Genomic DNA, 72089 nt, shown 5'->3' with positions numbered 1-72089 from the left:
ACCGAGCATAGTCTTATAGAGAGCACTTTACATGTCCTGAAAGTACAGGTAGCACAGTGCGAGATTAGGATTGGAAAATATATCAAAATATTCGCAAGTGAAAAAACGATGTCGCAAAATTGGATTTTTATGTGACTCAGTGCATTGGAAAAAAATGTATTACAAAAAATCATGGGCTTCTCACAGGCCATTGCAGATACGCTCAGCCCAACCCAGCTCTATCTTTGGATTTGGATGAGGTACTGTGATGAGTAGAGGGCACAAAAGACTATGAGGTCAAAGTGCAAACCCCAAATCTACTTATCTATCCGATGGCCCATGCTGCTAGTGCTGCTGCCTCCTAATATTATATAATAATAATAATACTTATCTATCGACCTAACAAAACATATCCGAGAGTGAGGCCTTTCATCAAACAATCGAAATTATGTGATAAATTGCCATCTGTTCCACTCGTTACACTACCTCACATGAATATGCAAATTCTCCACAACCTTTACTTTGAATAAGTTGTGAGAAACTTGTGAACAGATTTAATAAAATTAATGAACGTCGAAAAGACAAACAAAAGAAGTTAATTTTTCGTGAACAAGAAAATGTGGCTTAAATTAAAAAGTAAGTTTATTAAAGTGATAATCGCGGGCATACCCACACATACATACATAAAAGTCAACACAATCGACTAAATACAAAAACAAACATTAAACCAACAGTAATCATATGCAAATTTTGAGGCAACTGCGCATTACTAGTGAACTCATCAAATGCATAAATACACAAACACACGCACAGATATACAAATATGTATATGAGTCATCTTCTCTTGAGAAAATTTACGAAATATTTAAATGTATTGTTTTGTCCCTGTGATTTGTAGCGACGCGAATATTTACACAACATATAATAAAATTTGGTTGAATTTAATTAAGGCAAGAGAGCGGCATTAAGAAAGTTTTCCGCATAATTTTGGTAAGCGGAAGGCGAAGCGTTCAAATGTGGAGTTGACAGAGCGAATCAAAAATGCAAATTCTTGCCGCGTCGCAGTACCGCGCTGACGCTTTATATGTACTTGCATGTAAGGAGATGGGCACACATATTCACACACAGTGGCAGTGAAGTGCTTAAAGGAAAATCCTCAAGCGACGGAAAAAATCTGATTCAGAATAGTAAATTTGCTTCCACGATTTGCGAGCCAATTCGCTACTAATGTTTGAAGACGTCGCACGATGTGGCCGGCCGTTAAAGGAAAAATAAAATTTGTCTTACAGAAATGTTTTTTTGGTTTGCTGAGTGTAATCAAATACTCCCTTTAAGAAAACTTCAAATTTTTATTAATTAATTAGTTCTCCAATGACATTTTTGCATTGTGCAACTCACTTGTGTCACCTTAGCATTTATGAATTTATGAGCATATTGTACAAGGTGGCGCAAAATTAATTTGTTTTTGAATAACCATTTTACTAAATAAAAAATAAAGTTATTTTGAGTTATGGAAGTGTGAAATAAAATTTACGTAAATATAAATCTTTTGACAGGATGATTAATTTTGCGCCACCTTGTATGTTGGAATAACCACCAGTTCGCAAATTTCACATAACATTGACGTACGGCGCCATTTGCAAAAGTAATGAATCTTCCGATGGGGTGATTAATTTTGCGCCACCTTTTATGTTAGAATAACTTGAAGTTCCCAAGTGTTAAATATAATTGCCATACGACTCCATTTGCAAAAATTATGAATCTTCCGATAGGGTGATTAATTTTGCGCCACCTTTTATGTTATCATAACTGGAAGTTCCCAAGTGTCAAATATAATTGACGTACGATGCCATTTGCCAAAATTATGAATCTTCCGATAGGGTGCCACCTTGTATGTTAGAATAACTTGAAGTTTATCGAATATGGCAATGCTATTTATATATATGTGACCTGCTCTATGAAAAGGTACCTTACGTGTCAAAAAATCATTTTTCACTTTTTTGTTGATTCGAATAGTGTGTGAAAGGCTCTTTTAAATGATGAAAACCAGAAAGTCATAATTTGTTTAAAAGTTTGTTCAAAGTAAAAAAAAAGAAAAGTACAAATACGAAAAAGACTGAAAAGTTTAAACTTTAACTGCTGTTTCTCGAAAACTTCTTTTCGCACGTAAGGTACCTTTTCGTAGACCAGGTCACATATATAAATTATATTGAAATTATTTTAATGAGAAGCTTTTCCATGGCAGAAATACAGTCGGAGGTTTGCCATTGCCTACCGAGGGGCGATCACTATTAGAAAAAAACCTTTTCTTCATTGTTCACGGAGATTCGCACTTGCGTACTCCGAATTTCGAATGGTAGTCACGCACCAACGCTTTCGGCTAAGGTGACGACTGAGTAAAGCCAAAAGACCTGGCGGTTTATTGACGCAATTGATATGCTTTGAGTTTTAATAAAAAAAAAATTGCTGTTCGTGAAATCAATATAGGAGTAAAGACAAAGATTTGGAATATTTTTCGGAACTATTTTTCAGAAAAACTTAAAAATAAGGCATACAAAAAAATATTACAATCGGATAAAATTTACCACTATGGGCCGAATCCAATGTGGGTTGGAGGTGCAGTAGAAGGCCAACCTTCAACATATTTTAGATTCAGGCTTTTCTACCGAAACCAATTTTACAACCAAAATTTCATTATAATCGGATCAAATTTAACATTTCCGCCCACATGTAGAATGGGCGTGGCAGTTAGCAGATTTTTACTATATTTCATATACCTTTTATCAATAAAATCGGATCACGTTTATTGTTTTTGACTGCCGTTTATATTGGGACATCAGCAGCATCAGTTGTAGCAGCATAAATATTCCTCATACATGTACGAGAAATGTTGCTGGAGTGACAGCACTTGGCCGCATATAAATCCGGGTCGTTCCGTTAACGTAGAACTGAAATGATTTTTAGTTGCTGTTGTTGTTGTTGTTATGGCAGTTTTCTAATGATTTTTGGTATTTTTCTGCGCGTAGAGTTGGACTTAATCATGGCACGAAATTGATTTTCTGCACATTTGATATTTTCTTTCCGATTGACTTGTTTATCCGACGATATTTCAAAGGTAAATCAGCCGATTTGACTGAAATTTCAAATTTCCAGTTATGTTGTTCCCAGTTAATTTACGCTCCTCTTCTTAGACACCTCCAATTCGCAAATTTTTTAAACTGTTCTCGTAGTACCAGCGAACGATTGGACTACTTGGATATCGCCGTTTAAAATTCATTAGTCACTTACATGGAAATTGGGAAGAACTTGAACTAGTCGCAATTCTAAAATCACTAGGAACCCTTCTGTTCGGTGCTAATGGACTTGCAGTGCAGCAATAGGCATATAAATAATTGAGTACAAATTAGATCACTTCCAATTGTAGCTAAAGCAGGAAACAAAATCAAACACACAATGCCAAAGCTTTTTTGTGCGCGGAGGATGTGTGGAGGTGGTAGTCGGCAGTTGGCAAATAAAGTTCGCAAAAGAAGTAGAAAAACTTCTGCACAGCAAGTGTGAGGTTATTGTAATTGCGGCAAAGTGGCGGAAAATTTGCTGTTCTTGTTGTTTTTCAGCGCCATTGTGAAGGTAAAAGAAAGAAAGCAAATTTGTTGTAATTAAAATTTAATAAGACGTTGAAGTGAATTGTACGAGGCCGCAGCAACAACATAACAAACGAAGAAATTCCATTTACGTGCGGAATGGGGATTGAAAAGGTAGTGAAAGTAAATTAAGAGAAATAATAAGAGGAACAAATTGCGGAAAGTAAAAACCAAAGGTGTGAAAGTAAGGTTTGGGAAAAAATAATAGCAAAGTCGCGTCTAGAGGGAAAAGAAAAACACATATAAAAAGTCATAGAGAAATATGAAAGCACTCATAGTGGTGAGATAATAATGGGCAAATGATTGGCATTTTTATTGATCAGTAATCATTATGAAAGGCGATAGTAAATGATAAACAAAAACATATTTATAAAAAATAGCACGAACATTTGAAAACCCGATCAGAAAAAGATACCTGTGTGCACAAGTACGTAGCTGCACATTTAAAGAATGAAGAAAAAATATTATTTTTCAAAGACTTTTGATTAAAATTAAGAACTTATTTTCCACAAAATGGTTTGAAAAAGTGTATTTTATCCTAGGTTGGGTGAAGAGGTTGTCCTTCGACACACCAAGACCAGTAAGTGGCCCCTTGTGATTAATTTTATCCTAAAACAATTAAAAAAATTGTAGTAAGAACCCAAGACATTTCACATTAAAAAACTTTATATCAAAATTTGCAACATCGCAGATTGAAGTCATGCATAGTCTCAAATATTTAGGAAAAAATAAGAAAAAATCTAAAAAAAAAATGAAAAAAAACAAAAAAAAATTTTCTAAAAAATATTTTATCAAAAATTTTCCACTCAAATTTAAAAATTATTTACGCAAAAAATTGGTTTAAAAGTATATTTTATCTTATATAGTTTGGTGGGTAGCTCTTCATAAGGGCTACAACACCACTAAACTAGAGAGAGTGCAGAGAACTGCATGTGTGGGCATCACTGGTGCTTGTAGAACATGTCCCACTGCTGCGCTCAACGTTATTCTGCACTTACTTCCTGTAGATCTGCAGGTTAAATCCATTGCTGCTCAGAGCGCTATTAGATTGAAGGAGCTTGGTCTCTGGAGACAATTTCCTGTAGAAAATAGTAGCAGAGCAGATCTCCCCTTCCTTCTCTGTTCTTCGCACTGATCTCTCCATCAGCAAACTGGGATTTTAGGGTTGTGCTAGGGCTATCTTTCCGAGCAGGCAAGACTGGAAGGAGGGGAGAGTCGGCACAGTTATAGGTACCTCCGTCTTCACTGACGGATCCAAGATGAAATCTGGAGTGGGAGCGGGGGTTTTCTTTAAATCAGCCAGCATTTCGGTCTGCTGTAAACTGCCGGAAACGAGCAGCGTTTTTCAAGCAGAGGTCTTCGCGATCCTACAGGCATGCAAAATGCTTCCGGATTGCTGTTGGGAGGGAGACATTAATATTTTTTTCCGATAGTCAAGTTGCGATCAAGGCCATGTCGTCGCCTGCCGTATTGCAGCTCTCTTCTGGTGAACTCCTGTAAGGAGGAACTCAAACATCTCGATCGAGCAGGAAACATTTCCCTTATCTGGGTTCCCGGACACAGGAATATAGAGGGAAATGAAATTGCCGACGCGCTTGCCAGGAAGGAGTCGACAGAACTGGTTTCAGCTGTCCCCCTCTCAGACGTCGGTGTCCCAATTTCTTTGTAAGAAAAGCGCAAGACAGATGGAGGTCTGTCTCATCGTGCGCTATTTCGAAAACACTATGGCCTCAATACGATAGAAACAGAACGCTCAAAGTGATGGGAATCCCCCGCCATTCAATTTCCAAACTCATTGCGGTTTTCACTGGTCACTGGGTGATCGGTACTCATGCGGAGAAGGTTGGAATTTCGTACAACCCCTATTGCAGAAACTGTGAGGATGCTGCAGAGAAAGAGACTGTTGAACACTCTTCACAAACAAAGTTTTCAACATCCAAGATTACAGCACATACTCCCAATTATTAATGAAAAATCATAAAAAAGTCGAAGGCCAAACTGGAAAAAACTATCATACAAAAAAGTAATTTTTTCAAAATTTTTTAACCAAAACCTAGAAATTATTTTCCAAAAAAATTGTTTTTAGAAAGTAAATTTTTATACTAAACAACATGAAAAAATACTATAACTTAAATTTCCAAAAAAAAATTGTTTAAATCTCCAAACATTTAAAATCTCAAAAAAATAAATAAAAAGGTCTGAGGCAAATCTGGAAAAACCTACAAAAAATTGTTCTTTGAAAAATTTTTAACCAAAACCTAAAAATTCTTTTCGAAAAAATTGTTTTCAGAAAGTAAATTTTTATACTAAAAAACCTGAAAAATATTAGAGCTTAAATTTCCAAAAAAACAAATTTTTAAATCTCCAAACATTTAAAATCTAAATTTTGAAAAAAATTGAGTAGTTTGCAAAAATGAGAAGATAAAAATATAAAAATTAAAATATCTTTATTTTTTTTTTCAAAACTACTTAACTAAAATTTAAAAATTATCTTCCGAAAAAAAAAATGTTTTTCAAAAGTATTTTATACTAAAAAAGATAAATAAATAAATTTAAAACTGAAGAATTATTTTTCAAAAAAATTGTAAGTATGTTTCTAAAAACCATAAAATATAACATTTTTTAATTTCTAAAAAAAATTTTTGTTTTTTGCATTTCGAAACAGATTTGTTGTTTTGTTTTTGTTTTTTTTTAAAGAAATTTTCGTATAAAAAAAAACATGAAAAACTACATTTTTTAATTTCTAAAAAAAAATTGTTTTTTTTTACATTTCGAAACAGAATTTTTTCTTTATTTTTTAATTTTTAAAAAGAAATTTTCACATTTATAAAACACTTTTTTTTTATTTCGAAAAAAATTTTTTTTAATTTTTAAATCTAAAACAGCAGAACAGAAAATATTTCTCATTAAAAACTCTACACCAAAATTTTTAATATTGAATAAATCTGAAAATTATTGAATTTATTTCAAAATATGTGCAGTTGGCTTACCCGTAGATTACTACTCTACCCTCAAGCCCACCAATAAACCAGTTTTCAGAAAAATTTTCGCCAATGTCCCAAAAATTTAGATAACTTGACATCGCTCATGTGACAAAGAAAAAATGCACTTGAAGGCTTTCAAAACGTTGAGTATCGATGTATTGGGGGGAAATTATCTGGGTCTTAAATCTGTTGAAAACTACTGCGACTATCGAAAATATTGCAAATAAATTACAGGGCCACTAAAAAGATGCTTAGTACAAAAATAAAAAATAGAAACCTACAAAAATTGGAATTATTACTCACAATAATTAAAAGAGCGACAGGAACAGCATCAATTTAAAATTTGTGAAAAATAAGGACCCGCAAGATATAAATTAAACCGTACGCCGAAAAATCTCCTATTAATGCTACAATAACAAAAGCATACAAGACACTTGCATGAATATTATTTTTTAATTAATTTGTGAACAACACACAAACCAACGCCGAAAGTAGCATTCTACGGTACATTTGTATGACACAAAGTACTAATTTATTAAAGGGACAAATTCCCACGCTTGCAGATATTTGCACACAAAGTTCAAGCAAATCACCAATGGGTTAAGCAATAATTAATTAAAATGTGATTATGCAAATTGCAATAAAATTAAATTTGCAACGAAAAAATAAACCAAAAACAAAACACAAACCCATTCAAAATAGCGCCAGTATTAAGTGGCATTGTTGTTGCAAATTCTTCTTTTTTCCCCTTTTGCATATTTAAATTTTTATAAACTTTTTGTTGGCTACTTATTGGATTTGAATAAGTACGCCATCAATATTGACAGGCAGGCAGTAAAGCAGAGCTTTACATTTTTTTTCTCCATCAATTTCATATCGAATGCGATTTTAATGAACTATGCCTAGGGGGAATTTGGCGGCGAGCATATTAAAATGTAATTTATTTGTGCGTGATACCCACGTACACACCGCGCACAGACGAAAGGGGCACACAGAAAAAGGCAAGACCATTTAATTATACTACAGATAGCACAAATTGCGCATAATTTATAGGCAATATGCTTAAAAGCATGCTGCAATTTGTTAGGTCAACGCTGATTGAGTCAAAGGATCAGGATTTTTTTTGAGTATTGAGTTTTATTTTTTCAGCTATGCGTGGCTATAAATTAAACAAAGCCTGCGGGTGACGAAGCAGGTTGCATGGAAGTTTAGCATTTGAAAAATTAAAAATTAAAATTTTTTTTTATTATAAAGAATGTTAACTGCATGGAAATGCTTAGTTATGCATAATTTTGGCTGCGAAATGCAAAATGCTGATGGCATACTCTCTGAGGACCAATAGTTCCACGACTTTGTCAAGACTTTCAGGTTTGGTTTTTCGAAAACATTACAGCCAATATCTACACACAAACAAACATTAGACGAACTAAAAAAAATCCTGTGATTCATACTCAATACACCCGGTTGCAAAATAATAAGCACACCATTATTTTTTGACGTGATAACGTCTTATAATTCGATGTAGCCGGCTGCACGCACCAAAAAATGCGTCGTTATCTTGCTCATGCGGCGTTACCTTGCTTGAACTGCAAGAGAGAGCGCGGAACGAACGACAAAGAGGCACAATCGGCCCCCGCGCCATAGGTCGATGATAGGAAAAGTAGGAAATGAAAGGGAGTGTTTCAAGTGTAATGTGTCGTGAAAAACGCAAATCGATGATGGTGTCTCTTAGTGTTGTTGACTTGTTAACGTCTGATGCACAATCGAAATTGAAGATATCTTTCATGAATTTGATAAATGTTTCGTAATTTTTCACGTTTGTGTAAATGTAACTTGACCTATTCCATTGGGATTCCATTTACCTCCTCTATATCCATACAAAATATCTATCAAACAAATAAAATTAAAATTTTTTTTTGAAAAATGCAACCATTCCATCAGTATTTTGTTATGGCGTTGTCACGTTAAACTATCGTCAGTAAACCGACTCTACAGACAACCTCTTTTTTATGAAAATGGATTCCAAACTACAACAAAAACCATATAAGGCTAAGTTTCAAACTTTGTATAAATTTTTTCAAAATTTCATTACAACTTTTCATTTTTAAGAAAAATTTTTAGAATTTGGATATACAGCTTAATAGCTCATTGAATTTTAGTATAACAAAGTACGAGTTTCAAGTGGCTACAAAATATCTCTGATTTTTCACAATTTTTTTGCCTTTTCGCTTCCATGGAAATTATGCTCGAATTTTTTTATATGGAAAACAAAAAACCTAGCATCGTCAACGTCTCTACGCCCATGCAAGGTTGCAAAACTATAAACACACCACTATTTTTTATGAAAATGGAGTGCATACTACAACAAAGTTTCAAGCTTTGAACAAAATTTAATCAAAACACTTAAAACTTTTTAAGGAAAATTTTCTTAATTTTTCTGGGCATGGAGTTTTATAGCTCATTGAAAGTGCAAGTTTCGAGTGGCTAAAAAGTATCGCTGATTTTTATCAATTTTTTTTCGCTGAGGTGTCACGGTTTTACTTCCATGCAAATTATATGCTTGGAAAAAGCGTCGCCTCCGCGTACATACAAAGGTACTTTCCGAAGTAAACCTAAATTATTTTTAAATAAAAGAAGTTTCACTAGTGAGGTTTTTTCTTGACGTTCGAAAGGCAGATTCTTCACTGAAATACTTTCGAAATTTTACGTCTTTTGCGGAATAAAAGATAATTGCGTGCTGCATCTGATGGAGTACATTTTCTGTCTCCACTGAGTGAGGTGTAGTATTTTTCAAGTCGATATGGCGGCCGCCATAGCCGAATGGGTTGGTGCGTGATTACCATTCGGAATTCACAGAGAGGCGTTGGTTCGAATCTCGGTGAAACACCAAAATTAATAAAAACATTTTTCTAATAGCGGTCGCCCCTCGGCAGGCAATGGCAAACCTCCGAGTGTATTTCTGCCATGAAAAAGCTCCTCATAAAAATATCTGCCGTTCGGAGTCGGCTTGAAACTGTAGGTCCCTCCATTTGTGGAACAACATCAAGACGCATACCACAAATAGGAGAAGGAGCTCGGCCAAACACCTAACAGAAGTGTACGCGCCAATTATTTATTTTTTTTTAATTTTTTTTTATCTGTAAAATTAACAAAGCAGTAAGTATAATAGGCACCCGTTCCTTCGAACTACTTTTAAATACTTACTTTTCGATACTTTTAAAACGCATTAAAATTACGACGGAGATTTTTCGGTCGCTAAATACTAACTCGAAATTTATTCAACAATGTCGGTGCGCCCTTGAAACTCATTAATTTGTATTAGCGCGCAAGTGGTGTTTCGATGAATTAGAAACCAGACTAGTGCGCAAGGAAAAGCTCTGAGACGGAGCTTAGGTCTCCGAGTACAAATACGCAAAACCTCAGCGAGTTTTCTATTTGCCCAATTTGAAGCGGAGCACAGAACATCTGCTAACATTTCTTCAACTGTAATGGCGCTCCCTTTGGCCAGCACTCAATAAACGAAGCATCTTGAACTATCTCAGGTTCTCAAGAGGGAATAAGTGACTTTTGATTGGAATATCAGCAGGACCAAATAATAATTAGCCACATGACCGCCATCTTCACAGCGATTAACGCCGGAGTTGTGCGGATAATATTATAATTCAATCGACACTTCCTGCGCGAATGCTCTGACTTTTCGAAAAATTACCATCAGATTTCTGCGAAACCTCTTCTTGAGAACACTTGGACCAAATGGATGTAATCTCTTAGAATAGCTTAGACACAAATTCGGTTCGTCTACGTCAAGCTAAAAAGTGAAGTTTCATTTATAAGATCAGACTTCAGCCAAGAATTACGGGGCAAATTGGCCCATCCATGAACATGCGACTAAAATAGGTAGACCGCACAATAGACTCCAGACCAAGGCTTTTGCTTAAAGCAAAATCTAGTAGAGATCTCTAAGTGCTCTTTGTCATATTAAATACTTGCGGCACTCTTGCCGTGACTTACTATTCGGCAAAATGTGGTGGGCTTAGATAATAGCAAACTTCTGCCTAGAAAACGTTCGAAAAATCCTGCCGATGGAAAATAAAAGGGAAGTTCGCAACTCCAACTCAACTTTTCTTTGTAAAGCCGGGGGTATAAATACAATTGAAGGCTGTCCCAGTAAGATTGAGAATATTCACAAATAGTCGGTGGAATTCAGTTTCTAGTGGTTGGAAAAAACGAGAATTTTCTCAGCTCGAACATCCTATTTTTTCAATAAACTCAATCGTCACAGTTTCACAGCAGTCTGATGCGGTGTGTATTGCATGTTCTAACTTCTTTAGATGTCTGGCAGCCTGGGAATTTGCACACATCCTCAATATTTCATTGCTTATCAGAGGGACGTAGTAGTTTCCCCACAGTGGGAATTAGAGGGGGAAACTTGTGTCCAAAACAATGCTTAGCCAATGAGCCTCCGGGTCTAAGTGAGCCCCTCTACATACTAATGGAGAGTGTTACCTAACTTGCATGAACATCTATATAAGTATCCTTAAAGATAAACTTATTATTAGAGGATTATTTCACCTTGGCGACTATACCACAGCCAAATTTGTGTGGCCTGAATGGTTCACTGATGTTTCTCGCGCTGAGTGACCTGTATTTAGATCGAAAAGTCACGAAGAACGGCTGCATAGAAATTTCTGCAGAGGACATGAGTCATCTGTTCTATGAACTCTGGAGAGATCGACATCCACTTAGACTCCGTTTCTTTCATATTCACACACAACAACTCACTTGCTTAATTATATATTTTATGCCAGCAAATTCCGAGTAATTTTTCGACATAAGCTCTCACTAAAATCGCCCCCGTCCAGGTGCACCAACGAGGCACTGAGGAAAGAGGCAATAACGACAAGTATGCTTAGGTCGATTTTGGTAATAAATTGAAAAGAAAAAGCATAAAAGGTATGTACAAGTGCATAAAACACATAAATAACGCCCGGAATGTATGGCGCCTTAGGAAAAAGATCGTAAATAAAAAACGAAAAAGTATAAAATCATGAAAAGCGTGAAGTAGACCGAGAAAAAAAGTGCTTGAAGGTGAAAGCTAAGCAAAGCAAAGTAACAGCAGGTGCCAGATCCTGCACACTTCCACATACACACACACAGACGCGCACGCACTCTTTTATTTAAAATGACATTAGAGGCTTTGAGTAAGGCCACGTGCACCAAAACTCAAGTCACTACCAACAGTCCACTAACTGCTTTTCATACCCCAGACGTTGAATTGATAAGCAAGGAAGCAAAAGGTGTGCTCGCGCGCCAAAAAGTAGACTATATAAATTTTAAACTTTCAAAAAAGTTAAAAGCCAGTAAAAGTACTTAAAAATTTTACGTCTTCTTCAATGTCGTCTCAACGAGCTGCGGCGTTGCGGCTGCTAAAGATGGTTGCTGGCTGGCGGCTGGTCGCCTGAAGCTGATGGCAGCTAAATTAATGTTTTTATGTTGCTTAGACTTTTCACACCATGCAGAACACAACAAACTCAACGCAAGAAAACAAAGCCAATTTTTTCGCTCTCTTGTTTTGGTTTTCTTTTCTTTTTCTCTTCTTTTGAAACACCTTTCTGTTTTTGCCGACGCGTCTTATGTGGATAAGTAGGTATGAAATTTCCGCTTTATGCGCTAAGTTCGCATTTAGTTTGACTGAGCGCCGTCGACTTCACATCAGATAAATGAAAAGTAAATTAAATTGCGGGTGTTGGTGCGAGGTACGGAGACAAGTACATCGAACCAGTGGAAAATCGCAAATTCACTAACCAAAAAAGTTTAAGAAAATTTATGAACTTCAATTTTAAGTAGAGATTGAGTGGTAAAGAGTGTGAGTGAGTGGGTAAATGGGCGTGTACATTGAAAGCGAGCACGAGCACCTCCTTGCTGGCGCCCTCCAACTGGCTGCCTGCCGAAATAAATGAATGGCTTGTCGTTAGGCTCTGACTGCTGTCGTAAATGTTTGGTGTTATTTTAGGCGTCTATCTCTATTTAGGCATCCCGCGCTCCCCAAACGCTTCGCCTGCATCCTGGCATGAAAAATAAATTTATGTCATTCGCTTAAAATTTCTGTGTGTAATTTTATAGCAAGCAATCTATAATTATGTCAATCAGCGTTAATTGTTTGTGGCGTACGACCGCAAGGCAGCAGTGATTTTCATGTGCAGCTTGCACCGCGCTGGTAGTTATGTTTTAAATTTTAAGCTGGTTGGCTGTTTCAAACGACCACCTTAAAGTGCACTAAAGGTGTGCTTAATCAGCTTTTCGAATGCGGGAGTTCTGGTGTTGCGATGAATGGCAGGAAGGTGTGCATAAATAAAAAAACAAATCGTTTAACACGCAATGCGCCTAAAAGCATGCTTTTGAGTCTGGTAACGCGCGGCGACAACCACTTTATGATTGCTGGCGGATTTTTGGTAGTTTGACTTGTTTGTTTACCTCTTCCGTTGCATTTGTTGTTGCCTAAGATTTGCTATTCAATTATCAGTTTTTTTTATATTTTTTTATTTACCTGTCTTGTTATGTGTGTTGCGTGCAACATACATACATTTCTATTCTGGGTTTTTTCAGCTTATCCTTTTGTCTTTTCAACATTTTTCTATTGTCCTTTCACCCCATACTTCACTCTGTGCTAGTGTGAGGGAGCGTGTGTCTAACCTACCTGTCTGCTGTTGCGTGACTCCACTCCTTTAGGTAAGTGAGCGCATGTAAAATGACTCGTAATGATTTTATGTACAGCTCAGCTTGATTGCACAGCAAATTAAGGCATTTAACTGACTGAGTATTTGTGACACATAATTTGATGGGATTTTTCTGCATTGTAGTGAAACTTAAGCAAACTGTCCCATTATGAACTATTAAACCATTTATAAAAAATCAACTTTTTCCATAAAAACACTACAACTTAAGGCTCTTGGTTTATTACCCAAAAATTTGATTCAAGTTATTCAAGGACACCTAAAGCATTAAAGGGTAAATATGCCGTTCTTAGTATGATATCGGGGCTGATGAGAAGTTCAATGCAGCCGGCGTTCCGAGGTCAAAAAACATCAACAACGAAGTCAAAGTTGGAGTATTCCAAATGGCTGACCTGCTGGATGTAACGCTGAACTGCAGACGTTCATGGAAGACAGTAGAAGGCGAAAGGCGCTCGCGCATCCCCGCAACAACGTTGCCTCCCAGCCAACAGCAAATACTGCCACCTCGGTGACGACAAACCCGAAGCGAACGGCAACCAGTCCGACTGCCTTTGAGAGCTGTAAGAAAGCCAGGGAGAATAAAAAAAGGACCCCCTGAGAAAAATTATGAGGTCTGGCAGACAGTTGCTAGGAGGGGAAACGAAAAGAAGCCGGCAGATAAATTTAAAGCCAAAAGGCCATAGTTATGTAGATGTGATGACAGACATTCGCGAAAGATTATAACTGATGAGTCAGTCAAAGTAAGGTCCGTGAGGAAAACGAAGGCTAGGCCATATTTTAGAGTTTGGCAGGGGTAGACAAGGTTGCACCACAGTTCGTGCATCAGCTGAGAAGCACTGTGCAGGACACGGTTTCATTAAGGAATTAAAGCCGAGCACCACGAGTGAGGTACGATATCTCGATTCCTTGGCGGCCAAGGCGGAGATGGAAACAGAACGACGCAGAGGTCATCCAAATGGTTACATCAACCAAAAAACTGAGATTGACTTGGTGATATACAAAAAAATCAACCAACGCCACTTCGTTGCCGGCTGAACAATGACTGAATGGACCAGTGTGAGAATAGGTGCGAAACGATCGCGCAGGATTCGGCTGCCGAATCCCTGAGTGACGTGGCAGCCAAAGTTCCCCTCACAATTTTCTTTTCACCATAGCTCAATAGCAAACCTGGTAATCTATCATACTTAGAATTTCTTTCTACCTTCTGAATTCTTTTCACTATACTTTGTCCACAGCGCATCGCTAGTTCCACGCTACCAGACGCTCACAGCGTAATTTAAAACCAACCGGTAAAATACCTTAAATGTCGACAGCTTTGTATTTGCCCCAAGCGCTCATTGAATTTTGGTAATCTCTTTCGCAAAGGGTATTATGTATTTTCTAAAATATTCATGAAAAAATGAATGAATGCAGAATGGAACTACACTTTTTATGAAAGATCTTTTATAGCCGCGTTGCCCACAATCTTGGATTTGCTTGTAAGAGAGTTAGGCGCTTTCTAAGCTACTTGGTTCCCTGAAAATGTGAGAAGTTATTATCTGCCACTAAACTGCCTAGCTGTGATATCTGAGGCTACTGTTTTGAAGTCAGTTCGGGTTGGGAGTCACTAGAATACTTTGGCAGAGCGAGAGAAAGACTCCCTCTGTCGCGTGAGACCTACGTAGTAGTAGGTTGGTGAGATTGCCCCCATCCCCCATCAAAGAGTGGATGCTATTTCCTGATAATTGTTTTATGCGGACAGAGGGCAACTTGAACTTTGGCACCAAATTATTTCATCTACTTATGGGTGAAAGCAGTCAACAGAAGCTATCTAATCCAGTATTAATCTAGCCAATATTTAAACGCTTATTAAAGTTTGCTACGCTTTTCGCAGATTATTTGACTTGTTGCCGTTTAGACACAACAAACAAAACAAAATAAAGAGACAAATAAACGCATTATATTGTCATGGGTATAAATACTTTCCCTGCTGCAAAGCGATTGGGATTTTAGTTGAGATATATCTTCTTTTTTCAGCACAAAGCTTGCTCAGATGTGCATTTTATCGAAATCTGCTTTGAAAATAATAAATACAGAGTAAAATAGGGTGTCGACTTGACAATGTCTGTGACACAAAGCAAAACTTTTTATGACGAAAAAAGGAGCAGTTGCTTACAAAAAAAAAAAAAAAAAAAAGCAAAATAGAGCGATAAAAGATAAAGGCCGTGGCAGATCCAAATGACGATATGCAGCGACAGGATGTAGATATGTTTGTATTTCGAAAATAAATGAATAAACCTTTTGAAGCGGCTATTAAGAAGTACAAATTAAGGAGCGCAAAATAACAGGGGAAAACATGTGGCACAGTGGCAAGGGATGCTGCCGAAAGTATTTACGCAACCATTCTGGCAAACCCCATTAATTGCGAAAAATCGCATTTATGTTAAAGGGATGAAATTCAAAAGTATTGCCACTGAAAATGAAAAAGAAATATTTACGGTTTTACAATTTTACAAAATGCTATAAAATAATTGTATGCAGAGAAAGATTAATATTGCAAATGTAAATGTAAAGTGAAAATGTGAAATGCGCGTGCATGGAAATGGTTGGCGAAGGGAATCGACGAATATCTAAATACGCAAGGGTGCAAAATGCGTAGGCAGGGGTAAGCGTGGAAGTAGAAACATTTATATGCGATTTCGTTGCGGTGATTTGTAAAAAAACAAAAACAAAAAATTCGAATGTCAGCAAAGCGGTGGATGATTGCATCCTATTCTACAGAGAAAGCAGGCAGGCAGGCGGCTGTCATGCATGCAGAGGAGTGCGAGTGCGAGTGCTGAGAGCGAGAAGTCAGTGGGAATGAGTTATTGAACGTGTGTGTGTGTGTATGTATGAATGGATGTTTGAATCTAAATGAGTGTGAGTGAATGTAGTAAAGCACAAATAGTTGGACGGTTATTAAAAGTGCCTTCATACAGTGGGAGACAAAAGTTAACGGCAGTAAATTATACTAAATATTTAAATGAAATTAAGTTATGCTAAATTATAAAAGGGGAAGAAGTAGTATTTAATTTAATAAAATTAATTACAATATAAATAGTTTAACATGTTACGGCGAGGTAACTGGGTTTTAATTAAGGGTTTATGACACTTTAAGGTTGTAAAAAACATTTTTTAAAACTTTAATTAAATAAAATAATTAAATTAAATTTACAATGTTTAGAATAAAAATTTGTAAATTGTTTTTTTTTTTTATTTTTATTTTTAAGTTTTTGTTTTTTATTTATTTTTATTTTAGTTTTTTTTCTGTTTTTTATTTATTTGACTTTATTTAGAGTTTATGTAGAATATGAACTGTATTTCCGATATAGACAAAAAAAAATCTACAAAATTTTAACAACGTTTTTAAACTTTTGTAAATTTTTTTTATTTCTGATTCATCGTTAATGTTTTTTTGTTGAATTTCAATTATAAAATATAAATCTGGTTAACATTTTTAAACTTTCGTAAGTGTTTTTAGAACTTTTTTAGAAAGTTTGGTTTTTGCTTAAACTTTTTTTTGTAAAATATGAATTATATATCCAATATAAAGTAAAAAAAAAACTAAAAATTCTCTTTAACGTTTTTTAAATTTAATTATTTTTAAATTTTTATTATATTATTTTTAAATTTAATAAGTTGTTTGTATTCATTTCTTATCCCTTGTTTATGGACTTAATTTACGTTCTATATTGCAAAATAAAAATTAATTAATTAAATAAAAAAACGGCGGCCGCCGTAGCCGAATGGGTTGGTGCGCGACTACCATTCGTAATTCACAGAGAGAACGTCGGTTCGAATCTCGGCGAAAACACCAAAATTAAGAAATTTTTTTTTTAACTTTTATTTATTGCTTATCTCTTTTTGCATTAACCATTTCAAAAAAAGAAAAATATAAAAAATCTGATTAACTTTTTTAAAGGCTTTTTAACTTTTTTTTTTTAATTTTTTTAGAATATTTCATTTAGTGCTCGTCCCTTTAAGAACTAAATTTATATAATAAATGTCAGAAACAAGAAATAATTAAAACTGTAAAATATGTCAAGCGTTGCAAAGTTGTACGATTTTCCTCGGCACTTTTTCCACTCACTGTATTACATTCTATGTGTATTTTTATGTGCTTCCCTGCTAGTGTGCATCGCCCTTATTTCATTTAACATGCATTCTCATGGTAAGAAAAGCGATCGACTGAAAAAATATGGCAGGATATGCATACACACGTACGTGGGTGTGTGTGTGTGTGTGTGTGTGTATGAAGTAAGTCAAATAGAATCTCTGCTGCTGTGGCTGGCTAAATATTGCTAAGCACCGACATTATCCTCATTAGGTCTATGCACAGACACACACCGCTCATCCACCGATCGGAATGCACCCGAGCAGTGCATTTTTAGGTACATATTTAATGCTGGTCGCCTTTTTGTTGTTGTACTTGCTTGTTTTGCTCTCAGACATATCAATATCCTGCAAGGCTACCTTTTTGTTCCAGGCTACAGCGCTTGGGTTTTTCCTTCACCGCTTGCTTGCCTCAACTTTGTTGTTAAGTTGTTTTTGTCTTTGCTTTTGTACATACATGCTTTCCTTTGCTGTCGTTTGGTGTGCATGAACTTATTTCTACGCTACTACTTTTATGTTGCTTGGCTCCCCTGGTTACGCTCTTTAAGTTGCTTATGTTGAAAATATTTTCCCGCATTTGATACTTTTTTATATCGTTGTTTTTGTTTTTGCATTAAGCTGCTTTTTTTATTTTTTTCAAATTTCTTCTTTTTTTTATAATTGCTCCTTGTGTAAACTTTCTCTTCCTTTTCTGCATATTATATGTCATTTAAAATTCACCAGGGAGCGTTCCATGCACCAAAGGCACACAAGCGCTCACATTCACACGCCTAACTACACACACATGCATACACAAGTAAGCGAACGCACACATGTAAACAGCAAAATCCTCTACTCGTATGTCCTTGCGCTATGCTGCAAAGGCACATTATTGAATTTTCGTTTTTACCCTTTTAAAATTGATTACCGTTTTTTTTTCTTTTTCTGGGACTGCCTTCTCTTCATCATTCAAGTAGCACATTTTGAATGCTTAGGCACTTATGAATATTTAAAGCATTCTCGTTTTCATGAAAATTTGCGTAGTAGCATTAATATGCGGGCAGGCCGCAAAAGACTAACTCTTCGTGGAAGTTTTATAAGTTCAAAATTTCCTAATTGAAAGGGGCATCTCTGTGAATACGCAGAGGTATTTGAATTCTAACAAACTGTGAGGTAGTTACTGGTTTGCGAGTGGTGCCCATCTTAGAATATCTCGAATGAATGATTGAAAATGAGACGTGCAATTCAGGTCCACGGTCTTTTGTATTATCTACTCATCGCGGTACCTCATCCAAACTCAGCTCTCTCAATAAACCTTAAAATGAAGCAGGGTTGGAGTGAGCTTGTGTGCCTTTTTCCCGGCCGCATTAGGCCTCCTAATCCTTCTTCTCGCTATAGCATCACATACGAAAAGAAGATTTTTTGAAGACTACGTGGATTGGTCGCAGAAATGAAGGGAGTCAGTGGAACATATACCAAGCCTTTGTAGGTGGCTATGCAATCTGCAATGACCTATGAGAAGCCCTGTGAGCATTTTCAGTTAGTCGTTAGGGAATTGCTTGAACCTCTTCTGATTGAAGTAAACACTTCGCCAGGCGTAGCCCCATAGTTCGATGTTAGCTTGTGACTCCTAGCTTTAGTTCTTCGCTTCTAAGCTCCTCCTCGATGTCATGATAAGGAAGGATTCGGGTCCAATTAATAACGACGCCACAACATCTCTAGCCAATGCTTGCGCTACCTCCTTCCCACTTATACTCCAATATCATGAGACGGATTTCAGCTGAATGCGATGGTGCAGCAGAATATCTTACATGATTCGCAAATTTCTGGCATTTCTAACGTGAAGGACGCTCGCGTGGTTATAAGCATCTACCTTAAACTCCTACAGCGCAGTCTGTTGCAGTCTACTTGGCCTTCCATTATAGGCGCAGCTGATACTCGGTACGAATGTGAAATGATAAGCTTTGAAAATCTCAAGGAGTCGAAAATATAAGACAACATTTTGCAGGAATAGGAAAAGAAAGTCAAAGGCCGACTATTCACAAAATACAGAATCTTAATTTTCAGGTCATGCTCGAAGTGATTATTTTCAACATAGTTCTTGACATTCTTTGGGTAATTATCCACAATTTTAATTGTAAAATATATCATTTATGTTAGTTTATGCCAATTACCTACAGTATTTTTTCAATTTTCAGTGCTGCGAATCATAAGATCTTCAATAGCCGGTACGAATTAGTGTGTCCTTAAAGTGCCTCGAATGAGCTCTCATCAAACAAGGATGATAGCTTTACAAGGCTTGCCCTTTAACTATGGTGCAAAGAAAAATTGTGAGAGGAACTTCAGCTTCTACGTCACTTGGGATGATTTCACATGAATTCACACACTGGTCCAATCAATTGTTGTTCGCACGGCAACGAAGTGTCAATGGTTGATTTTTCTCGAATATCACCAACACAATCTAATTTTTTTTTTTTTGTACGCACACCCCATGTGGCATCAGCCCATCAGCTGATTCTGTAAAATTCGCTGAGAGCCGAATAACGGTCTGTTAAAGAGCACACCCTTAAAACGAGTGTTAGACTGGGACTGAATCACATTCGCCATACATATGAGGTGAGTGCTATTGGAATGAGAGTCCTTGGTCGGATATAAATTCGAGTCGTTCCGGTAACATAGAACCGATCAAGGACTGCCAGACAAATTTGGTATATAAACTGACATGAAGGCGCATTTGAAGGCTTTTGAAAAATACTTTAGCGCTTCTTCAAATCATTCATCATTTTTGCATCGCCAAGTTTTTCAAATATCATCAGACATATGAAATATGGACGCTTCACTAAGGCTAAGTTTTATAAGCTGTCTGGTAGTATATGGCTACTGTTGAGGAGGTTTCTGGCTTTACAGGTTATCAACATATAGCTAACTTTACAGGGCTTCTAGACACTACCAGTGCTACAAAAGACAGAACAACCTTGTGAGCTATCGAGTTGAAGCAATTATAATATTTGATCCCTTTCCTCAATGAAATTATGAGATATGGAAATTATAATAAAGAAAGTCATGGCATTGCTGTGAAGTCAGTTGGGCATTCGAAAAAGCACATCAATTAAAATCAAACGAATTTTCATCTGCGAAACTCTATTGAAATGATACGAAGTTGAGTTATTTTGAAAGAAACTGATAAAAACTGATAGAAGCAAGGACAATAATGCACGTGAAACTACAACAGAAGCAGGCAAAACCTGTAGGAAATTTAAAAAAAATTAAAAAAAAAATTTCAAAAATTCTTTTTGGTCAAAATTTATAGAAAAATTCTGAGTATTGCAGTTTAGTAGCTCTTTTAATTTTGGTATAACGAAGTGCTACTTTAAAGCCCCTCAAAAATCGCATTGATTTTTGACATTTTTTTTTTTTGCTGGCCGAGTGTTTGTTATAAGAAAGAAAAAACCCTAGCGCCATCAAACAAAAAAATATTTTCAAAAATCAACGCGAATTTGGAAATACTTTAAATTTACACTTTCTTATGTCGGAATTGCATGAGCTACAAAACTGCATACCCAGAATTTTTCTACAAATTCTGACTAAAAGTTTGAATATTTAATGAAAATTGGTTGAGTTTTTTTTTTTAATTTTATACAAGTTTGAGTTACATGGATTTTGTTGTGGCATCAGCTATATTTAAAAAAAAAAATAATTAAAAAAAAAAATAATTAAAAAATAAATAAATTGTCAAAAACTCAATGTATCGTGTTGCCATTAACACTGGTGAATATATCTTAGGATCGAGCAGAAACTATGAAGGCGTGGTTGAGCAGTGTGGATAATTTTACACATTAATTTTTCCATTGCACCATTAGGCGATAACTTTAGTGTTTTTTCTTGTTCTGTTTGTGTTTTTGTTTTTTTTTTTTTGTTTTCGTTTTTTTTCTGTTCGTTTTGTTTTTTTTTGTTTTGTGTTTTGCTGTTCGCTCCTTTTTTCGTGTTTTTTATTTGTTATTATTTTTGCGTGTGTTTTTTGTGTTCTTCTGTTTTTAGCTCCACAGAACTCCTTTGAGACAGCAAAGAGGAATTGAATTGGGGGGCCTGAAAAATCCACTCGCACTAATTGACCGCTCCAAAAATTCAGAAAATCTGATATTGAAGAAGTCATTCAATACTCATTACTCCTCCGCTATCGGTAAAATGGCAAAAGATCAACGGTGAATTCCCCATGCATTTGGTTTATTAAAGTTCACCGAAGAAGCATAAAAAGGCTTTTAATTTCGTTCAAAACTTTTCATCTGCTTAATTTTTAAACAAGCCAACATTTGGTATGTGTCTCATTTGTGTCTTAATTCATACGTACTCGTAATTAATGAAATATGCCACTTTTCATGTGCTTACAACAAAAGCAAAAGCAAAAACAAAAACAAATAACTATCTAAATGGCTTGGCAAAACTATTAATTGCCTTGAAAATGTTACATTTTCATTTCAATTTTCATTTCGATATTCATAGCTACACATCGCTTCGTTAGCCACGTATTAGCTGTGCAACAACAACAGCAACAACTCAAATTTCAACATTTTGTTGTACTGTGATACCGTCCGTCCCTCTATCCCGCCAAGCATTTGATAATAGCTTATTTCCAGTTACTGAAGCGGTCGGCCTTTGGGGTTTTTTGGTTTTTGATTTTTTTTATAAACTTTAGCGATTATTTCTGCTTTTATTACAATTGTTCGGGCAGCAGCTAATAATACTCAGTTGTAGCTCGCAGCTCTTGGCTGTTGTTGCGCAATTGTTGTACAACAATACCACTTTTTATTATTATTTGTGCATAGAGCGCAAAAATTTTACAGACTAAAATGCGCTCAGCTGTAAACGAGACACATTATCTGTACGCACAAACATTAGCAGGCGCGGGGTGGGGGCAGGCGAGTAACACTTAGCTGGAACAGCGTGCAGCAGATGAGCGCAGCATTCAGAGCAGCAAATGTTGCAGCAACCAAGTGGATGTGTGGCTGTGTGTATGCGCGCGTTGTTGATGCTGCCGCGCTACTAAATCCCTTTCGCTGTTGTTGCGCTTTTTGTTACTACAAATTTTGGTTGATGATTCTTTTTATGCCGCAAATTGTATTTTTGTGTGTTTTTTTTGTTTTTGTTAATTTTCATTTTTCATTTCTCAATGTTTTATTTCCTAAATTCTATATTCACTGCGAATTCATCTAGATTAGGCTATGAGCCGCCGCCGCTAACGCCGTCCATTTGAAAATCCATTAAAAATCGTTTGTGCAACCAGCGAATCTGGTGCGTGTCTCGGTAGCGTTGTTGGTCGAGAGCAGTGGCAGGAAGGTGAGAGAGGTGAGGGGAGGAGGAAAAGTGGGCAAAGCAAGTGGGTGCGCAGTTGGGGGTGGCAATAATGCAAAGAATTCCCATTTGTTTTGGCATTACTTACACTAGAGTGCATAGGAAAATATTGTTTGACAGACAAGAAGAAAGAATGTAGCAATCGGCTGTAGCAGCTGTGAAGAGAAGGCGATTGAGTTGTGTACAGAAAAGCGATTGCAGGACGCATGGGATATTCGGTATGGTCTGACAGCACGGATTATGAGCTGTTGCTAAGGCTTAAAGAACTATTTTAAAGGATTTTCTTAAATTGTTACTGCGTGAAAAATATGCACGTAAGTATGTATGAGTTGTTTAATCTTATACTGATATGAATGAAAATTAAAGCATTTGGAAATGAGCTCGTCAGTCGTTCATAATTTCGACAACGGCGAATTTTCTTTACGTTTGCCGATTATTTAGAGTTTTGAAAAAGCTCTGATAAACCTAATAAATCACGTTCGGTTTTATACGGAGAATCTATAATATTTTTTAACACACAGTTTTGTGAGTTTTTGAGATGACAAATAATAAAATTTATATAATAAAAACGGAAAAGTAAGAGAGTCTTTACAGAAATCAAATCATAATACAATGATAAATTAATACAAAATAAAAAAGAGGTTTTCTGTAAAGTCGGTTTACTGACGATAGTTTAACGTGACAACGTCATAAGAAAATACTGATGGAATGGTTGCAATTCTCAAAAGAAAATTTGAATTTTATATATGCTCACTCAACTAGGAGAGAGCCAGATGTCGAACGTTGCCGAACGCGGGGGCCGATTGTGCCTCTTTGTCGTTCGTTCCGCGCTCTTGCTTCCAGTTTAAGCAAGGTAACGCCGCATGAGCAAGATAAGGACGCATTTTTTGGTCCGTGCAGTCGGCTACATCGAATTATAAGACGTTATGACGTCAAAAACAGTATTCATTGGACTTCACTTTTTTCACACAAAAACTAGAGCGTTGTTGTGGTCAAACACAAGGGACTAATGCGTGAAATTTTTTCCGTTACATCTACTTTGCTCGGCCGGAACTTTACGGATTTATATTCAGCTAATGATTGCCACTCAATAGCATTCTCGAAAAATTCATAGGGAGTTTCCTATGCTGTTTAATACCCAAAAACAACAATAACAACTGTTGAAGGTAGATGAACCATATTTAAGGTGGCAGATCAACAGGGTAAAGAAAAAAAATTTGTTTAAGGGGGTCTTCTGGTCTCCAGCGAAAAAAAAATCGATTTTTTTTTTTTTGCATAATTTTGTTGTATGTGTATGCGAGAATACGCCACAGAAAGGATTTTTTGAAAATCGCATTTTTTCACATTTTTCTGGGCACCGAAGTGTACCCTCCTCCGGCCGTTTTATCATAAACTTTATCTTTAAACGCGTTTCCCCGAAAATCGTGTTTTTTAAGCATTTTGGTCACACTTTTCATAGTAGTTATACTCCGATTTCAATGGTTTTGGTCTTAAAAGGTTCGGAAAACTTACCGCTAAGTTTCCCCGTGTACGATTTTTGAAATTTTTTTTTCATTCCATTTTTATAACCTTTTAAAGTTCAAAAAATGAGCAAAAAAAAATTTTTTTTGCAAATTGTTGCATAACTTTTGAAAAAAATTTAAAAAAAAAAATCTGTCACGGGAAAACTTAACCAGGGCAACTCTGAAGACAACGCATATCTAATTTTTGCTTTCTGATTACCCAGGTGGAAAAACCGTGACCAAAATGGAGACCTGTTTCGTTTGGAGGTGGACGTCTTCAGCGCCATTTCAAGGTCGCGGGTGTTAATTTTTTTCAAAGTCAAAACCATTTTTTAAAAGCCAAGACATGTACCTTTAAAATAAAAAAAAAAATTTTTTTAAATATTCACAGGATTTGTCACAATCAATCCCCAAAAAAACCCTTAATTTCAGGGCCTCGAGACCAGAAGACCCCCTTAGTTAATTTTAAAATTGTTTTAATTTTTATTTATATATTGTATTATACATATTTATTTATAATTAAATATTTTTATTTATATTTTTTATTATTATTTTATATTTTTTTGTTCATTTATAAATTTTTTTTCTTATTATTTACTATTTACTATTTTTTATTATTTTATTATAATTATTTTCTATTTTTTTTGTTCATTTATAATTGTTTTTTATTACATATTATTTACTATTTTTTATTATTTTATTACATTTATTTTTTATTATTTTGTTTTATTTTATTACTTTTATTATTTTTTATTATTTAATTACTTTTTTATAATTTTTATTTTTCTCGATCGTTGCAAGCATAACAAAAAAAAAACATTTTTTTTTTCTAATTTTTTTATTATTTTTTTATTATTTACTATTTTTCAATATTTTATTCTATTGTTTTTTATTATTTTTTTAATTTAATTACTCGTTCGTTTCAAGCATAACAAAATAAAAACATTTGTTTTATTATTGACTATTTTTTATTATTTAAATATATTGTTGTTTATTATTTTTTATTATTTACTATTTTTGATTATTTTATTATATTTTTTTTTAATTAAACTACTTTTTTATAGTTTTTATTTTGCTCCATCGTTTCAAGCATAACAAAAAAACCATTTTTTTAATTTTTTTATTATTTTTTTGATCATTTTTTTTATTATTTACTATATTTTATTATTTTATTCTATTGTTTTTTATTATTTTTGTCATTCACTTACTTTTCTATAGTTTTTATTTTGCTCGATCGTTTGAAGCATAACAAGAAAACATCCTTTTTAATCTTTTTTATTATATATTTTTATTATTTTTTTCACTTTTTAATTTATTTTAATTTTTATTTTATTTTTTTTTTATTTTTTTTTTAATTTGTTTTAATTTTTTTTTTTGTTAATATATTTTTTTTTAACTTTTTCTTATTTATTTTTGTTTTTTGTTTTTGGTTTCTATTTTTTCGAAGAAATTGAGAAGTTTTATTCAAAGTTGCAAATTTTCGCTGTCACTTCGAATTAAATTTTAATGAATTCAGAAGAATATAAACTCGTATTTACCTTCTTTTAATTGTTCGAAAACCGAAATTAGTAGAACAAATTTTTATTGTCGCACTACACGCAGCCAACACTATAAATTATGTAATTATGTGCACTCAAAGAAAAAACTGTGAGTTTTTAATTCAAATTTATGTTAATTGTGCACAAAGCCGCGGCTGCAGCAATAAAAAGATATTTCATTTAAATTGATGGATCGCCGTTGTGCGCACTTGTAGAGTTGGATATGCATCTATGTATATGTGTATGTATGTATATGAAGGCATTAGTGTAGTTATGTTGGCAGATGTTCGAAATGTTTTAATGAACGCTTCCATACAAAAATTTAATATCTACCACAAAGTCTCCGATTAATTGAGTTTTGAGACAACACAAGGGACTAATGGGTCAAATATGAACTGTATAACGTTTTTTTTTTTAATTAGTTTTAATTTTATCGGATATTCATGTGAAAGACCGAATTGAGGAGATTAATGATGATCAAAAAAATACAAATGATGCTAGCACTTAGATATATATAAAATATGCCACATGATTTCTCTAGTCTTATGAACGGATATAAAGCATTTACATTTCCTGAGAGTTTTTGTAAAAATGCAATTTCTAATCAAAAGGCGCACTTAGTCAACTTTGTAAGCAAAGGAAGTTTTCGCTTTAACATTTCTTAAGATAGAAAATTCTATGCGCCAAATACCAAATTTTGAATCCCAAAATAATTATTGCGTTAATTACCGCAACTACTTTTGTGTTGATTTAGTTTTGGAATTTATGTGACACTTACCTGAAATAAAAAAAAAAAACAAATATACAATTTATTAAAATATATTCCATACAGAGGTAGAATGTCGAATTGTACAAATGAAAATATATATTTATAATTTTTTTTTTTTGTAATTCTTAAACAATGAAATGTACAAATCATTTTGTTTATAAAATGTCAGCATACAAAAGGTTTTGAAAACATGATATTAAAATATAGAAATATGTATGTGCGTGAAACCACAACAAAAATTTAAAGCATACATTGAACAATTTTTATAAAAGTACAAACAAAATTAAAGGATTCTCTAATAAATTTACAAAAATAAAAAATTAAAGAATTTATTTAAAAAAAATATTAATTATCCTATTTACAATTTCAAAAACAAATTCAAAATAATTTCAAATTCAAAGATTTACCAAAAAATTGGCAAAACTATAAAGATTTGAGAAAATTTCTTTAAAACCACTTTTAAGATATTCTATAAAAAATCTAAGCCAAATTTTAGTTTACAAAAAATTTAGAAATTACAAAACTTCATAAAAAATTTACAAATTTCCTACAATAAAACTAAAATGTTTAAAAAAAAAATTTAAAAACTTAAAAAAAAATTCTGTAACAAAATTTTAAAATGAGTTTAAAATTTAAAAGTCTCCACAAAAATATTAAAAACAATAAAAACTTTTCCAAAGAGTTTAGAAGTTACAAACTTTTATCAATAAATTTATAAATTACCTAAAAGACAACTAAGATTTTCTAAAAAACAATAAAAACCAAATTCCTAAACAACATTTCCAACGAAAATATTTACTAAACATATTTCAAAAAAATCCAGTAGAACTCTAAAACATTTCGTAATGATATGGAAAAACCAGTTTTTTAACAAAATTAAAAAAATAAATAAAAATTTCAAAAAATTTCTTAAAGACAAAATTAAAAAGAAAAGTTTCCTTAAAAATATTCAAAAAAATGGAATAAAAACAATTAACGTATTCCAAGCAAAAATTAATAAAAAAAAGTTTCTAACGAAAATATTTAAACAATTTATTAAAGATATTCGAAAAAATTAAAAAAAAAAATTATACGATTTCTTAATAGATATAATGGCAGGTCCTAACCAAAATTACAACAAAACCAAAATTTATCCAAAAAAAAAAAACGAATCATATAAAAAAATTATACAAAAAAATTTAAAAACAGGTCATACAAAAAAATTTAAAAACAGGTCATACAAAAAAATTTAAAAAAAATCATACAAAAAAATTAAAAAAAAATCATACAGAAAAATTAAAAAAAAAGTCATACAAACATATTAAAAAAAAAATTATACTGATTCTAAATAGGAAGTCCTAACAAAAATTAAAAAAAAAACTTACAAAAAAAAAAATCATGCAAAAAAATTAAAACAAAAAAACAATCATACAAAAACATTTAAAAAAAGTCGTACAAAAAAATTTAAACAAAAATTTACATATCGTTAAATAATAAAGGGAGGTTAAATTTCAAGGGTCGATGTTGGATGTGAACCACACCTAAACGTCAACGACACCGTTGGACTTCTTTCTTTGGGGTTATTTGAAAGAAAAGGTGTACGTCGATAAGCCAGCAATAATTCAAGAGCTAAACGATGAGATAATTCGGCACATTACCGACATAGAACCTCAATTATGCCTCAGCGTCATTGAAAATTTGTACCATCGGATGGAGGTGTGCCGCCAAGGCCGCGGCGGCCATTTGGCCGATATTGATATTTTGTTCCATACGTAATTGAGCCATATCAATATTCTAATAATAAAGAGAAGTGACAATAATATTTAAAAGAAATTTTATTTTATTCAAAACCAACACCGGCCCTTGAAACTTAACCACCATTTATAAAAACAAATTATCAACCTAAACCGAAAAATCCTCCTTAAGTGAAACTGAAGCAACTAAAAAAAAAATAATTAAAAAAAGTAAACAAAAAACTTCCGAAAAACGTAGAAATTGAAAAATTTCCTAAGACAAATAAAAAACCATTTAGAGAGAAAAATTCTGCACATTTTGAAAGAGTTAAACTTCTATTGCTCTTTACAAGAGTTGCCCCTAACGCCACATTTCAATTTACACTGAGCTATCGCATTTGAACTGTCAATTTCATGACGCACAGAACAATTATCGCAGAGATATTTTTCACAAGGCATTTCCCCGCATGGCTTTTCATTAAAAAAAATTCTGAAGAAAGCACTCCTTACACTTGCGACCAAAAGAAAAAAAAAAAATTTCCAGCTTCTTTCTAAATTTTTTCTTTTGATTTTATGTTTTCACTACAAAGATTTCGTAGACATATGAAAATATGGCTGTCAAAACACCAAACTGCATGCGATAAGCCTGAAGTCGTAAGCCTAATGATTTACTGCATGAGGTCTGTGATTAGCGGTCTCCACTTGCATTATGAGAGGATTTGCACACGACCAGTGTTCGCATGTCGAAACAGGGGTTTAAGCAGAAATATTCGTAAAGAAAACATTCCCAGAATCTTCGGAGCAAATTGGAACGATTTTTTTCAGGCCGAAAATTTTTTTAATCCAATGTAGTAAAATCGTAAAAGTATAACCAAAAAAAAAAAGTTAAGGAATAAAGAAAACAAAAGAAACATCGGGGGTATAGGATTTATAAAAATAGCGATTTCCTAGTATTTTTTTGTAAGTATTAAATAAATAACTCAGTCAGCGGGCTATTTATAATATTTTCTCATATATTTAAAGTACAAAAGAATTTTTATAGCCACAGTCAAATAGAGCCAGAAATCTAAGGCTGACTACCTCTGAAAAAATTAACCAAATACGTCGCTGAGATAAATATTTATGGAGTATCTTTATGCTGCTACAACAACAATAGCAGGAAAATATGATTTAAATATTCGGAGCATTTGATCAGCATACTGAGGAGCGCACGCAAGAAACTAATTCTAATAGAGCCGTAACCTCTACGTAGATTTAAGGTTTGCATACCTTTTCCAGTTATATTTTCATTTCATCCACTTGCAGCAACAAGGAAATATGGTTACTTGACAGGTAAATCTTGATTGCTTCTTTCGACCAGCCGAAAGGTTTCGAATTCAAAAAACGTGTCTACTCTATTTCTCAATAAATTTACCGTAGCTATTAAATTTTCTTTTTCTTTTCATATCTAAAATTAAAAAAGTAAATATTATTCCTACATTATTTATTCTAATTGCCTGCCGAGGCATATACATTTTGAATTACAATATATTTTCGTTATCTAAATAACCGAAAAACGAGAGAAAATGAAGAAGTTAAAAGGGTCTCACAGCCAAGAACAAAACAAAAACTCCCCGCCATTAGCATGCTATGGAGGCGCTGGCGAGCTATGCGAGCCACAAAAAAAAATCTAAACTAGACCTGGTTACAGAAGACATAAAAATACATGGAAATATGTACCATACATACATAAACCCTGCAGGAAAAACGTGTGCTAGTGAAATAAGTACATTTTTGGTGCTGAACTGGTTTGATTTCGCCCGATTTGAAGGCTGGAAATATGCTGTGGATTTTTCAAATATAATGAAAGTACATTACTGTGCCATATTTGATTTTTAATCAAATGTGAATTATCAACTTTGTAGTTCCAAGCAGAGCCGTAAAAATAGAAAACAAAATTTTAAATGTTTTCCTCTCTGAAAAATCGAGGCTAGATACCTTTTGAATGGCACCCAGAGCTCCACCTTAGCGGCTTTAACGATTGCTTCGTTTTCGTTAACATTCAGTACAGTTTTTTATTGATATAACTTGCAGAATTTAAAACTGGTTCGAACCTGTTAAAAAATAATGCAAGTTATGATGGGGATGCAGAGTGTCCCAGATTTCTCGTTCCTTGAATTTATTATTAGCTTAGAACTATCGAAGAAGAGATGTAGAGCGTACCACATCTCAGCTGTCAAATGCAGTACAAATTTGGTATTATTGAAAAGTGAAGCCGAGGGAACTGGAACTCATTTCTCGAATTCAGTAATATTGTGTCAAAAGGATAAAGAGTGGACTAGGTATTTATTACCTTTCAAATTTCGTGCTTATCCAAGCTATTGACAAATGCATGCAGAGCGTGCTAGATCTCGATCTTTGAATTTAGTACTAGTTTATAACCATCGAATAATGGGGTAAAAAGCGTACCAGATCTGAGTTCTCAAATTTAGAACCAAATTACTAATAAAGGACGAATAAATGAAGAAGTTGTGACAAGACTACTGGATTTTGTTTCTCAAATTTAGTACTATCGAAAAAGTACAGAGCGAACTAGATCTCATCTGCCGAATTTAGTACTTGTTTAAACTATTTAAAAATCGAGGCAGAACGTTATAGATCCCATCTCTTGACACTAGTACGAGTTTAGAACTATTGTAGAGGGACGCAGAGCGTGTAAGATTTCATTGCTAGATTTTAGTACTAGTTTAGAACTATTAAAGAAGAGACACGAAACGTGCTAGAGCTCATCTGTTGAATTTAGTACTGATTCCGGACGCATAGTGCACTGGATCTCATCTCTCGAATTTAGTACTACTTTAGAATTACCACAGAAGATACTAGAACTAATCTCTCGAACTAACTAGGTACTAGTTCAGAACTATAAAAAAAGTGATGCAGAGGGTGTAAAATTAGAATTAGTACTTAGTACTAGTTTAGAAATAATGAAGAAGGGATGCAGAGCCTACTAGATCTCGTTTCTCGTACTTAGTACTAGATTTGAACTAACGAAGAAAGTACGCAGGGCATTCTAGATCAATTTGGAATTAATCCGAATTATTGGAATAGATACGCAACGGAAGACAATCGACACCTTTGCGGCAATTCACCCGCTACTCATTGGAATAGAGAAGAAAAACAACTCGAACTAACCAGTTGCTACGAGAAACGTACCATTCCTGCAGTACTGCATTTCCCTACAGGGCGCATACATACACATGTAAATACGCTACTAAATGGAATTTAACGCAAATCAAGCGTAGCGCGGTAGCAACACCAATCAAAGCACCAGACAGGCGAGACCAAAGAAAAAATTGTGCAGAAAAAAAAACAAAGCAAATTGTGTAAAAAGAAATTTAGAAGAAAGAAGTGGCAAGAAAATGTGTTTGCAAAGTTGTTGATACATAGAATAATATACCGGTACGAGTATGAGTAGTAAGTCATGCCCATTATAAGCATACTCGCGCCGCTGCTAGGCCTCGAAGATTAGCAACACGAGTAAATGAGCATAAACGGGCGGTAAAAGCGCGAAGGGGAAGAGAGGTGCGCGTGTGTTGAGTTGTGCTTTAAGCAAAGCATAGCAGCTGCGGTGTTCAATGACCACTGGTGCCCAACTTCGACACGTACGAGCTACTTTCGACTACTGGAATTTACAACCAGCTAAGCAAATGTATCTTGAAGATGGTGAATGGTTACGTGTGTGTGTGTGTGTGTCTTAGAGCTGGTTGGTTTGCCAGCGGGTTTACTTAGCATGAAAACCAATCAGGGTATTGACCACAATATTTGACATGCTACGCATACAAATTTTCCATCGGCACACATTGGTGAAGGGGAGAAACGGATAGGCAAACAGTGGTGTATGTAAAAAATCATACAATTCAAGTTTATTATACAAATATTTAAAGAAAAAATAAGAAAATCAAAATTATTGGTTATAAATAATGAGAAACAGAAATTCAATTACACAATTCGCACGAATATTTTGAAGGATGCAAATGTTACGTTAGACGAGGCTGCTTTTTAAGTGAGTAAGTAAATTTGCAAAATGTCTCACTGGAGGGACCAGTTACCTTCTTATAATGATCTAAGTGGCTTAAGCAACTTAGTTAGGGGATGGATATCGTATGTAGTTGTGACAATGGGTTTTGCGGGCACCGAGAGTCTAGACAAGCAACCTGCCTTAGCTAACCTAACCTAGTCACAATTTAAGTGGCAGGCTCGAAGGTTGTCGGCTCCTATAGTGGAAAATTAAAAAATAATAATAATAATAATAATAATTGTGATTCTTAGCGCTGCTCGTAAATGTTCACCTTTTTATAGAAACCACTTTTTTGAAACTGGTCGGACAGCTTACTTGAACGCTGTGTCATATATTTTACACTCCGTTTGGTTGTTCATATCCTTTTTCATATCCGATCATATCCATTTTTGTAATGAATGTTAACTTTCTTTTTCATAATCAATTCACTTTTTCGGTCGAAAATCGAACAATTGGGAAATTTTTACTATAGTCTTAATTTCAACGATGTTAAGAACCTTTCGGGTAATCGTTCCCTCTTGGCTAAGAAAAAAGTACGAAGTTATACGAGAAAAAACCGGAGGAAAGTAGATCATTTTCACGAAGAAATGTGGAATTGAAGAAATTATAGTTGACTTAAACAAAAACAACCAGAAGTGGAGGCAGATCTAAAATGGAGAGTTTCGGCGCGCTAGACAGGGCGACTTTACTGGAGCGACAACCCTTGGTATGGAAAAACCCGAGTCAAATAGGTACGTAGAACCACCCACCACATGTCCTCTTAAACCCACCCGTCTAATAAGCCTTTACCTTTAGAGCCAACCCATTAGATGAGCTCTGTTTTAAAAAGTGACGATGGTCATCATCTCCTCCTCCCCGAACTAAAACCTCCACTTATCTGAACGGTTGCTCCTCCCGCAACCTTGCCGTTAAGTAATAGGTCGGTAGGTCGTTAGTTAGTTGAGTTCTATACTCTATACTCAAATCAATTTGTTTCTGTCAGCACTAGAATCTGTCCAGTGTTCGTTTTGCAAAGACTCTTCAGCATTTCTATCAGCCGGGAGATCAAGCTGTTGATGGCGTAGCGTCGTCTTTCGGATACATTTTTCATCACGCAGCATTTTCATGAAACGCGCTGCACAACACCACTTAATGTTCGTAATTTTTGAGATTTATAGCACATTTGCGGCGTAAGGTTTGCATCCGTGGGATGCTCCCCAAAAGACCTGCGAATGTCTTCTATTTCGGTGTCAAAACGCAGATACGAGCATAGTACATGCCTTACACTCTCTGGTTCGTCAGAGCAGGCCGGACAAAAGGGGTCGTTTTCCAAAATAAAGCGGTGTAAATACTCTCTAAAAGATTCGTGACCGCTCAACCGATGCGTCACGTAGAAGTAGAATGGACGTTGAACCGTAAGATGAGGTAAACGTTAACGATCCATAACTACGCCACATTAGCGAGGCTTGATGATTTGTTATAATAACAGCTCTTAAATTTTAAATAAGACAAATCTTATTACAGATATCCAATGCTATTAGTGCAAATATGAACTATTTTCTATTGAAACCGCAAACGAAATTAGCAGAAATCATCCAAATGTCTTGATGGAAAAGCGATAATTTGATTAAACAAGGAAGAAAAAAACTATTTATATTTTTAGATGTCCGAATTTTTATATCAATTACTGTATACAGTAGGTTCTGTTTTTATGCGGCTTTTTTTTATGCGGTTTTGAAATAGTGCGGTTTTTTTTTAAATTACAAAATGCATGTCGACCTATGGGGAATTGTACATATAAACAAGATTCTAAACCAGCTAAGCAAAAACTCATCACAGATTGCATCAGAAATGCTAACCCTACAAGTATGGAAGATATATAAAGATATAATTTTCAAAGATACAATATTTTGTTTATGCGATTTTATTTAATTATTTCAGATTCATGCGGTCTATGGAACGTATCTATAGTAATAATATGGGACTAGTGCCCTTTTTTATGCGATTATTTCAGATTTATGCGGTTTTAGCATTTGAAACGTATCTATAGTTTTACTATAGAACTAGTAGCTTTTTTTATGCTGTTTTTTCTTTATGCTGTTTCTTGCGGAACGTATCTACCGCATAAAAACAGAACCTACTGTATATGGATTTATACATTGTAATATATGCCAAAGTTCGTTACATTTTCCTCAATGCTTTGGGCGTGTTGGTAGTAGCGATTGCGAGTGCTCGTATCTAATTTCAGCTGCAAAGGCAACGCTGTAGGCAGCAAAGTTTGCTGCAGACTAACTAGCAGTGCACAGCTTGGTTGGTTGGTGTTGGAGATACAAATTTCATATGGCCTTTTTTGACTTGATTCAAAAGAAAACAAAAAACAAACCTGCCTGCTTTTCCTTTTCGCCCAGTTTGCCCTGCCTTGCTAGCTTTCACGCAGGTTTGACTTTTTTCTACACTAAGTCTGTTAGTCAGAAGCAGAAAAAGCCAGGAGAAAACCGTTTCTCTAGAAATCTAAATCAGGCCTGCCGAGGATTTGTGTTTTTTGGGTTTGTTTGTTTAATCCATTTTTTGTTTGTTTAATCCTTTTTTTTTGTTTTCCTTTACTACTTTTGGCAATGCCCACATCATAATAATTCAAACCCAAACAAGGCAGTTTCGATTGCTGTAGGACTAAAAATAGCAGCAGGCGAAAGACAACGATAACAACAAGACGGATGAGCAAACCCGCAAAAAGTCAGCGAAAAAGCGACGACAAGCAAACAGCAGCCAAAAGTCCACTAACTACCAGAAATGCTTACTAAATAGCAGCAAAAATGACGCCAACACCAACATTCAGCAGTCAGCAATCAGCATTCGGCAACATAATCACCAGCATTTGGCGCAAATATGTACGTATGTGTGTGTGTATGTGGCAGGCGGCAACGGCTGGAAAGTGTTGGCGGGTCGCAGGATGTCGCGGGGTGTTGGCCGGCAATGTTGATAGACGATTTGAAATTCTCGCACGTGTTTGTTGTGTGCTGTTGTTGCAGCTGCTAGTGTTGTTTGTGGTGTTTTTGTTGTTGTAAAGGTTGTTACATTTCGCTGGCATAGCTTTTGTTGAATGTTGTCAACATATTGTAGATGTTGTCATTGTTGTTTTTGTGCTTCAGTCGTGCGGCTGTGGCGTGTTTGGAATTGGAATTTGATTTTATGCGCTTTTTGCGCCTAAACTCATTTCGCTGTTTATATGTATGTGTGTGTGTTTTTTGTTGCTGTATTTGCTGAAACTTTTTTCTGCATTGCTCCTGTTTTCTATACACTTACAAAGATTTTTTGTTGTTTTTGTTGCTTTTTTTTGGTTTGCAGTACTAACGATTGCTGCAACCGCCGCCTGTGAATTTGTGCGGAAAAAAGTAGAAGTGAATGCGATATTTTTTATTCATACGAATTGTATGAATGTGTGAGTGTTTGTTGGTGTTTGTTTGTCTGCAATACATTTTCCATGCGGGTTAAGGGTCAATTAGACGGTGCCAAATAGGGAGCAATTGCAGCGCAGTTGAAAGGTTTTAGCACGTCATGATGTAGGCAGCGGGAGCGCAAAACAAAAAAATGCTCTCACTGGAGTTTTGTTGAATTAAAATAAATATTTTAAATTTATTTTGATAGGATTTTCTAACTATAAAATGCTGTTGCAGAACGTGTGTTGCATGAAGTGTTTTCGAAAAAAAAAATTTTTTTGGAAATTTCGAAATTTGTTAGTTATTTTTCGCAATTCTAATACAAATAACATAGATTCCTAAGTAATACGCTTATCTCTGCAAATTCGTTGAATTTAGTTGAATTGAAATTTAATGAATTTGAGGTTCAGGCCCGTTTGCTCAGTGCGCAGCAGCGTATTGGAGTGCTTTTTCTGGTATTCAAGACTTATCTTCGCTTTCAACTCTACTACGCAGGTCGTTGGAAAAGTCAGTGCAAAGTGAGAGAGCTGGCACAAGTGGCACGTATCGAGGTTATATTTAGTTATCAGATCCCTTGGAGGAACAGGCACCGAAGTTTCAGCCAGATCGGTATATTTCTGTGTGTTTGGCATTCGTTTGAATAGAGGAAGTTGATTGATTTTCAAAAAATCCTTTTCCATCACAACTCACCAGCTCACGCCTCAGCAGTTACGGTCGCAAAATTAATTGAAATAGAGTTCCAACTCGTTTTACATCCCCTCTATTTTCCAGACTTGGCTCTCCCGGACTACTATTACTTGCTCCCCAATTTGAAGAAATGGCTGGCGTGAAAAATATTTTATTCAAAAGAGTAGGTGATTGCAGCTGGAATGGTTACTTCTCGGACTTAGAAAAATTCTCGTATTCGGAAGTTGCTCCACAAACTAGAACAGCGTTGGACGAGTGGAATAAGCTTAAAAATAGTCTATGCAGAAAGATAAAAAAGATTTACCCCACACAATTCAGTGGTTTTTATTTGTGCACGGACTTTTCAAACAACTCTCGTAAATTGTATGGTACCGACTGTTGCCCAGCAGGAGATAAGTTCCCAGTTTAATATACAGGGTGTGCCATATAGCGCTTGCTTTTTGAACCACCTATTTTTTTGAGAATGGCAACACAAATGACATGCCAAATGTGTTCATAATTTACTTAAAGGTTTGACATTTACGAAATGGGACGCTATACGCTTCAACAAAATTGGGAAATATTGAAAACCTATTTCCAAAGTGGTGAGTCTTCTTCTTCTTTTCTGATTTTCACATCGGTGGCTACGTCAACAAGCAAAATTGTCGGATTTGGGGCTCAGAAAATCCACACGTTACTGTAGAGAAGCAAATGCATCCACAACGAGTCACTCTTTGGTGCGGTTTTTGGTCTGGCGGCATCATCGGGCCATTTTTTTTTTCGAAAATGAGCGAGGAGCCGCGGTTACAGTAAATGGCGAGCTTTACCGTGACATGCTCAACGAGTTTTTGTTTCCAAAAATTGAAGCGGATGACATGGACGATATTTGGTTTCAACAGGACGGTGCAACTTGTCACACTGCCAAAGTTACACTCGAACTTTTGGCTACCGTTTTTGAAAACCGAATAATCAGCCGAAATTCCGATATCAATTGGCCGCCTCGGAGCTGTGATTTAAGCCTGTTGGACTATTTTTTGTGGGGAGCCGTTAAGGACAAATGCTATGCGAACCATCCAGAGACGATTGATGCTTTAAAACGCGAAATCGAAGTTGCCATTCATGAAATTGGAGCCCAAACAATCGAAAATGTGCTTAAAAATTTGGTTGATCGAATGGCCTACTGTAAAGCCAGTCGTGGCAGTCATTTGAACGATATTATTTTTCATTCATAAATGACAATGTTCAACCTTCAAAATAAAAAAAAAGTTTGAAAAAATATTGATTCGTTTTTTTTATAGCCGATTCAAAAAGCAAATTTTACATGGCCCACCCTGTATAATACTTATTCATATGTATATACTTATATGTATAGGTAAGGTCACTTTGGTTATACGTGCATATGTCCACTGTGATCTCCATAAGAAAAACATATTTATCTTCATTTACACCTAAATGTGAATGGTTTCGTTGCTAGAAAAGCAATCAAGGCAGTATTGGCTGTGATGCTTAAATCGCTATATGTGTGTGCGGTAGTGGAGAAAACATTAGGCTAGAGACAGAAAAATATAAGAGAATCAACGCACCACTTAGCTAGCCAAACTGATGCAAGCAAATCATCGGTCAATGCTTGGCGCGTAGACTTCTGTTAGGTGTTTGGCCGAGCTCTTCCTTCTATTTGTGACGTGCGTCTTCATGTTGTTCCACCAATGGAGGGACCTACAGTTTTAAACCGACTCCGAACGGCAAATGGTTTTTTTTTATGAGGGCAGAAATTCACTCAAAAGTTTGTCATTGCCTGCTGAGAACAACCACTATTAGAAAAAACTGTTTCTATCATTTTGATGTCTCATGACGGAAATTCGCACTTGTGCACTCTCGACTGGTAGTCACGCACCAACCCCTTCGACTACGGCAACCGATATCTTAAAGCCGAGCTGGTGAAATGCATTGACAATTTGTTAACATTCCCTTCCAAGTGTAAATTATAGACCAAATATTAGTTGAGGTACTAACGCAGTACTGCCTTACACAATCTTTCGTGGCAAAAGTAAGACTGGTGCAGAGCAAGGTATACATAGCTTGTAATGAAAGCTATGCCCAGCATTTTGCGGTTCGCGATTAAGTTGCCACAATTTAGAACTTCTCTCCCATCATTGATAGATATGGGATTTCAAAGAGTCAGCAATCGATTAAAACATACGATGCAGTTAGTCTTTAGTGAGCTCTGAAGTCTACGTCTCTTTGTAATCTTTCTTGGCACCATTACGCACCACTTCTGATCCAACGATTAGTGTTTGTCAGCCAAGTTAATCGCGAAGCCCCAGTCGGGTATGATGAACGCGCCTACACAGCGTTTTGAAGATTCATAATATTAAGAAAGAAGTGTCGTAATAACGGACAGACAAGTAGTGTTAGGCAAGTACAGCTTGTCGAGTAAAATAAGATAAAAATAAAGTGGAGTCCCCTTTCTTTTTGAGCATTTTTATCCCGCCATTCAAATAAATCAATAACGACACAGAGTGCTTTTATTGTGGACAATTATGTCTTCCAGATAGAGTATCCATTTCGAGCAAGAATTATAATTTGAAATTAAATGAAAAAGAGCGAAGGTTCGCACTTCGATTTTATGGCATTTTATGTTCTCTACTCATTGCAATACCTCATTCAAACCCAGTTCTTTCAATAAACCTAAGATGGAGTTGGTTGAGCTGAACCTACGCGTCTTTCTTCTAGTCGTATCAAGCCGAGATATCTACTTCTTCGTCTAGACACACCATCGCATTCGAAAAGGTTTAAAAGAATTTCCAAGGATTGGTCGTAGTAACGACAGGAGTAAGTAGATCACATCCCGGGTCTATGCAGCTGGCTGTGACCTGTGAGAATGTGACCAAGTACTCCCAGCTTGTTTTTAAAGTGCTGCTGTTGTTGTTGTAACAGCATAAACATTCCCTATACATGTACGGGAAATGCTGCTGGAGTGACAGACCTTACCCGGATATAAATCCGCGTCGTTCCGGTAACATAGAACCGACTGTCGTGGGAGCGTTGCTTTAGAGTACTTTGTGAGATGTTTAAATCTCTTTTGATTATATGAAAACGGCGCTTTAGTGCTACTTGAACCTCTTCAACCGTTTCATCATGCCCTCCCAGTAAGTACTTCGCCAGACGTAGCCCCACAGTCCGTCCGCAACCTGAACTCTTCACTTCCAAGCTATTCCTTGATGGTATATTGTTCCATTGGCAGGGAAGCGATTGGGTCCTACTAATAATGAGGCCGCAACCTCTATGGCTAATGCATCCGCTACTTCGTTTCCGTGCATATCACTGTGTGTCATGGCAGCTATATAAACCGGAAGCAATGTTGCACTCTTAGAACTCAAGGCACTCAAGGCACTCAAGGACTAATGAGGACTCAACCTCAAAGGACGACAAGGGTTGGAGTGCAGCCTGACTATAGCTTAGAATGGTAATTCGCTTATTCCAAAGATTTCCACCTAAATTGAACTCTCAGCTTTTCTTCTTCCTCTTTTTGACTGGCGCGATAACCGCTTAAGCGATTTTGGCCGCGTTTTACAAAGCGCGCCAGTGGTTTCTTTCTCGTGCTGACCGGCGCCAGTTGGAAATACCAAGTGCAGGCAAGTTCTTCTTCATTTGAACTTTCCAACGCCGAGGAGGTCTTCCTCTGCCTCTACTACCATCAGCTGGTACCGCTTCGAGTACTTTCAGAACCGGAGCATTTGTATCCATTCGGACGGCATGACCCAGCCAATGTGGCCGCTGTATTCTGTATTCGTCGCACTAAATCTATGTCGTTGTAAAGCTTATGCAGCTCATTGTTCCATCGCCAACGTGAAAAGGTCCAAAAACCTTCTACAGAATCTTTCTCTCAAATGCTCCAAGGAACGCGTCATCGGATGTTGTCAACGTCGCAGCTTCTGCGTCATACGTTAGGATGGGCATTATGAGAGGTGTATAAAGAGTTAGTTTTGTTCGTCGAGAAAGGACTTCACTACACAGTTGCCTACTTAGTCCAAAGTAGCATTTGTTGGCAAGAGAAATTCTCCGTTGAATTTCAAGACTGATTTTGTGATCAGTGTAAATGCTGATTCCTAAATAAACGAAGCATTTTGCAACCTCGAAATCATAACTGCCCTAGCCTTAGCTTCTATTAAGAAGACTAACTGTTAACCCTAAACCAAAGATCGCGGCTTGGAGTGCGCTGCTCTTATCCGGCATGCCTTATCGCTGTGTTATCTGTAGATCCTCCTCACACACCGTTTGCGCCCTACAACTACGAGTTAGCAATTTAGATAGGAATACCACCTTTAACCTGTTCGTATTTTATATATTTTTGTACACACAGCATTCAGCACTTAGGCAATAAAGTAGGTGGCAGATACCCCTCAATTTGCAGAATTGTGCCGAATCAGATGGACAAACAAAGCACTTTGAGGGGCTCTATGCTTTCCGACTTTACCGCAAACCTCACTGAACAGTAGCACAACAAGCGGTAGCCTGAGTTAGATGTGGGTATGTATGAGTGTACTTATGTATGTAAATGCGAGATTAACACAATTGCTTATTGATTAGAACAACAACTAAAAGTGAATTGTCATTACTTTACTGCTGCTACTGACCCGAATGCACACCCATACACGTAAATACTTGAAGCTACACACAAACATGCAAAGGCGTAGCAGCGGGCGTTCTACATATTGTGGGTGTTCAGTGCTGCCGGTTGCACGAATTGAGGGCATTCTGGAAACAGTCGCAACAACTCTGGTTCACGCAGTTCGAGATATAAACTTAAAATTCTTGTTGCATTGGCCAACAAACTAGGCAAATGTTTATTTAAGTGTTGTTGGAATAACTATGCTGTGCAAGCTGAATTTTTAGTGAGCGTAGAGCAATGGAAAAACAACAACGAAAACATGGCGAAAACAGAGATACGCAGATGCAGAGCTATAAAGAGATACTAAGCAAATGCAGCTGTATACGCGTACACACACACACATACATATGTACATATATAAGTAATGGCATTCAACGACTTATTTATACAAATGTTCACTTGGATATATGCGCACCAACTAGTGAGGGCGGTAGTATGGGGAGGAAAGGGAGAAAACAAAAAAAATTATGGCTAGATATTTGCTGTAGCGCGTGTTGGTTAGAAAAGCATGTGTATAAACATGAAAAATACAAATACAAATACAAAGCAAATATAGAAATACTCGTGACAGACGGAGCTGCACAGGCGCTTCGCAATGGCCGGGGTGAGCAAAAGTAAACAATGGCATAATGACAGAAAAGCAAAAAAGCGCTTCTAACAAGCTTAACTAGCAACAAAAATGAGAAAAAAGAAAACAACAAAGTAAAATAGGAATAAAAAATTTGAGTGTATGCAATAATAAATAAGTAGTAGTGAAAATACGAAAAAGTATATTAGTAAAAATGTATGCAGCAAAAATAACGCAAATTATTATTGAAACAAAAAAACAAAAAAAAACAGAAAGTGAAACCGACAAGCAAAATTAAAAAAAAAAATTCAAGTTCGAAAAAAACAAAACGTTAGTACAATTAAAAAAATCGCTCTAAAATGTTAAGTAGTAGCTATCAGGTCAGTCCATAAGTTCGTGCGTATTTTACCCATAATTTCACTTTTGTACGATTTTTTCATACAGAAAATTATTCGCGGAATATAACGGAACTATTTATATTTTCTTTGATATTTTGTGCATTCAACAAGTGATTTTAATCGCGGATAGAAGCTCGTGTTGTTAAAAAAAAAGGAATTTTCGAACGCGTATAAGAGGCATATTTTGTATTTTTTTTATAAAAGTGGTAAAAATGCAACAACTGCTGCTCCAGAAATAAACACTGTTCACAGAGAGGATACCGTGAGTGTAAAGACTGCGCAAAAGTTTTCAAAATTTCGAAGTGGTAACTGCGACGTGGAGAATGTCCCGCGCGCTGGTCGTCCTGAAGTCTTCAACTCCGACGCCTTGCTCGAACTCGTGGCAGCTGAGCCAAATTTGACAGTCGATATGAGAGCTCAGAGATTAAATTATCGCATGGAACAGTTCACGGGCACCTGGCTCAGTTGGGCAAGGTTTCAAAGCTGGGAAAATGGGTTCGCATAGACTTTCCGTCGCCAACACTCAGCAGAGAGTGAATGTGTGTTCTCAGCTGCTGCAACGGCTTGAAAATGAAAGTTTTTTGAACCGTATCGTTATTGGTGATGAAAAATGGGTCCTGTGCGCAAACGCCAATGGTTAGATAAAGATGTAACACCAGAACCGGCCCCTAGAGATGGCCTTCACCCCAAGAAGATTGACTTCTGTCTATTTGGTGGGATATGGCCGGTATTGTTTATTATGAACTTCTGGAACCAAACCAGACGATAACTGCTGATTATTATTCCCATGAGGGAATGAGGCACTTAAAAAAAATCGACCGTCTTTAGTGAAGAGACGCAAAGTTTTGTTTCACCACGACAACGCAAGACCTCATACCGCAAGGCAAACATTAGGCAACTTGAACGAGCTCAGATGGGAGCTAATGCCGCATCCACCTTACTCTCCGGGTATTGCACCTTGTGATTATCACCTTTTCCGTGGACTTCAATCCCATATTAATAACAAAAACTACTCCTCAAAAGAAGCTATAAAAAGGGATATCGAAGCGAATTTTGGCTCCAAGGACAAACAATTTTTTGAGCAGAGAATTAAAAATTTGCCTAAACGTTGGGAAGACATTGTAAATAGTAAAGGAAAATATATTATTGATTAATAAATACTTCAAACATCTTTTCTATTAATTTTAAAACCTCCTTTAAAAAACGCACGAAATAATGGACTGACCTGATATAAAAGTATGCAGCCGCAGCAACAGCAGCGCAGTCGTCTGCTACAGAGCAAATGCTATACACCTTTTCGCCGTTGCTGCTCATTGACTGTAAAATAGTTATCGAATTTTTATATATGAAAAAATTGTGAAAAATATTATAAAATTCGTAACTCAACAGCGCAAAAACTGTGCAACATACAGCTGGATGCTTTGTAGGGCCAGTGTGGAGCGAAGCAAACAGCGCTTGGACGGGCGCTTGTTTGATCAGCTGGAATTTTTTTAAATGACAATTTTTTCGTTTCAAAATTATTTATATTCCCGTATTAATTTTATTATTAGTAATTTTTTATTAAAAAAAACCGAAACTTGTAGCGAAATGTGTGCGCATTTTATGCTCACACACATATAAGTACACGCAAACATGCATACATTGGTAGGTAAATACTTGTATAACCACTTAAGAGGAAGAGGTGAGGTTATCAAAACATGCTAAGTACTTAAGTAAATTGTATGTAAACCACGCTTCTGCTGCGTTTTTTCACACAATGCAAGCTTTTGTGTGCCGGCATCGCTCCCTTGAAGGAATGTGTGTGTGTGAATGTATGTACATATGTATGCATGTTAACAAGCAAACGCATACGCAAAAACATTTATTAGCACTAAGCCTGTGTAATTGATGGTCAGTCAGGCTGGCGTACGATTTTGGCTAAAGACACTTGCAATGGGAGCGGCAGTGAAGAGTTGAGCATTCACCCTGTGTTGAGTGATGATTTTGTGAGAGCAGAGGTAATAGATTTGTGCAGCAGAAACCAAGCTGGCTTTGGCACAGAAAAAAAAACCGAAAAGCAACAAAAACCATATAAAAAAATATAAAAAAAAACAAAAAAAAAATAAAAAATTAAAAAAAAAAAAAAAATTATAAAAAAACAAAAAATAAAACTATAAAAAAACAAAATAAAAAAAAAATTAAAAAAATGCCAGTTTGAGTAATTGCAGAAATTTCGTTGCAAGGTCTTCTGCAGAGACTTTTTTAGCTATTGGTTATGGGAACATGACAGCGAAAACAAATTATTTGCATTTCATTTGTACCAAAAAAATGTACTTACTCTTACTAATTAAGCTGCGAACTTTTGTAAATGGATGTCTCCGTACAATAACAAACACTTTATGGCCAGAAAACTGGATATACAACATTGATTTACACAGACGACCCAAACAGATCGCAATTCATATTGCAAACCGCAAGTGGAAGTGAGTTTTAAGGGGTTATATACCTTGTGTTGGACTAAAAAATCGAAAGAATTTTTATGGCATATTCTAAGAGTACATCATCTTAAAAATATAAATTCAAAAAATCATAAAGATCGGAGCACTAGCACGAAAGTTACAGATCGTGGAAGCGCGCGACCTTTCTTGGAACGAGAAATGCACGCAAAACTTTAGACGCGATTATCTCGAAGTCGTGTTTTTTTTTTTTAAATTACCGTCGCGATGATCATTATTTATCAAAAACTAGTTGACTGATTTGCACAATTTTTTTTTAATTATTTCAAGTTACAACCTCGTGAATCTGCACGGTTAACTTTTTATAAATATTTGCATAGTTCGCTGGAATTAATTTTTTTTTTTTAATTTTTCAACCCCTCAAAAATCGTTTTTTTGGTGCAAAGCGGTTTTCATATCGAGAAATTTTTTTTTTGGGTAAATAAACCGTTCGGATTCACTAATAAACATTTTTCTACAATAATCATTTAATTTTTTTGATCTCAGTTGAGCTGCTCATGCGCTACCGTGATCACCGTAAGGACGATATCAACAATAAATAATACCATTTTTTAAAATAAAAACACCAAAATGTTTGCTTCGAGAGTTACCCTTCATATATGGGTCATTTGAATAAAAGTTCTAAAAATTAGTTTTAAAAAATTATGACAATCGCCATTTTTTCGGGCTCAGAAGGTATATAACCCCTGAATCGGACTTACTCTTAGAAAACCATGGCAAGAAATACCAGCGATGGGCTTAAAAGAGACCCTCAAGGTTGCATGTTCAGAGGCCGATCCAAACCATTCTCGTTTCCACGACAGTCGGTGCTACGTAGCCGGAATGACCCGGATTTATAACGGTCCAAGTACTGTCACTTCAGCAGCATTACCCGTATATGTACTTATGCTGCTACAACAAAGGATTCTGGCGACGCAGTAATTCACAAGGAATAATCAGCAATAATCTCATCTGGACGCAAGCTAAACAAACAGCCAACGATAGAAGAAAGTAGAAATCGTTGACTTTGGCGCTATGCGTCTCAAAATCGGCGCTTAAGCAAACAATAATAATAACAAGAAATTAGCTTAAGTAACATTTTAATAGCTAAAATGTGGGTGTTTCAGGAGAACAGACAAACTCTTGGCACATCGCTCATTTACTTCAGTGGTGTTATAATCCAAAAAATTCAAGAAATGTTGGAAAAAGCTGCTTCAAAGCTTTCAATTTATTTTGTCTCCCTAAGTAAAAGTAAAGACATACATATTTTCATTAGCTACTAGCAGTCGCCATTATTTTTTTACACATCATAAAAGAAGGGTTTTCAGCCATTGCTGGATCCATACTAGAAAAAAGTGTGTAGAAAAAAAACACGATTGAAGTAAATGGGCGATACGAAAATGCACAATTTTTCTTTTCCCTTTCTTCAAGGATATACCTATATGGTAAATTTTTTAAATTTTTATTTATCCCCTTTTTTCTTCTAAAATTATAAAAGTAAGAATTTTTTGTTGGAAGCCCATATCATACATCAAATGAAGCTTCAAAGTCCCAGCATAAAAATTCTGAATTTTTTTCCAAAAACCATAGGTAGATGAAATGGTTGAAGTACAAGTCTGAATATCTCCACCGCTTTCAGCTGGCAGAAAGCCCATTCTGCCCAAGCTGTCCTAGTGCAATCGAAAGCGCGGAACACGTGGCTTTTCATTGTGATCGCTTCGCACGAGAACGTGCAATACTTGAAAGGGTTTTGGGACACTCGGCTAGTCCTAATGACATCGTACAGGACATGTGCTCATCCAGTGCTAAATGGGTGGCGGTTCGAGCGTTTGCTGGAAAAATTATGCTACGACTCCAATTCATCGAATGGGAGCGCAAGACCCAGCAACAGCAGCTACACTTGCAATTACTAATGGAGATAAACTGTTTCCGGACAGAAAGACGACAAACACAGACACTTGAGTCAATCACTCACAATAATATCAGACAGAAGACAAGACGATAGTTCGTAAATATTGCGCTATCGCAAATTTTCCGATGTAACATTTCCTCCAGAACCACGTATGAAAACAGTGGGGGCAGTGGACACCAACGCTGACGTAAGATATCCATACGTCGACAAGAGAAGGACCTGGACGCAGGTACCTGGTTGTGTCAATAGACATAAACGCGGCTCCACCAATGTTTACAGCGGTCCCAAGGTGCAAATCAGCCGAGGAGGAGGAATGCTATAGTGTTAGTGGGAGCATGCCCCACATACCACTGGTGCGACGGCGCTTTTGTTGATGTTTCTGACATTCTGATTTTAACCTCCTACCCAAAAACAAAAAAAAAAACCAAAACAAAAAAAAAAGTCTGATACTCCCGAAGCAGCACTAAAGCGCCGCTTTGATACCATTTTGAGACATCCAACGGTCAGATGGAAGATTGATGGGAATTTAGGTGTACGCACTGGCCCAGGCATTCGGAGGAAGAAGCACCCAGGAGGCTTAATCATCTAGCTGACAAACCCGGACCTTTGCAGAGAAAGTGGGGACCTTGCAGCTTCTTCTATGGGGATTAAAAGTTAAACCTAGTTTTTTCGCGTGTATGCCGGTCATTCTAGAACTTTCAGTCTATTACACTGGGGACAAAGCGTTTTGAATATAGCACACAGAAATTGAGCTCCATCTGTCCTGCGCTGCTCTGAGAAATAAGTTATATTCCAGAACATTCCAATTTTGATCGAACAAATGAAGAGTATAGAATCTTAAGAAACAAATAAATTGTCAAAACGTGTCAAAAAGTCCTAGTGCTATGCATACACTGCGTAAAGAATTTCCAGATAGTCATCAAACAGATGATTCTTCTTATCGTATCCTTTCCCTTTTTGCTACTTACAATAATAGCAAAAAACAAATATGTCGAGCATTCGTTATATGAAAAAAAAATGCATAACACCGTTAACAAAAAATTTTATCAAAAATCTTCACCGATTTTGAGCCACTTTAAGTTGACACTATATTATACCAAAATTGAGTAGACCACAAAACGGCCCATTTTGGATTTTTTAAAATTTTTTTGAATATTTTAAAACCTATATTCCGAGAATTATTCTAAACATTTTTACTACAAATTTGAAATTTTGATGGATTTTTACAAAGTTTGAAACTTTGGGTTACACGGCTTTTGTTGTAGTACAACCGGTATTTTTATTAAGAAATACAAAAATTTAAATATTAAGTTAATTTAAAATTTAAGTATATACAAAAAAAAAACAATAAATTGTTGTGTTTACTCCTCTAACAAATCTCATACTTACAAAACCTAAATACCCACAAATAAAAATGTGAAAAGAAGGACAAAAACAAATTAAATACATTTTCCAACCCGTTGCTCCTTTTAGACACGCAGACAGCGCACGCAATCATTGATGAATATATGTATGTATATATATATTATGTATATTTGTATGTACATAAACAAGGAGGCAGGCACCTTCTGTACTCGAACAACTCACTATAAAATTCCGCAATATTTAAACAGCAATATTTACTCATCAATTTTGCAACTCTCTGTGCACTTTTGCACGCTGAAGGTCAAATTGTGGTATTTGCGAGTAAATGCCCTGGAACAATTCCAAACAGAAGCGTTGCACGAGTCAGAGCTTCACTGCCCAAATAGAGTGAGTAAATAGGATGAGCGCTAGAAGCAAAACTTTTAGCTAAAACTGGATAATGCAAACACGCTTACACCGAAGCACATGCATGCATACATACACACATACATATATAGTACATAAATATATGTGTATACGTGCCGGTGTATATGAAAGTATGCATGAGTAAATATGTATGTGTGTGTGGGGCGCTTGTGACGCCAGCGGGCAAGCCAATCACAGTTGCTACAGTTGAACTGTGAACCCAGTTTTTAAGTACCATCACCCACAAGTAATTAATGTGTGCAAGCGCAAAACAAAAGGAACGATGGTAACAAAAATGTAACAAGAGCAGGGAAAGCAACAAAACTCACGCCAACAATGCAACAAAGCTAGAAGATTGAAAACCAAAGTGTGTGGATTTATGTATATGGATATGTGCATATATATATTTTTATGTTTAATGCATTATTCATAATGACTTTTGGCTGTGCATGAAGTGAAGTGAAGCGACGAGCGTGCACACACACACACACATTCATATATATATGCAGGCATTTACAAACCCATGTGCGTGTAGCAAATCAAGCGCCCATTTGTATGTATATTTATGTATTTACATGTATATGTCTGCATGTATGTATAAAAAGCATCCAATTGCGGTCGTAAGTGATGTCAGTGCATACACATACACCCATCCACATTGTGTAGGTATGTATGTATATATTTATATAGCGCGAATTTCATGAACTCGCGCTGAAGTGGCGAAGCGGCAAGGATGCCGCTATAACTCATGTTTATTTTAATATACACGCGCCGAGGCGCAGCAAATTTCAATGTTCAGTCAGCAAATAAAAAATAAACAAGCACAATGCATACATACATACATACATGCATATGCACGAGTATGCGCATACATATATGAATTGTTGCAAATTGGTTAAGAGCAATCAAATCGCAGCAACAAACCGCAGTTATGGCCACGAGTAAACAATTCATGTAGTAGCATACTTTTCGGCGTGAATTTCCATGCCCCTTTCGCAATGAAACAATTTCATTTGTTCGCTTTTTTATTTCATTTTCATGTAAGCTGCAATCGTAAAGGATATTTTAGTAGCAGAAAAAGACCAGACCAAATAAAATAAATAAACAGAAAAATGCCTAGCGGGCAGAAAATTAAGAATGCAAAGAGGCGAGCAAAACGACAAGAGGGAACGGCTAAAAATATAATGCAAAAATTGGGTATTTTACCAGAAGGCCAGCGCGAGTAGCCAAATTCACTGCTTTAGCGCTTATAAATTAATGTCATAAGTGCAAAAAAAAAAAAAAAACAAACAAAAAGGTACAAAAAACAAATCAAATATAAAAACAAAACAACAATCATCATCAAGAGCAGCGAAATTGCAAATGCAAAGAGTATCTAATGAAGTAGCGCAATTAAAGAAATGATTGTTTGACAAGAAGAATGCTCACTAGTAGATCTACATTACATGTTACCGGTTTTTTTATGACCAGCAAATTTTATAACCGAATTTTGTTACTGCTTGCAGTTTAACTGGTATGCTGACGACGCGCTGTAGAGGCTGCAGCTCAGCGAGCAGTACACCATAGAGATTGATGAAAATGCTTCTTCAAGTACTACTAACAAGTTCCTGCTAAAAAGCTGTTGCTAAATATTTCTGCAGGCACTAATTAGTGGTAGTTTAGCAACTTTGTAGTGCGATTTATGAACGAAATTTGCATTTATTTTTTACTTTTTTTTAATTTTACGACAAAAAATTCCACAAGAAATAAAATTAAGTTTACTAAATTCACTATACAAAGAATTATCACTTAAATTATCACTATTTTTTTTTTTTTGAAGGCGAGCCAAGAAGCACCGAAAGAATAGTAACTCCTAAAACACTCAGGCTAAAAAGCCCATTTTATTCAAAGCTTTGGCAGGTAATAGTCAAAGAGGAAAAAAAGAACTAACAGAAGGAAAGATGTAACAGAAAGAAAAACATAATATACATAGAATGGAGACAGAGACAGGACAGCTAGTCTCCTGTGGGAATTTTCCAAGCAAATTTTCTTTGGCAAATCTGAGAAAATCCTACAGTTTGAGAGAACGACTGTTACTCATTCTCATGACATCGGAATCCAAAATTCGTAGGCTAGCTCTAGAAAAGGCTGGCCACTCACAGAGGAAATGCTCAATGCAATAATTGGCACTACAGAAATTTTATTTTCAAGAGCGTAAGGAAAACTGCGAACTGCGGTACAAAAAAGTCATTTACATAGACATTGGCGTAAGCAGCGGCGATGAGGAACAAAAACACACACCACGACAGTCGGTTCTACGTTACCGGAACGACCTGGATTTATATCCGGCCAAGGACTGTCGGTCCAGCAGCATTTCCTGTTCATATATGAGGAATGTTCATGCTGCCATGCTACTACAACAACAAAAACATGAGGATGGCGAAAATGATAGAGTACCACAGAAGAAACAATCTCAGATTTTGTATGAGTGAAGAAAAGCGCACTCAGCAAATCAATATTTTGATTAGCTTTAAATGTTTTTTATTTTATTTCTTTATTTTTTTATTTATTCGTTTGCTTTTTCTTAATTTGCCTTTAACTTATTTTTTTTTGTTTTATTTTTCTTTATATTTTTTTTTAATTTTTTCTTTATTTATTTATATTTTTTTTAATTTTTTTTTAATTTCTTCTTAATTTTTTTTTTAATTTTTTTTTCAATTTCTTTTGTTTTATTTTTTTAGTTTTTCCTTTATTTATTTATTTTTTATTTTATTTTATTTTATTTTTTTAATTTTTTCTTTATCTATTCATTTTTTTAATTCTTTTTAATTTTTTCTTTATTTTTTGTTTTAATTAAAAAAAAAATTTTTTTTTGATTTATTTTTTTTTTTAGTTTTTCCTTTATTTATTTTTTTTAATATAACTTTTCAATTTTTTTTTTAATTTTTTTAAAACAATTTTTTTTTATACTTTTGTTTTGTAATTTTTTTATTAATTTATTTTTCGAATTTAATTATTTTTATTTTAATTTTATTTATTTATTTATGCTTTTAGTGAATTTTTTATTTTTTTTTTCTCTATGTATTTATTTTTTTTTATTTGTTTTTCTAATTTTTTCTTTGTTTATTTTTTTTTTTTTTACTTTTTAAAAACAAAATTTTTTTTTTATTTTTTTTTGTTTTGTCATTTTTTTTTTAATTTAATTATTTTTATTTTATTTATTTTATTTATTTTGCTATCTTATAAAAAATTTAGCTACGCAATTTCATACCTCAGTAAATTCTAGGATAGAAAAGTGCAAGTTTGAAATGGCTCAAAATTCTCGTTGTTTTGTGATCATTTTTTCTCACAATTTTGGCCAGTTTTAACTATTTTTTATTTTTTTCCAATGTTCATCATTTTGGTTTTAAAGTATTGGGCATTATCTAACGAAAACCTCGTAAATTCAAATTTCGCACGATATATTATATAAAAATTATAAAAAGTCTACAAATTGTTACAAAAATTTAAAAATTATTATTATGAATTTTGATAAAAAATTTCGATACATACTTTTATAGCTCAGTATCTTCTAGTATAAAAAAATGGAAGTTTGAAATGGCTCAAAGTTCTTGCTTAATTTTAGTAATTTTTTTTCACATTTCCTTCACAGAAAACACATTTCATGCATTTTTACATGAAGAAAAGACGCACCACCACGAGGAAATATTTATCAAAAACTAACGGGATTTTTTAGCAAAATCAAACTGGGACGTTGGGATACTAATATTGAATAAGCTTTAAAACTGCATACCAAAATTTGTTCAAGAAAATCTAATTAAAAGCTGTGGAGTAGGGATATAAAGTCTAAGGAATTTTTTATTTTCTAATAAAGTTTCAAAATTGGATTTATATGGTTTTTGGACTGCAAGTTATATTTGCAAAAAAAAAATTGTGAGCAATAAAAAAAACATGAATGAGCAATCAAAAAAAAAACAAAAAAATTTATGAACATATAAAAAAAATTCTAAGCTGGTCAAAGTGTTGAGCTACTTTAGTGTTTTGAAAATTTGTTTAAGTAGTGAAAAATGACATTTCTAATGTAGTATTATAGTAATAGTAGTACTAGCCAGCATACATCAATAAATTAATTATTGTATTGCCTACTTTGACCTCTTCCGGAAGAATATCATTTACATCATTTAGATATAAAGAGAAAAGTGGCATTTCTGATGTTACCTATTTATGAGTGTATATTTATTAAGTATGGATTTCGCACATCAGAGCTAAGATTATAAATTTAGGTAAGTAATAGCACTCACTAGAGGTATTGCAAGCAACTACTTATTTGCCAATAAAATGAGCAACTTCGAAATATCAGCAGCAACCTCTGAAAAGTCCAAGTCGTATCTAAATTGGCTTACTGCCCGTCCCACCGGTTATGCAGTTTACATATTTAAAGAGATTTTTATTTCTAAACAAAAATTATTTGTTTTCCATTTATAAAATTGGCGTTTAAGTTTTTCCTACTACAATGTAATTTAAGAATCAAACCATAAAATGTAACTGGTAATGTCAGGGCACTCACACAAAAGCTTTGCTTTCTAAAAACGAAGTGAACCATGAGCTGTCTTGCTGTTGCTACCGCATTGTTGATGCCCATAATATGTTGGCAAAAAAATTTACTGGCAACAATTACGTATACAAGGTGTGACTATTAAATAAGGAGACGTACGCAAACGTTTATCTTTATAATTCATTCATTATCTCTCGCTTCTGTGAGGAAATCTGTATAGCCTTTGTTGGCTTTGGAGTTGCTTTTTTTTTGTTTCACCTGAAAAAAGTTGATTGCCACAATAGAGCAACGACCATCAAAACAATGCTCTGGCTCATTTTGCATTGTCTGTGGAAAGAAGTTTTTAGTGCAGCATCCCAGTGTTAGGTGTGAAATTTGCATTGAAAGGACAAAGATTAGACTGCGTTGAAGGTATGAAAAAGAAAGCGAAGACTTCAAGCACAATTTGTTACACAATGGAAGATTCGCAACGCGTGTTGTAGGGATAGTGGAGAGGTGCACACACAACTCGTATTCGTATATTGCAGGCGATAAAAAGTAAAAGAATATGAAATCACAAAAAAATATTATAGGAGGGTAGCTCTTTATTTTTTTTAGCCTTGGGCACTTCTAGCGCACTCAGCCGGCCATTTGGCGTTACTATTGGAGAATTTGACATATTTTACTAAAACGCACGCGGAATTTTTTGATGTATGAGGTACTTAAGTGCTGTCTATACAGGCTTTAAAAACTCATCTCGGCAAAAACAAAAAGAAAATCAATTAAACCGTGGAAATTATCGTGCGATAAAGATTATGAGAGTTTCTAATTAAAAAATTCATGCATTGTAAAACAATTTTTTTTGTTTTTTTGCAAAGTATTTTTTTTTTTAATTTAAAATTTTTTTATTAAAATTTTTTTTTTTAATTTTTTTTTATTTAAATTTTTTTTTATTTAATTTTATTTTATTTATTTTTTTTTTATTTAAATTTTTTTTTTGTTACTTTGCGCAGTATTTTTGTTTTTAAGTATATGGTTTTTTACAGATTCGAAGCTGAAACTAGTATTACAATTATCAACCAGTGCGCCTTCTATGGCAATATTTGCTGTAAACAAACAAATAAAAAAATTAAAAAATATTAATCCACAAAAATATTAAAATTTTATTTTTATAACATTCCTATCCCCCTCTAAATGCTGTTGAAAACTTACAACAAGCTAACCAAAAATTATACGCCAATAAATTTTGTGTGGCCATAAATTGGATATGTCTCCTGAGGTTGCTGCTGATGCGATAGGTAGTCGCTGGTAGCTGCCACGCTAAGCTATTGATTTCATAGTTAAGTTTTTTTCACTATTTTTGTTGTTTTGCTCTTTTTATTGTGACAAATGCGAAAGTCACCAAATGCCCCGAGCAACAGTATACATAAGTATTTAGTTAAAACAACAACTACACTGATTGCGAAACAAAACAGTTTCAGTGGCAATTGATAGCTTGCTGCATGCGCTCCAATGAAATCCAAGTAGTCATTGGGGACTGTGGCATTTTACTTTTTTTTTTGGTTACTGTTGGAATGTGTGAGATTAGTGGTTTATTGTGAGTATATGTATACGCATTTACGAGTATATTGCTTGTTAATGAAAAATGCTGTAAAAGTAACGTGGAAAAAGTGTAATTAACAGGCAAAAGCAAAAAATAATTCATTCGAATAGGGAGAATTTTAAGCAGTTCAAAAGTAAATTATTATTAAAAAAGCTGCAAGACAGGTTAATCAAGAAGAGCTTTTGAAAACATTTAGCTCTACTCTGAAGAGATTTAGTTGGAATAAAAATATTAAGTGTCTAATATTTATAGTTGGCATTCCCGTAAGTTGGTCTGTGCTTTCCCCCGACGTCACTTCTTCTTAATCACCGCAGTGGTATTGGCTTAAATGCGCTAAAGTTAGGAGCCATTATAATCTGTATGCGGAAAATAAACCAAAATCCAGCTTTGAAAAATAAAAATCTGACCTTTTTCATATTTGAAAATACACGAACGAAATATTTTGTTTTTTAAAAATAGGCTTTTTTATCTTAAAGAAAGAGAGAAAGGCCAATTCTTGCCTTACCTTCTTAAGAAATTTACTTTTTACGCTAAGGCAGCCTCCACACATAAGCCAAGCGCAGAAGCTAAAAAACAGAATAAAAATTTGTCTTTTTTCGTATTTGAAAAATAGTTTTTTTTTGCCGAAGAGAAAGAGAGAAAGGCAAATTTTTGCCTTATCTTCTTAAGAAACTGACTTCCTCTTCTCAAAAATGCGACATAATACTTGGTATGTGCAGTAAGACTCGGAGGCTCTCTGTTAAGCGTCGTTCATAAGCTAGCGCAGAATTACAGGCATATCTGCTACGCGAATGAAGTAATTGTGCATACTTCACGCGGCTCGTTTATACATTCCGTTTACATTCCGAATTCCACAAGTTCTCCTATAAATAAATATTCAGTATATTACTTGAAATCCATTTGTCTCTAGAATCTTAAGCCGGTCAACTTAAACTATGAACTCTCTCATGAGTTGTGTATGATCAACTGTGCGTTCAAAGAATGACACTGCAAATTTGTGCCATATATTTTATGTTTCTCTGCGAGTGAAAAAACTCTTTTGATTTCAGCTTTTCTAAAAACTTTAAACAACTGAAGACGTAAGACCAACACTACCGTGATGGGTCAAATGACCCATTTTGAACTTTTTGTTAGAATTTCTTGCAAATAAGTCTAGCACGTCACCATTTTCCTTTACAACTTTTATTAAAAACTACATCGAATGTATTTTTCACGACCTACTCCTCTTTTGATAATTTTTTAACCGAGAAATATATGAGATCCGCCCTAACTACCGCAGAGTCATTTGACCCATGCAAATATTTTGTATCTCGATTTGTACTTCTTGTGATACAAAACGGCTGTAGTGGACATTTTTTCTATTGCGTGATACAATACAAATTGGCTGATGGATGTACACCCAATTTCACTCTACTTCAAGCAAGTGTTACAGTACAAATTTTCGAGTTATGTGATATTTTGCGAGTCAAGAATTCTTATTTCATCATTTTACTGAAACTTTTATCCCAAAAAAGTCGAAACATTCAAGATATTTGAAATCATAGGGAATTATGAATAAGATAAATGAAGAGTGTTCGGAATCTAGTAAAGAGAATAACTAAAATTGAAGTGGATAACAAAGCACAATAAATGATTCATTTGCTACTATGGACGTATGTGAGTCTTGAGGTAAACAAGAAAGTAAAGACGAGAATATTTTAAATGCACGAATAGGACGAAAGAGAGAAAAAGACTGTTATCGAGTTCAGAAAGTGAAATTGTTGTGGAAGCCCGACGTACTGAAATTGCAGCTGATGGTGTAATTTGGCAAGAAATTGAACAAGGCTCGACACCTGGACGATCGCCAATTTATAATATTTTTAAGGAGGTTGTAGACCCGACCGCATTATGCCAAATGAAATAGTTGTATTAAGAAGGCCAAAGTAAGATCTGTATTTTCTTTGATTATTTAAGTTGGCATAATAGTCAGCCGAGTATAGCACCACTTCCGTTCTATTCTCAATAATTTATTTTTCTTAACATTTGAAAAGCTAATAACAGCCAAAGAATCTATGCCAGTGATTTGGCTCTACCTACAGAATTTTTGCACTCTTGACCAGTTTTGACTACTTTTAATTTGCTTTTGTAATTATCAATAATTTTTTAGAAAAATATATATTAGCTACAAGAAATATCATAAAAAAACAGAATTCTAAACTTAAAAAAAATTTATAATAATTTAAACTTTTTAACCAGAAGTTTTTAGAAAAATTGTGTTGTATAATAGCTTATTCAATTTTGATGTAATATTGTGCCAATTTAAAGTGGCTCAAAATTAGCCTTGATTTTTGATTTTTGTTTGGTTGACGGTGTCATGCATTTCCTTCCATATAACGAATGCGCGAATTTTGTATTTTATATACAGAGAGAATGCAAAAGACCACCTGCAAAAAAATACTGAAAAATGAGCGCGATTCGTGAGCCACTTCAGACACCATTTTATTATAATAAAATTGAATGAGCTATAAAGCTGCATACTCGAAATCTTTCCAATTAATTTTCGGTTTAAGAAGTTTGAAATTTTTATGAAAATTCGTTGAATTTTTAAAAATTCTGAATCCTTACATTATATGGTTTTTATGGTAATATAAACTATAATTTTATAAAAAAATTAAGAAAATTAAAAAATTATTTATTTATTCAAAATTTAATTAATCAAAATTTTGCAATACGTCGAGCTGCTGGCACACAGCACAGGTTTACTTTAGATAGTATTCCATGGAAAATGGAGTATGACAACGACTGCCCAAAAATTTGTTTTTCTATTTTTTTTTTTTTTTGTATTAAACTCTTTCGTACAAAACGTTTTTTTTTACCCATTATCAATTTTTAACAAATTATTAATTTTATTATCGATATCTGAATCGTTTATCCCGCATGTGAATTATTTCCCCACTCTAGCAGCCACTTTAGTAACTTCAATGACCATCACACATCACTTCCTGTATTTCTCATTTTCGCTTTTTCGCCTTTTTCCAACTTAAACGGCAATAACAAAAATCAACTTTGACCCTTGTCTATTTACGTTTGACCTTTGACCCACTTTAGAAATAATGCTTAGCAATAAGAGCAAAAAAAAACAAAAAAAATAGAAAAACGCTCATTGACTTTGCTTCAAAAAATAGAACCATAAAAAACAGGAGTGCTGCCAAAGCTTTTAACATTTTAGTAGCTTTTTAATACATACAGTAATATATTTCATACCGATTGCAAGGCATTTTTCCTCTTGCTTTAGCTCTTAGCAAAGGACACACATAATTAATCTTTATAACATTTATTAGCCAATAATGAAAATATGATTTCTTTTGCCATATAATAATAGTTTAAAATGCCATAAAATGAACTATAAAATTTTAATTGCCAATAATAGTTAAAAGCTGAGTTAATCGATAACTGGCTGAGGATTACAAACGCCCCGGCATTTATTGTGTTGAAGGAGATGCAAAACTTGCTCGTGCACGTTTGGTGTGGGTACAGAAAATTAAATGATAGTAATTTTAAAGAGCTTCAGCTGAGTAGAATTTGTTGGTATAGGATACGTGTTGAAACTTGTGAAGTGGTTGATTAAGATTTGTGATTTTATTTATTAATATTAGGATTCATCTTTTAGTTGCAATAAATTAAGAGGCAATTAATTGGCAATGGGGCAAATGAGATATTCAACGCTTAAACAATTAAAATTAGCTATAGAATCACACTTAAAATAATTGAATTTCTTGAAACTCTGAGAGAGTCATAATATTACACACCTATTTTATTGTCCATACATACATATGTATGCACGTATCGAGAACTAAAATCTCGCCACAAAACCATGTCAAGTGTTACCGCTCGTCTATCTCATCCAACGGTAGGCCCATGAAACAAGCTGTTTCGACAAGGTGTGACCAGAAGGAAAGAGGTGTAAGATGTGTAAAAAATAACTAGCCTCTGTTTGAAAAATATTTGTAAGATGTGTAAAAAATAACTAGCCTCTGTTTGAAAAATATTTGCTCGTGATGAGATATTGATTGGGAGGAAAAAAGTCAAGCTATTCAGGTCATAAGTAAAAAATGCCACAGTAAAAAATAAACATTTGTTTAAAATTCACCACAGAGCATTTCTTAAATCTGAATCTGGAAGGAAGTTAGGCTGTTATAAAAATTCGTGCATTAGATATCTCGTTGTTCCACAACAAAGTAGAGCAACTAAAGCATTATTTAAGTCTTCCGACGGGTAACTCCGAATAAAGTTAAACAATTCAAGTAAAAGCAAGAGGTGAACAAACTGTGAATCTGGAATAAAAGTTTATGAAGGGTCAAAAAGATTTATTAGCTCTATAATTCAATATGAAATTAGTACGGGTTCTTACTGTGGTGGTTGAGAGTAGACATACGACCGGAATGGTAAAGAGGCTTTGGTGGCCGAGAGATACGACCGCAAATAGATAATTAATATACCGACTAAGGTAATTAAAAAAATTAAGCGAAGTAGAAAAAAAATTTGCGAAATAAAAGAAAATAAGCGAAATAGAAAAAGTTAAACGAAATAGGAAAAAATGAGCGAAATAGGAAAAAATAAGCGAAATAAGAAAAAATAAGCAAAATAGAAAAAAATAAGCGAAATAGGATAAAATTAGCAAAATAGGAAAAAAATAAGCGAAATAGGAAAAAAATTAGCAAAATAAAAAAATAAGCGAAATAGGAAAAATGAGCGAAATAGAAAAAAAATAAGTGAAATGGAAGAAAATAAGCGAAATAGAAAAAAATAGCAAAACATGAAAAATGAGCGAAATAGGAAAAAAAATAAGCGAAATAGGAAAAAATAAGCGAAATAGAAAAAAATAAGCAAAAATGGAAAAAGTTAGCAAAATAAACAAAATAAGCGAAATAAGAAAAAAATTAGCAAAATAAAAAAAATTTACCGAAATAGCAAAAAAATAGCAAAATAGAGAAAAAAATAAGCGAGAAATAAAAAAGTAAGCGAATTAGGAAAAAGGACCGAAATAGAAAAAAAGCGAAATAGAAAAAAATTGGCAAAAGAAAAAAATAGGAAAAAAGTAGCAAAATTAAAAAAAAATAAGCGAAATAGAAAAAAATTCGGAAAATAAAAAAATAAGCGAAATAGAAAAGAATTAAGCGAAATAGAAAAGAATTAAGCGAAACAAAATATGTATGCTACATCACAAAATTATAAAATGTAGCTTTTAATAGTATTTATTTATTTCTTAATTTCAATAATTTTTTATAAATATATACTTCATTCTATAAAAAGTACACATTAATCCAAATCTCAAACTTTGTACAAGATGTATAAAAATTCGACAAATTTTCATCAAAATTTGTAATCAGATGTAAAATTGTTTAGTCAGAATTAAAAAAAAATGGGTACGCTATTGTAAAGCCCATTAAATTTTATGAAAATCATTTTTTTTCTACCGGTGCTGTGCACTTTTTCCATATAAAAAATCCATAACAATTATTTGGGAAACTGCGCAACACCGTGAAGGTAAAAAACGTTCTAAAATCTATGAGAATTTTGAGGCACTTCAAAGTTGCACTTTTTCATACTACAACTAAATCTTACAAATATAAAAATGAATATTTCTTTGTATGTATTTTAAAAGCTGCCAAACCAACCTTCGGATTGCAATGAAATTTCGTCAACTTATTGCCTGCAAATTCCGCAAGGATGTAGGCGTAGTAAAATTGGTTTAAAATAAGTGGGCGTGGCACCAATTTTTTAATATTACATATTTTCGCAACCATTCGTGCCTGAATACTGAAATTTGATACAAGGACATAAAATATGAATATCTTAACAATTCAGAAAAGTGGGCGGCATTGGTAAAGAAGGCGTGGGAGTTCCCATATAAATCAATGGATTATTATTGTGTAGTTTTGAAACCATTCATAGCAGAGTAATGGGATTTGGCACAGAAGCCTAATATAGCAATGCCTTAATAATTATGAAAAGTGGACCGTATTGATAAAGAAGGCATGGCATCTCCCATATAAACTCATTTTTAAATATTGTATTAATTCGAAACCATTCCAATATCAATATCTTGATAGTAATAGCTTGTATACTATAAAATTGTACACGCAAAAATTTTCCGAAAATTCTGAACAAAAAGTGTGAAAATCGTTGGAAATTTAATAATTTTCCACAAAGTATGAATCTTGGTTTTTTGTGGTTTCTGTTATAGAATAAACATATTTTTATGGAAAAAATAATTTAAATTTATTTGAAAAAAAAAAAAAATTATATATAATATATATAATTATATACATGCATTTGTATAAAGAATGGCGCAATCTTTTTTTTCAGTAACTTTTTTACTAAATAAAAAGGAATATAATTTTGAGAGGTGAAAATCTTTATTGTGACCTTTAAGCGGTTCATTGCTTGTCTGTTAACATACTGCAGCTGTTTAGTTCGCAAGTACCGAATCTGATTGACGAGGGAATGTCATTTGCGAGAATGATAAATCTTCCGATAGGGTGATTAATTTTGCGCCACCTTGTATATGAAAGTAACTGTGGAAGTAACAAAATTGCATCGACTCTCCCTCATTTTACAAGAACTTTGAATTGATTGTTGTGGCAACAAGCAACGTGCAAAACTGTTTCCCCGCTTAAAAGAACCATAAATCAGTGAAATCCTTAATGGGTACTTCAGTAATCAATTGGAGCTATCGAGTGCGGTAATAAAAGACACATCTATTTGAAATGAAAGAAAAGTGCGAATCAAAGCGATTGTTGTATTATGGCAATTAATTAGAAGACTGCCAGAGACACGCACCAGTCATAAGTGGAGCACAGCTGCAGCTATCACACAATGCGAAAGGCATCTAACTAACTACTAGAATATGTATGAATGTATGTGTGTGTGTGTGTTCGTGTGTAGGTAGAATGACTAAATGCAACGCAAATGAAAAGAAAAGAATAACTTGTGGTGATTGCTGCTTGTAGACCAAGTGGGAATTACACTTTTTGAAAGGAATGCTATCAAATGTGTACATGCAATATGTACTTGAATATGTATGTATGTATGTATGTATGTTTATATTGGGCCCCATATAAGGCAGAAGCAAATTGAAAAGAGTTGAGTGTTCAAATTAATGCATTGTATGCAGTATTCGCAAACTTACCGATTAAAAAGTATCTCCACATGGCAATCATATTGAAGTTGCGTGCGCTGTTGCTGCAGTTGTTGTTGTATATTAATAAAGATGGCAAAGTTACTCCAGGCAAGGAGTAAGCAAGTTGCGATGTAGATATGTCGTCAACGCTGTTGAGAGACTATCAAAATGCAATCGCTGAATGTTGCTAGTTGGTCTTTGCTATTGTTGTTGTTGTTGTTCCTTTACTTTGTTTTTATATTATAGCCAGCCAGTTAGCTCCTGTTTGCGCGTTGCACTTGATTGATGTATTTATTTTTGATGGCTACTCTAACCGGAGTGGAGCTGGAAACGTTGTGCCTGGTGCAATGTTGGATGGTGATGATGTTGCGCAGCGTTGTATGCTATGCTGCTATGTTAGATTACTATTGTTGTTAGTATGCACACACATATACATGGGAATTCGTTGTTAATTTTTATCTTTCATGCACTTTTATGTACTTTGCCATAGTTGTTTCTTATTACTTTTTGGGTAGCGCAATTTACCGCTGTTATTCGTCACACACTAATGCGCCGTCCTGCGCTTCAAACTGCAAAAAGTTTGTGCAAATTGGTTTCCACAACTTTTTGTCTTTGTTGTTGTTTTTTAGTTTAAATTTACGATATTTTTTACATTTGTTTTTCGCATTACGTGAAAGGACGTTTGACTTGAAGGGAATGACCCTTAGCAAACACTTTATTTTAGTTTAATGGTACACATTTTGGTTTAGATATTTAATTTCTGCACATTTTATGAACTACAACAAAAAAAGATTAAATTAATATTTATTAGGGTATACGTTAAGCAGTGATTTAAGCCTATTTAGTGGCTGTTGTTTGTTTTGTGTAGTCCACTGGGAGCCGTAAAATACTTGCAGCGGAGATTTATTTACTTTCAATTCCCTTTACTTGCTTTGAAAGTGTCTCCGAAGGCGGCTTTAATACACCGGTTTTTTATTTATTAATTTTTCTTCAGTTCATAAGTTATGTTATTCGCACAAAATGGCTTCTTTGCCTTAGCCCTTATTGTGAGTTTTATGTTTTCGTCTTCTCTTACTCGACCTACTCGCTTTACCACATAAGTAACCTCAATGTTTTCGTTGTCTTCCGTGTCCACTATGGACTTGGTATTACATACATACATATCTACATATGTACATGCATGCATACTAACAAACGGGTTTTGTGCAGTCGACTTGTTGGAATGGTTCTTGTTTTGCTTTTTTATGTCCCTCATGCATTAATGTATCTTCATTTTTCTTCTATTCTTATAGCGCACTGCAATGCGCCACAAAACAATGACTTTAATCAGTCGAAGAAATCAAGCAATTCGACCCAAGATGGTACGACGCGACTCGAGTGCGAACGCTCCTATATGGGATGGCACACACATGCACATGTACAAACAAACAGTAAGTAGAAACTCACGACAGGGAAGAGAAGGTACATACATTTGTATGTGCAAGGAAGGTACGCTCGCTTGAGCCAGGTAGGAAGCGCAACAACATCACACAAAACACACAGCTAAGAGTCGCCTGTCTCAGAGTCAGGCCAAGCCATGTCACGCCAAGAGTATGGTAAGGAAAGGTAAGTAAACGGAAAATCCGTTGAGTCGCTTGAAAGGCTTCCAAATAGTAGATACTCACAAGCTAGCTGAGCAGTGCCTTAAGCGGACTTGCCTGCTTGCTTACTTGTTATGAGTGTGCATACATACAAATGTGTGTTGTTGTTGCCTTTAGAGCTGACGCTGCTGAAATGTTTTCGTTTTTTCTCCCTTTGCTGTTTGCCATGCATGTAGTATTTCGTCGAACTTTTTTTCTTAACCAATTCCGTTTTATAGCCGTATTTCAAGAGAAACGTTTAAACCAAACACCACCAACATATACACATACACACATATATATATAACAATCTATACACGCCATCGCTGGCGATATTGATGATGAGGCTGATGATATTGGTGTATGGAAGGTGAGGTAAGCGGACAGCAATTATTGCTGACTGGTTTCTGATGACTACGTCGCAATCGTGACGCAGCCAAGACTCAAAGCTGGCATATAGGCGACACAACGCGCACGACGCGGGCGGACTTATGTGTTGAAAGCAGGTTTGACAGGTAAGAAAGGCAAACAAGCATACATTAAAATAAGACTAGTCAACGTCGTACGAACGGCAAGCGAGCAATCGACTGCATACGTAGACGATGCTGTTGGCGTTGAAGCTGGTTTAAGCATAATGGGCAGGGGCGCGCGGTAGCGAACTGGCAGAGGTGAGCATGAAGTGGGATAGGCGGTTGAGGAGTGAGCGATCAACATGCTGCCGCTGCTAGGTTATTTACTTTGGCTGAGTTATTTTTCGTGCTGTCGCGCGTTATTGTCTAATCCATGTGTTGGAAACAGTAGTGAGGTGAGCGAGCAGCAATGCTACGTACGCTACGGATGCTGCAGCGGTGACTGCGCTGCTGACGTTGAGATGTTGACGTAGTGGCTTTGGTAACTTCACTGCATTTGTCGGTGTGTTTGTTTGAATGCATTAAAAATGCAATTGCTTGTGTTTTTCTTGTTGTTGCTTTGATTTTCTCTTTTACCTGCACTTTATGTGCACATACACACACATACACATACACAATACGTGCACGACAGCACCGCTGATACATGCATACACAAAGTAGGGGAATATAAGTGCATAAAAAGTTGAAAATCTTTTGACTTTAAATCACTCATTCACTTAAAAGTTTCTGATTTTTATTTGTGAGTAGGTACATATAAATATACATAATTATTATGTTTCCGCGTACACTCAATCAAACTAATCAAATTTCATTTTATTTATACCTTGAAATTTGCACACTTCTTCCACAAAATTTTTTGCGTTTTTCACCTTTTTCTTGTTTCAATGATTCGCTTTCAGCGGCTACACAACAACTTCATCGCTAACTCGTGTTACTATTTCTTCGTTTCGATATAATTCTTTATTTTGCTTTCTTCTACACTCAAATTTGCATTCGATTAATAAACCATAGCGCGAAAATATAATAAAAACGCAAAATTCGAAATTCGTTAATACACAAAAACAAAACGTACGTTGAATAGCAGAAAGTATTTTTCGGTTGGCTGCTACTTAGCCGCCTTGCTTTTTTCGGGATTCACAGCTGCTAATTGCTTGCTCGCTGCTTTCCGTACACCGATCATACAAGCCACACAACAAGTAACCGTTATTATATTATTATACACCGACACTGTTGAGAACACAAATAATACTAAAGTACGCAAATCTTTACTGTTGTACGCAAATGCAACACTACGCTGCTTCCTCTTCTTCTCGCTCATACACATTCTCGGCGCTCTCTCACTAATTACGGTTACGCTTCGTTGTTGGTTCGTATATTTGGTAACGTGTCGCTCAGTTCGTTGCTCTGCTACATTGGAGTTGCCTACATTTGGCATTCGATTCGCATCATTTGCTTATGTTTACTACTCTCACAATCAATTAGTATGTAATGGTCTCTCAGCAGCAGAATGTATTTATTTATGTAGTAAAAATGAGTAGCAACATTTGCAAAGTTGAGCAACATTGTACTCAATATACTATGCGCACTAAGGATTTGCTCGCTCTCTTATTCTAGCTACTAGTGTTCAACTAAAAGCAATAGCTGAGTGAGTGAGAGAGAGAGAGAGAGAAAGAGAGAAGGAGTTGAGAATAGAAACATTCATTGGTGGGCTAGCAGTACCATGTTTATATGCAATGTTGCAAGGCGTTTACTGCTTAGCCTAGCTCAACTATTATTGCAGAAGTATCATTTTATGGAAAGCAGTAAATAGATAATATAGCTAATAATTTTATAAATTTACCTTTTTTATTTCGAAAATGATTAAAAATATTTATTTAATTATGTATTTAGTATATGAACAATGTATTCTTATAGATTATGAGTAAGTAATAAAAGTAGTCATTAAACAGCATAAAGAGAATTGAATTTAAAATGCATGAAATACTAACAAAAAGTTTCGTTTGATGAAAAGCAGTAAAATGGATGATATAGCTAATAATTTTATAAGTTTAATATATGCATGTAAATGTAAACATGGTTGTTACTAAAAGCATTACAATTCAATAACAGTATTCTGGCTGAGGAAAAGCCATTTATGCCGCCCTCTCTTTTATTTAAGCAACATACATATATGCATAGAAACATAAAAAATGTGTTTTTATAAAAATAAACAACAAATAAAAAACACAAAAGGTTGCTCAACAATATGCGCTGAGAGCTATGTGACTGCACGCTGGAAATTGTCTCCTAAGCTCACGATGTATTGCAATTTTCCATTGTGAGCACAAACATTTCTCATCATATTTGCCGCCTTTTTTCTAGACTGCAATTTGTTCTCGCAAGTTTCGCTATTTGTTGTACTTTTGTTTTGTTTTCTCCCTTTGGACAAGTTGCATAAACTATTGGCAATTTCTTCGAACCGGTTGCACTGGTTTCCTACAAATTCGTTTGTATTTTGTTTCTGTAGCAGTGGAGTTTATGTTGCAATGTATTTACGGTTTCCCAAAAGAAAATGCACTGCTGTGTGTTATTGTTTTTTCTTTCGTTTTTTTTTTTTGTAGCAAAGGAAAATTGTAATGCAAGGCAGAGGTTGGTACAGTTCATGATAAGGTGAAAATATTGAAGATTTCGACCGAAGGTTTGGGTGACAGAAACTGCCGGAGATTTAGAAAAATGGCATATAAAAGCTATTCGAGCGAATTTTATTGAATGAAATGTCTCAAAATAAAATAAAATATATAAGACTTATGTACATATATCGGAGGTTAGGTATATTAGAGTGATACTTGACTCCAAACTCCATTGGAAATCGGGTAAAGAAGGCCAGTATAGCCTTCTACTCCTGCAAATCTATGTTCGACAAAAAATGGGGACTCAAACCACAGGTTTTGCCAGTTTTAACGTAAGGATGTCTGGTTTGGTGGGAAGCTCTTCGGAAGGGCTATAATATCACCAAACTTGGTAGGGTGCAAAGGACTGCATGCATTGGCCTCACCGGAACATGTAAAACTTGCCCCAGTACTGCCCTGAATGTCTTTTGCACTTACTTCCCATCGACTTTTCCGTCCTTTCCATCGCAGCTCAAAGTGCAATCAGGTTAAAGAAGATTTGCCTCTGGAGCCAATCTCTCAAGGAACATGGTAGCATTTTCGGCCAGTTAACACCGTATTTCCCCAAAAAGATCTCTCTATCCGCAAACTAGAGTTTGAGGGTCGTGCTAGGGCTATCTTTCCAAATAGGCAGGATTGTATCGAGGGGAAAATCTGACCCAAAGCTTGCACCTCAGTCTTCACTGACGGTTCCAAGATGGAATCGGGAGTCAGAGCAGAGGTTTTCTCTAAATCAGCGAATTTATCTATCACCTTTAAAATGCCTTTAAACGCTGCTAGTGTTTTTCAAGCAGAAGAAGCGAGGGAGATAATAACATTTTCTCCGATAGTCAAGCCGCGATTAAGGCTCTGACGACGCCATGGTGTAGAACGAAATTAGTAAACTCCTGTAAAAAAGAGATCAAATCTCTTGTGTGTGCAGGTAACATTTCTCTGATCTGGGTTACAGGACATAGGAACATAGAGGGAAATCAAATTGCTGGTGAGCTTGCCAGGATGGGGACTGAATCGGCCTCAAAGACCTCCTACCCGGTTATCGGCATCCCCCTGAAAGTGGTTAAAGGGGAACTGCACAAATTATTTCTCAGGAAAGCGCAGAAAAAATGGAGCTCCATTTCTTCACGTACTATTTCGAAAACCCTGTGTCCCCAGTACAATATACGAAGGACTCAGAAAGTTTTAGGTACTTCTCGCCATTCAATTTCCAAACTCGTAGCTGTGCCCGGGTTACCATTTAACCCCCCTTGCAGAGGCTGTGGAGACCTTTCAGAAAAGGAGACTGTAGAGCAATTTCCCTGTAAATGTCTAGGTTTGGCAGCTAGACGACTAAGGTCCCTGGGAACTCCTTTCTTCGACAGCCTGGGGCAGTGTGCCAACCTAAATCCAATCAATCTTCTCCATTATATCAACAGCTCTGTCTGGCTGTACATATCTACCTATTGGAGGTCTCATAATGGTATCAAATCGGCGCTTTAGTGCTACTTGAGGAGTGCCAGGTGCACTTCAACCATTTTACCTACCTACCAAGACTTATGTATACTCATTATTACATATTTTACTTATTAAAATATTGAAAGCTACGATGGCTCTACAGTTTTGTGCCGCATTCAAATGTGCGTTCAGCCGTTTTTCTTATGTGTCGCAAGTTTTTTACATATTGCGAGCCCTCGGTCAACAGAACACTGCGAGGTGCTCTCGTCATATCTTAATGATCGCTAATTTTGCGTAAATCACGAAAATGCATATTCATCTCTAAAAAATATAAACGCAGGGGTTCCACAGAGAAGTATTTTGGGTTCACTGTTCGATCTCCTGTATACTCACGACCTAGGCGCTCACCCTTATCAATTCGTAACAAATAACTTATTTACAAACAATCACTAAGACGAGTTTGGACTTCCGGTATAAAATTCTAGGGAAGCGCTAGTCAAAAGTACATCACCTCTATCCAACTTCTGCGAAACAAAATTCTGCGTAGCATAGTAAAGGCGCCGTACCATAAAGGGAATAGCGCCCCTCATCGTGATCTTGGCATACCAACTGTGACTGAAGTAACGAAGCAATTTGCCACAGCTCATAAACAGCGACTTTGAAAAATTTTATCAACGATGCAGCATCCAACTTACGTCGTCGGAATTCTTCTCAAAGACGTTTAAAATGGTCATGGTAGCAGACCCCGTGGAGAGCGAGTAGCGATGATATTGTAAAATAATTCTTAAAACAAGTTAAATTATCAAATGAAAATTGCGTATTAGTAACCTTTTCAAATTTCCTTCCAAAACATGTTTAAGAATTATTAATAACAAAAAAAAAAAAGAAGTTGAATGTCGCCTCCGAATAGTAGATGATTTTTATGAAAAGCTTTTCATCCCAAAAACTCATTCGAAGATTTGCCGTTGCCTACCGGGAAGCGGCCGCTATTAGAGTACGCATTTTCTGTTACTCAATATTGCATATTTATCTGGGCTAAGTTCCTGTACTCGGTTACAGAGTTAAACTGATTAAACTGAAAATGCTCACGGCCATTGCAGACTGCGTAGCCATCTGCACATGATCGTGATACGGTCCACTGACTCGTCGTTTCTTTTTCTAATACCAAGAGACTCCAATGAACCTCCTCCTTGAATGTAGCGCCAAAGCGCGGAGAAGGTTGAGACATCTCGCACATTTGTAGCCGCACGAAAGGCACAAGCGCTCAGTCCAGCCCAGGCCTATCTTAAGTTTAATAAAGGAACTGGGTCTGCATGAGGTACTGTGTTGAGTAGAGGACACAAAAGACCGAAGATAAGCCCACAAGAACGAAGTGCAAATCTCCAATAAATCTAAATCTAATTTCATTGAGGCACGATTTTTACGTGTCGGGTCCCAAACCCAGTGCACAACCAGATATCCTGGGTTGTTTCATCTTCTCACATTAGCACGCTCTCAAACGGATGTTCGGGAGCTACCCAGAGAAGACTTCGACAAAACGCGGAAGAATCGTACTGGTCACTCCCAAGTGAATGGCAGTCAGGAACTTTCCTCACGTGCTTGAACTTCTCCATTCTCCAGAGGACGAAGAAGGTACATCATCGGCTTTAAAACCCGCGCTGTTAGTTTTGCCTTTTCCAAACTGGATAAATACGAGTAAGCAAGTCAAAACGGTCTGGTGGTGAACGAGGACAAAACGAAGTGCCTCCTGTCCTCTGTCAAACTGTCGGCGCGCTCGCGTATAGACAGATAAGGCTCTTACCATGCTCGTCCTACCATATCGCGCAGAAGCTGGGACGATGGCACTATCCGATGAAGTATACCTTGAAGTGTATGAGAGAACGATTCTGCGTAAGATTTTTGATCCCAATGGATACAAGCGCTCCGGCTCTGAAAGTATTCGAAGCGGTACCAGCTGGTGGTAGCTGGAGAAGAGGAAGACCTCCTTGGCGTTGGAAAGATCACATGAAGAAGAACTTACTTTCACTTGGTATGTCCAACTGGCGCAGGTTAGCACGAGAAAGAAATGGATGTCGTGCTTTGTTTATGCGTATTCTCGAGAAACTTCATTTTTCCCTAAATTTTGGATACTTAAGGATACATTGGACAAATTTGACTATTCAGTTGTCGTTGTTGTAGCAGTATAAGCATTCCCTATACATATGGAAAATACTCGAACGCGAGTACTACAAAAAAAGATAGACCTCGACCCAGTGCAACAAAGCGAACAGACAGAGACTTAAGAAGACGAGCCTATAGCCTGAAAGGTGGCTGCTAGCTACACATACTGTGGCCCCAGACGTGGGTGAGTAGAATTGGCCCTTTATGGATGCCGTTCTAGGAACTCCCGAAGTAATGCAGAACATAGTCCCGGGAAGGGAGTCACCTCAGCAGTAGAGGAGGGATTGTTATTTAGTGGCCACATCACTCAACGCAGCAGACGACTGTCGATGTAAGTGCAAAGGCATTTCGTACCTTACCTCACCCGCTAAAAACAAAACAAAAAATGCTGCTGGAGTGATAGGCCTTGGCTGGATATAAATACGGGTCGTCGGGGTTTGTCTAAAGCTTAGCCTGGCTCTTTGTGAGACCCACTTGCAGTTGCAAAGGCTTTTAGTATTCTAAAGGGTGGTTAAATTTGAAGGTCCGATGTTGAATGTGAGCCACACCTAAACGTCAACGACACCGTTGGACTTCTTTCTTTGGGGTTATTTGAAAGAAAAGGTGTACGTCGTTAAGCCAGCAACAATTCAAGAGCTAAAGGATAAGATAATTCGGCTCATTAACGGCATAAAACCTCAGTTATGCTTCAGCGTCATCGAAAATTTGGACATCGGATGGAGGTGTGCCGTTGAGGCCGCGGCGGCTATATGACCGATATTTTGTTCCATACGCAATTGAGCTATACCGATATTATCATAATAAAGAGAAATAACAATAATTTCTTAAAAAAATTCTATTGTATTGAAAATCAACACCGGGCCTTGAAACTTAACCACCCTTTACAAAAGGTTGTATTGTTGGAAAAATTCTTAGACTATTCAGTCCTGGAAGAATTTAAGGTATATTTTTTGCCAAATGTTAAACGCCTGTCGATTACAAATTCTAAATTATTTCTTCACTCTTACGGCCCCCAAAAAACAAATTTGATATGCTGCAGAAAAACGGGAGATAAGGTTACATTATACGTTTTTTGTTTTTTCATAATTTTCTATCGAAATAATTTGTTACATGTAAATGCCGTTAATTATTATGACTAAATTAGTTATAAGATATCCAAGCGTTTTAATATTTCACATTTTTCTGCCTTTTATTCTTTTTATCCATAGATTCACACATACATATGCACATATGACCGCACAAATTAGATTTTCGGAAATCTTTCAAGTATCTATTTTGCGCGTTTGAATCAACAAGTTGCTTTGTTATTGTTCGACTCAAACAGGCTCGTCAACCAAGGAAACAACTTCAAGCGACCGCGCCAGCCGACCAACATGTTTACGATTTGACGCCAAAAACATGAACATCGCAACAAGTTTATTAATCAGCGCAACAATGTTTCTGGCAGCATATTGCAAAAGCACTACGCTAGCAGCACGTGTAGGTAAAGCAGTGCAACTGTTCCCAGGCGAACGTGTTGAAGCGCGCAAAGAAGTTCGAAACGTACATAAAGTTGCAGTTGTTGTTTGATGGCGTAGGTTGCCACTGGATTAATGCCCCCAATTAAAATCTGATCTATTCTCTTGCAATTTGTGGGCTGGCTGGCTGGTTGGTTGGTTGGTTGTTTGGCTGGTCTGTAAGAGAACATTGAAGCTGGGGTAGTGGATAGGCTAAAGCCGGTTTTGAAGATGTTTTTGTTTCTGTTTATTTTTGTGTTTCTGCGGTGGCCGCTGGTGTGAGTGTGTTTGTGTGTTGCTGTGTGTTTGTAAGGGGAAGCTCTCAGCAGTAGCTGCATAAGTGGTTAAGATGTTTAGTTTTTTACTTGCTTTTTCTTCTATAAAAGCAGCGCTCTTTTGTATTGGTAAGTCCACTTTAAACTCGTTCGCTTGGATACATAGAAAATGCTATTTTTTTAACCATATTTCTTTGATTTGTATGCCATGTTAATGCCAAGCCGTGTTATGGGGCTGTGTGGAATCGTCAGTTGTATAGAATTGGCTTGAGACTCATGTTTATTTCAGCAGTTTGTAGCTGATCGTTGTGATCTGACTGGCTAACTGCCCAGAAACAAGTTTTTCTAACGAGTTGAGCTTAGATACACATTTATAAAAATGCTTTTTTTCATACTCACATAAATATGTGCATTTGTATGTATGTATGTGTGAATGTATGTATATTTATTTAAGCTTCTGGTAAGCGGCAACTGGAGTTAAGACTTTGTACACTTGTATGTTTGTAAGCCTTGAGTAATAC

At 35.4% G+C, this 72089-nt stretch overlaps 1 long non-coding RNA gene across 1 annotated transcript; it reads right to left on the bottom strand.

The window, feature by feature from the left end:
* Positions 1–25792: 25792 nt before the first annotated feature.
* LOC129248419 (uncharacterized) lies at positions 25793–64811 on the bottom strand. Its single transcript, XR_008582617.1, has 3 exons — positions 64382–64811; positions 61539–62305; positions 25793–26615 (listed from the first exon to the last, which is right to left on the bottom strand). It is a non-coding gene; the product is annotated as an uncharacterized LOC129248419 (long non-coding RNA).
* Positions 64812–72089: the final 7278 nt, after the last annotated feature.

The sequence above is a fragment of the Anastrepha obliqua genome, chromosome 5 (assembly GCF_027943255.1).
Source record: "Anastrepha obliqua isolate idAnaObli1 chromosome 5, idAnaObli1_1.0, whole genome shotgun sequence".
NCBI classification, from domain to species: domain Eukaryota; kingdom Metazoa; phylum Arthropoda; class Insecta; order Diptera; family Tephritidae; genus Anastrepha; species Anastrepha obliqua.
This window is presented reverse-complemented; position numbering and strand designations above follow the sequence as displayed.